Source organism: Ananas comosus, linkage group 1, assembly GCF_001540865.1.
Source record: "Ananas comosus cultivar F153 linkage group 1, ASM154086v1, whole genome shotgun sequence".
NCBI classification, from domain to species: Eukaryota; Viridiplantae; Streptophyta; class Magnoliopsida; order Poales; family Bromeliaceae; genus Ananas; species Ananas comosus.
In genome coordinates, this window is record NC_033621.1 from 21,352,249 (window position 1) to 21,422,215 (window position 69,967).

Genomic DNA, 69,967 nt, shown 5'->3' on the forward strand with positions numbered 1-69,967 from the left:
ACGTACTTTAAGAAAATAAGTGCGGTTTTATCAAAAGTCGNTTTTTGGAGTAAAATGAACCTGAGCTTTTACCTCTAACAAAATTTTTAAGCAATTCTTGAGTAAAAAAATACACTGTAAAAATTTACATAGTTCTAAAACAAACAATTACTGCTAGAAAGAAAAAAGGAACTAAGAAAATAAATTAAGAAAATAAAAATGTATAAGACTTACCTTAAGTATCACCTATTTTCATCAGATTATCTTATCTTTAAAAATTTTTATTTTACTATTTAACCTTTAAGTTTATTTGATTTGAGAAATTAGTGACTCTTTAACTTCAAAATTCGAATGCGCCGTTTATATGCTTAGTCAGCATATTTTGTGCAGTTCATATAACTATAAATTCATTAAAATAAATAACTAGTTTAAATTTTATATCCGAAGAGCAATCAAATTATTTAAAATTCAAACAAATTGAAAGATTGGGTATTAAAATCAAAATTTTGAAAGATTGAGTAGTCGAATCAAAATAGACTGAAGTTCAGGCAAGTTTTATGCATTTTCACCAAATTTTATTTTCAAAAAAGAGTAACAGTAATATACCTCTTTTAATATATTAATGTCGAAATTCTACTAAGGATAATTAATAAACCAATATCATTGTTTGCATGCACTACAAAAACCTCAATTAACACAGTAATATAGCAATTACATGCATCAACAAAAAACAATGAGATTTTTACAAATACCCCTGCAAATATGTGAAATCGCATAAACGCCCTTACGAAGTTGGTATTTATATGCCCTACTACGGGCATATATGAAAAGATGCAAAGACGATGTTGCATTGAAACCTCTATTTTTTACCTAGAGGTCCCTATCAGTGCGCACGCGCAAATACATGAGGTTTGTAGGGGCACGCAAGCAAATACTAATTTTGCGAGGACATTTACGCAATTCACTTATTTGTAGGGATTTGTATGCGAAAAAACCCAAAGAATTTAGGCATCAAAATTTGGACTTCTATCTCATATCATGCATGCCTAGCAAGCAAATGAATTCGAGCCGCATCTTCGATAAATTTCTCTTGAGTAACTCTATTCAGTAACTGATAACGCGATTCAGACGTCTCCTGCAGCCTCGAGATCTGCAAGAGAGAAGGTTTAGAATGATCGTCGATGAATAAAATAAGGTTGTAGAAACAGAACAGACGAAGATGCGAGATTATGTCATTCGGAAAGTGCGAGAACTCATCTAGGTCCATTGCCTACCTATTTAAATGGCAGTAGTCCCCATGTTCTTAGCTTCTTGATAGTAAATATGAGGCTCCTGATACTGCAGCAATCTTGTGAACTGGAAATGAGGCATAAGTGAATTTCGCATTCATGCAAGGAAACATAAACAAATAGTTCATTCAAGTGAAGCTGACCTGGGACGCCTTTAAATCAAGCTCCTTCCACTCCGACGTAGGGTTAGTTCCCTCAACAATCCCCGCACCAGCATAGACTAACATGCTACATCCCTGCGTTAAAACGAAGACGATTTCAGTATGAGACATTGCCTGGCAAAAACAATCTCAACAGAAGCAGAATACTACACCTCATACAGTTAGAACTGTGAGAATACTGAATCTTAGCAAGAAAAGTTAAGGTAAGAAATGCAGCTGTCGATGAGTCATCACAAGTTCCAATGTATAATCTTATGGCTAACCTAAATCTCTAGTTTGAGAACACCCAAATCATAGTCCTCTAGGTAACACATAAAATTCCAAAAATAAACATGTTTATGCTGAATTCATAAGCACATCTAAATTTGGGAGATGCTTAAGAGATGTCTGATCTATCTGCGTATTTATTAATCAGTTTTAGACTATCTGAAAATCCATTTGTGAATTTCAAGTTTCATCTGAAGACGGTTCAAAATGAACTCACCCGTTACTCGCTAAATAAAACATGTTAGGAGAAAAAATTTGAAAAATGCTGACTGTTAACAGTTGAGAGAGCTGACACAGTGCCTGTAAGTAAGCAATTAGAAAAAGACGGTGAATTACTTACTTTTCCAAGTAAAGCTGATCTAATACCGACAGCAAATTCACTCTCTGCACCTCCAAACCAACCAACAGGTCCAGCATACATTCCTCTATCAAACATTTCTATAAAAACGTAAAGGAAATTGCCTTTATTAAACAACACAGTATTGCTGCGTTTGTCAAACCTTTACACCATTCCTATAAATTAGAACAGACAATTAGTCTCAAATTTCATTTGACAGTTTAAAAAAAATGTCGCCCAACATTACAAATAAACAACTACAAGATTGATTTTCACACATGGAAGTGCATATAGAGAAGATTCTCTTTCAAACATATGTGCTTCAGAAAGGTGAAAACAAGTAAAACTATACATACCATTTTCTTCTATAAATCGGCGTGCTTCTTCAGTAGGCAATCCACAAACAGCTGGACTTGGATGAAGAGATTTCAAAATATCAAACTGCAAAGAATCACAACAAATTAAGCTTTCACAATGCTAATCAATATAACACTCTACGTAAGTTAGCAGCTATAACATACACCAGAAGGTTTAGCCCATCGTATCGATACAAGGACTAGACAAGTATAAGGCACAGCTAAAGCGGCAAAAGCTCTATATATCCTGTGACTTCAATCTTAAAAGACAAAAGATCTACAGACTACAGGTTTCTGTGAATGATCATGTTCTCCTTATCCATGTTACCTCATCATCTTCATTCCTTATTGTAGCCGACAATTGGGCAGACAAATGTTGTACTCTAGGAAGTTTTCGAAGGGATTTGCTGGGCTTGACAAGTATCTTACTGCAGAGATTCTGCACAAAATCATATTTCAAATAACCGATTTCTCAAACAGCAGCAACCAGAAAATCATTTGCAAGAATGGTAAACATATATAACATTCCCATGGAAATCTCGAAACTCAACTTGCCTCCAGTTTATTTCTTATGCTCTCCCGTACAATGGTGAACTCGATATTTTCTTTAGGGCTGCAAGGAAACATGATATAAGTAGTTTGCCTCGCAAAAGTTCCCAGCCTAAGTATATTAGTGTTCATAGGCCTACTACTCTTTCTGAATTAAGAGCGAAAGAAAACCTGAAAAGTAAATCTTGACCAATTTGGATATCTTCAGACTTCGTCACACCCCTTGCACGTGTACCGGCTAAAGCCTCGGTCGAAATGCTCAAGTATTTTCGGTGAAATAGTTGCTCTGGCTATTCAGAAAATTTTTGTATAAGTGAATCTATACTTAGAACATACATAAATACACCTATACAATCTAAGGAAAAACTATTATTTCAGGTTACTAACTGATGCTACTATCAAGAATATATTTTACCTACTGAATTTGCCCTTTTTTTTTTCTTTTTTCTTTTATTTAGTCAAACTATACAGAATAATAATTAGACACAAGATTCATAATTTGATCAGATGTTCAATGTATGGAAAGTATTCAGAATTCAACTTCTCTCGATCTAATCAACATACAGTATTTCCAATAAATGCTGGAGCATCAGGTGGCTGGATGCAGAACTGGTAAGCATTTTGACCCTCGCCCTGATTTATTATAAAAGTGAATATTTAAGCCATCAAATAATGTGTTAAAAAAAAAGAAAAGGAGACAGAGGAGGATCATACTTTTAAGCAAGCTAATAATGCTATAGGATCAATTCCGATGTCGGTGATGTATCTATTACATCTTGCCAACACAACCTGGAAAAAAATAACTACCATTAAATGAAAAGCAATGGCCAACAAAGATGCCTATTTTTACCAAAAACATAGACAATTACACAAAACCATCAGTTCGATAAAATTTTATGTCAGCAACAGTACTGCCACTATTGCTTACGCTACGACTTAAATAGTGAGTTTTGAATACATAAGAGGGTCATAAAAAATTATGACAGCACTCTTTCCCATAGTAAATAATTTAGTTAATACCTTCACTAGCTCTGGGTCGCTTTCTTTTATCATTTGAAGAGCTTTCACGACAGAAACATCCCAAGATGCTTTGGTTGGCACGTGATTAAGACTGATGATATTTGCTTTTGGGCACGGGTCGTTTAATTTAAGAAAAAGCGGGGAGATCTGCATAACAATAAGGAGGTTAAAAGTAAATCTCTTTCGGTATGTTGCAAGAATGAGGAAGGTTAGAACTTCGAGCAAAATCCGAAATCAAATATCAAAGGCGAAATTGTGGAGACTCTCTCAACCATACTCCATTTTGAGATTGGCCCATCAACTTTATTTTTTTTTCAACCAGCACCTCCTTGACTTTTGAATTTTGTGATTCCTGTTTTTCCATCTGTAAAACTGGCGATTCCATTGAATTTGATGGTTCTGTCTGCTTTTCAGTAACGGCCAATAGCGAATGAAGCCATTAATGTTAACAGAATCCCAAATTCGACTAAGGGAATTAACTCAAATCAATAACGTAAAGTAAGGAGTGTAAACCTAAAAAATAAAAAATAAAAAAGAAGGGGGGAGATCTCTCTAATGGCCTATAGTACGATAATAAAGCGCACAAATGGAGACCTGCAGCATGGTTGCCTGAAGCTCATCCATTGCTTCCTGCCACGTCCAAAGAAGGGAGTCATCCCAAGCAATAGTCATAGCAAGAATGGAGCCTTCTTCCAGCTCATCAAACTCAACCTGCCATTCGTTTTAATCTAAAAATCGATGATCAGGTATTACTAAGCATGTTAAATAGATAATGATTTTTACACGGCTATGCGAGAATGCGAATGTAACTACAGTTACGCAAAGTTAAGGAAGAGACAGGAAAATTCACCTGCGGAACGACAAAGTAAAAGGACCCGTAATCCTTCCATTCAGGAGATACAATGGCGGTTGCATCAAAACGGATTGCACCATAAGCACGAATGAGAGGACAATCTGTCGAGAGGAATCTGCATTGAACAAGGGAAGAAAATACTGTCAGTAACGTAAAGAAAAATAAAACATTCAAATCGATCAGAAGAGATAGCAGCCTCAGAAAAAAAAAAAAGGAAAAAAAAAGTTTCAGCAAATGTTTATGGATTCGTCTTTAAGTAGTTATTTTAGCATCTACCCTGATGGCCTTATGTTTTAATTTTGAGCAAACAACCTTCAATGCTGCTAAGGAAAATTCTCAGATCACACAATCAGCAGTTGATAGTAATTTTCTATTTCCAATCATTTGGATCCGGATTCGCACGTCCAAAAGTTATATGCCGCAACCATTGTTACAATCCACAATCAATATTATTTCTTTTTATTTCAAAGACAAATCTTTGTTCACTATCAGATTTATCCAGCTGATAAACTATTCATAACAACCTTTGCTTCCAAAGCGTAAATTTAGATAAATTGACAATAATAGTAAGAATATTTTCAAAACTTACACTCAAAGGGCCAATGTTTTGTTTCTGTAAGCTCTCACACCGTAACATAATGTGTTAAAAAATCAACTAAGCCGACACCATATAAATTCAAAAAGCAAGTTATGCAGAGAAACTGTAAACTATGGGGCCAAATTTTCACTATGATCCCTAAATCTTAGTTCGTCTCAATTGATGGCTCAAAGTTCATTAATCGATTTACAATCAAGTCCTGGCATCGACCTCCATCCAAAAAAGTGGACAGAAGCGTATCGCGTCATGATATTCACATAAAATTAGAGTATACCCTAGTTGGTGTTAATCTTGCAGTTGTTTCACAACCGTTTGTCTCTAAAATCTTAAGCTACCAGATGGCAACAGTGGTTCAACTTGCGACCGCAAATTTGCACCATTTTGAAAGCTGCACACTCGAATGGCTCTTCACGACGATAATGCTGTGCGGCCCGCACTTGGGCCGGCACACTGTTCAGGCGAACAAGACAGACTGGAATCGAATACAAGAAAAATAAATGAGCTAGTGAGACTTGAACTCAAGACATTCTGCTCTGGTACCATGTGAAACAAGTACAGTTGTTTGTCTTTACTTGGTCAAGCAACCAAATAAGGATTTTTTTTATATTATATAGGTAAAAGTGTATAGAGACCCCCTCAACTATAGGCCATTCTTAAAGAGCCCCCTCAACTTTTCTTCTTTTTTTTTGGATGGAGTCCCTTTCAGCTGTCTTTTTTTTAAAAAAAAAAATAGGATTCTATGCTTAACAAAGTAAAAAATTTTATCAAATTAAATAACTCTATTAGTTATCAACCATTAATTGACCTGATTTTTTAAAATCGTTAAATTTGATAAAACTGCTAATAAATTTGATAAAACTCCCAAAAGTTCGAATCTCAATTAAAAAAAAATTGCTTTGGGGGTTATTTTAGAATTACATATTGTTGAGGGGTCTTTATACAATGTTACTACCGTTAGATCTACAATACAAAATGGGCGGTAATCCTACCCACCACCCCCATTTAAATTAAAAAATAAATTTAGTTAGAAATGTAAAGCAATTGAATTTTAATTTGGAATCGCGGAACTTTTTCTCTCTCTAAGGAATGAAGCGGGTGGCGTGCTATTTTACTTTCTCTGAAAAAAAAAAAAAGAAAAGAAAAGAAAAGAAAAAGAAGAAGATTTACCGCTTGATGGACCTCCAGTCGCGGAAGGCGAAGGGGTCGGAGCGGCGGAAGTGGACGGCGGAGCCGACGCCGGCGACGCTGCGGACGGGGGGGCGGCGCGGGCGGCGGAGGCTGCCGCCGTTGCCGGAGAACGGGGGGGAGGCGCTGCCGTCTGCCCCCGTACTTCCCAGATGACCGCCTGCTGCTCTCTCCGAGAAGAAGCAACGCGGAAGAAGCGCCGCCCGCTGCGCCTGCAGCCACTCGATCGCCTCCCCGCCCCCCTCCCGGATCGGAACCTGCCGCCCGCCATTTATTATTATTTCAAATTTTAAACAACAGCGTCTAATGCATTCAGACAGAATGAGATCAAACTTCAATTTTGTTAGCCCGCCGGGGGGAGCTCCCCAAGGGTTATTAGCATCCGCAGGAAGAAAAAGTTCGCGGGTTTAAGTTCACCCACCATTTTTGTTAAAAAAAAAAAATAAATATATGGCTAAATTACAGAAGACCTCCGATAATACCGCTTTTTAATTTTTTTCCAATCATTCAAAACCCTACACGTTAAAACCCTACACGTTATTTTTTAAAAAAATAAAAAAATATTTACAGAGAATATATTGTGATAAAATAATCAAATTATCTTTCATCTTTTTTAGAATCGGCAAGGACGAAAAGGTGGGCGAGGACGAGGATAAGGCGGTGGAGGTAGGCGAGAGCGTGTGTGTGGGCATGGATAGAGAGATGGGCGAGAGCGAGGCCACGGAGGGGGAGGCGGTGTGGCTGAGGGTGAGAAAAGAAAAGAATTTTAAGAATATTTTGAATATTGAAAAAAAGAATATAACAACGAAAGTCAAAATGAATATTTTTTTTTTAATAAAAATGTATAGAACTTATCTGAATTACAGACAATTTCAAATCTGCTAATGCATTCAATTTAAAGTTAAAGTATTATTAACTGATTTAAACTAAATAAATTAAAAAATTGAATAATAAAATTAAAATTTTGTAAAGCATTGTCGTGTGGTGTGGAGCCCCCACTCCCATGGAAGAGCCCTCGCCGATTCGGCTCGTCTAATGAGCAAACTGACAATACTCAAATTTGAAAGTTTAAAAAAAGTCAATTGAAATAATTAATAATTTAAATAAATGCTATATATTTTTATTTTGTTAATAATTTTTTTTAAAATAAGTTTTAATCACAAAAATGCGACACGGACGAGATCGGACGGATAAGGTGCGACGCAGGAGAAAGCAGAGCGGATATCTTATCCCGAATATTTTATTCCTATTGGCTTGGTTCCGATGTGCTCTAAATAATAATCCAGGTGATGTTATAAGTGTTTTTTTATTATTATTTTTTATCATATGCTAGCTTGGAGCTTTAAATTAATTCTTTTGTATTAGTCCAGAAGGGTTAATTTAGTACATATCACTAAAAATATAATAAATTATAAATATATTTTTATTAAGTTTAACTTTTATATATTATTTTTATAAAAATTCTAATTTTTTTAAATACTTTCCTGTCATTAGGATTCAGTAGAAAAAATTAGTTAACCATAAATAAAATACGGTAAATTAACCTTTTTATCCCTATTTAATTAATAGTTGGGACTTTTAAAACGATATATTTGTGATGGCAAAAAATCATTTCACTTATCAAATAAATAGTATTTTAACGGTGACAATTCAGAATGACATATTTGAAAATATTAAGATTTTTGTAGGGACAATATATAAAAGTTAAATTTCGTAGGGATATATTTATAATTCACTATATTTGTAGGGATCTATATGAAATTAAACCAGTCTATAATAATAATTTTGTGTGAATACTGAATTTTACTCAGAACTATGCTTTTATACTTTCGAAAGTATGAAAATTTTCGTGCTTGTAAGTTAATTTTCGATGATCAGATATTCGATTCAGCGATTGATTCCGTTAGATATGATCTATACTATTGGAACTATCTGCAAACTAAATTTTATAACTTTTTAACTTTATTTGTCTAGTAAAAGAGTAATCTAAAAATAAACGTTTGAAAATAAAAATTTCATAAAAAAATAATGATAAAGACTCAAAATTAAACTAAAAAATATTGATCTTACTATTGATGTTAAGTAGAATTTTTTATTAAAATTTTATGTAATTTAGATTGTTCTACACCGTTGAACTTAAAAACATGCCTCATCGATAGTTAAAATAGTCAATTTGAGATTTTTTGATCGCGTGGTAAATAATACCGAAAAATTATAAAATTTGGTTTCTAAATAGTTTCAATAACGTAGATTATGCCTAACGAAACCGATCGATAAATCGAAAGTCATATTATCGAAAATAACTTACAAACACATAAACTTCCGTACTTTTGAAAAAAAACAGAAGGCATACTCGTTCATTCCAACCTATATTATTTTAGTCAAAATAAAAAAAAAAAAAATAGTATTATTTAATTTGAAAGATTTTTTATAAATGGATGGATGGAGGGTGGGAGGGACGGGTGGATAGACGGACGCATTGTTACCTCGACCCGTATAATGCCGGAGCGGCAGCGCGGGGGGTCGGCGTTGAGGGCGGCCACCGCCGATCCGAGCTGCGCCGCCGCCGACTCGGCGGTGGAGACCGCCGGCAGCGTCCGCGTCTCGCAGATCGCCAGCGGAGCTTGCTCGCCGCCGCCGCCGCCGCAGCCGTTCATCGAGAGGGAGCACGGCCGATACATCGCACCCGCCTGCCACGTCAGCACTTAACCGGATTCGGAAAACGAGAAGAGAGAGAGAGGGGAGTGGAATGAGAGGCTTACGTGGCGGCGGGAGGAGGCGGCGGCGAAGGGGAGGCGGCGTACGGCGGAGTTTGCAGCGGCAGCGGCCATTGGAGAGAGAGAGAGAGAGAGAGAGAGAGAGAGAGAGAGAGAGAGAGAGAGAGAGAGGGGGGGATGGTTTTGTGTTGCAGTTGCGTCAGTGGAAAGGGATAAGAAGAGGATGAGTGAGTGGGCCTGTGCTGTAATTGCAGTGCTCTCCTTTTTTTTGTTCGCACACAGCATTTCTCGTTCACGGGGTAACAGAATTCTACTTTTTGTCACATTTGTATAGTTCAACGGCAACGTCATCAAGTCATCATAGCCTCCACTTTTAAACCAAAAAAAAATTAAATAAATAAATAAATATTGAGATGCTAAGCTGTAAGGTTTTATTTGAGATTGTAGAAAAATAGTGTTACGTACGCTTAAAACATGGGTGTAAGGCTTTTGTACATTGTTTTTGCCTCCCAAAAAATTGTCTAAGAAACATTTATTTATATATACTTCAAAAAACTAATGTTATTAAAAAGAAAAAAGAATCTCCACATTCCTATAATAACGCACATTATTGACAAAATTTCGTAAACTAAGATGCATGAATCTGAAGACGATTCTAGAATTCACTGGCACCATCTTAGGAAAGCACAACCATATTTAACAACAACCATAATTTATGCTATAATAATAACAAAGAAAATCATCAATCAAACACTACTTAGCCGTTCCTGAGTCCAAACACGCAATTCACACCTAAACACCTACTCAGCGTTGTCTCCTCGTATTCATTTTCTTCTCCGGTTTAGATCCAAATTTCACAACAGATGAACAAAAACAATAAAACTCTCCTCATCAGAGGTCAAGATGGAAAACAATCAAAACAAAAAAAGAAAACACACACATCAGAATATCAATACAAAGTCAGGTATCGCCATCAAAAGATGCACTAGATGCAAGGATAGTTTGTAGCATGAAAAATTATTTCACAGCACCGACGTCGAAACAAGAAATGCAAAGTCCCAGCATTGCTTTTGAAAAATAGTTTCCGAGGAGAGAGAAATGGAAAGCTCATGAGAAATCAAAATGGTGCTACCGAAAATTAACAACCCTTGGGAGGGGGGTGGTGATTGGTTTGTTTCCCCCAAATAATTTATTCCATTCCACCACAAGCTGAAATGGAAGCAACATTCCAATATGGTTCCAAATTCTCTTTTTTCTTTTTCACTTTTATATTCTTCCTGTTTTTTTTCCCTGAAAATCAAGGCTTGAGAACGAGAGACAGGCCGACCTTGGAGCTTTTCTCGATCGCCTTCGTGTCCACCTCGGCCGAGACGGTGAAGAACGACTTGGGCCGCCACTCGTGCTGGATCAGCGCGCTCGCCTTGCCGAAGTTGTTGAAACGGGCTTTTACCGTGGTGAGCGGGTCCAGCATGTGCTGGGTCCCGAAGGTGAGGGTGTTCTCGTTGGTCGAGAAGCTGTGGGTCAGCTCCGCCCCAACCGCCGTGCTCGACAGTGGGGTCACCAGGTGGTAGTAGGAGGCACTGAGGCTGTCGCCCTTGTTGTTCCTGTAAGCAAATTTGTGAGCGAGTTAGGTGAACAACATTACTAAGCATCACAAAATCTGATAACGTATACTGATATCATCATTACAAAATCTGGGATGCGTATTACAAAAAATCATCATGGATAAAATGGGCAAGTCGCCAAGTAGTCCCTGCCCTTTCGTCTTATTATGACACATGATGAAGACCTGAGCCCTTGTTTGGTTGGGGGTTAAGGGGTGGAATAACCCCTTAACCCCCATTTTATCCCCAAACACTCCAAAAAATAGCTGGGGTTAGCTAACCCCACCTCAAATAAATTATCCCGGGTTAGCTAACTCCACCTAACCCCACCAAACTCCAACCAAACACTATTTTATATTCATAATAACTCACAATCTTTCTTATCACACCTACTTCAACCAATCATTATCCTTCTTTATCAATCATTATCTTCTTATCCCACCTACTCCAACCAAACACTATTTTTTATTATTCTAGACTAACTCCAACCCCCAACCAAACACAAAAAAATTTTAACCCCACTTTAACCCTGAACTTAACCCTATCCCTGGAATAGCTACTTTTTCCTTAACCCCGAACTAAACGGAGGCTGAAAGTTTTACCTAAAAATGATTAGGTCCTAATTTGACCTGATTTTGTAACGTTATTTCGAGGTCAATTTTGTCCAAAAATCCCTCGTGTCTATGTTAGGAGATGTGCACTTGACATGTTTATAGCTAAAGGTTGTTAAACAAAGCGCAGGCAAATGTGCACATTCCACGTTAAGGTCTTCCTTTCACTGAAAACAAATTCAGATATTACATTGCAGAAATAAAATAAGATTCAGGCCAATCTGAATATTTATAAAGCAAATTGTTAACAAGTCAAAAGTTTAAGGACTATCAATAGATTTAGCACATTCTTCAGCAAACATTTTAAGTGAACAACTCAAACTGTTTTTAAATTCAAAACTTCAACACCCCCATATTACCGCATAATATAAGTCATGATGGTTTATAAAGCCTTGGTGTGGCATACAAACAACCTAACACACAATGTTTTAGAGTCACTTACAGAGTCAAAGCGGCAATAAGGTCTTCCTTAGTGAGGCTCAATCCAGCATTATACTTGGTGAAGTTCCCGCTAGCAGTATCAAATGAAACATCAGCACCAACAGCAAAAGCTTTACTTCCAACAACACTAGAAAGGTTAACAATCGGATTGGCAGTCAATCCAATACTAGCATTTACTCCAGCATAGTCATGTAAATACTGAAGTTCAACCTGAAATAGCAAGGAATACAGTGAAATCCATGTGGCCATTTAATCGAAAAATTTATTCAATTTGTGGAATTGAAAATGAAAAAGAAAGTTAGTTTACCTTTCCAGACCTCTGATCTGGGACCACGAAGCTGAAAATTGACTTCAGTCCTGGTGTGGCAAGCTCATCGATTGTAACTGTTGCTAAAAGCTGGTAGAAAGTGCAAAATAAATAACTATTTAATAATGGATTAGATAAATTTTTGAAGAACATAATGCTTCGAATATTATAATCAGTTAAAGAAAAAAGTGTGTTATAAGAAAATGCGCCAAAGTATCACACATATAGCAAGTAGGTATAATAAAAAAGCTAAAAGAGAAAGACAGAAAGACAGCTTTTTTGGGGGAAGGAGAGAAGGTTGGGACGTTACACTTGAGTCCGAGTTTGCTTTCACATCAACTGTGATATTTTTGTTCTTTAGCTGCGACTGAATCTCACCAAAAATAAAGTCATTTTTCTTTGTGCCTGAAGCAGTAATTGCCTGCAAGGAGTAACAAAAGACTATTACATAACCTACACAAGTCAAAGTGCAACATCCAGATAGAAGGAGACATGAAAATCAGCTAAACAAATCTTAAATACAAAGTCAAGGAAAAAAATATTAATTAAAAAATATTAAAAATAAATGTGAAAAACTAAGACGCCTTACTTTACAACTTCTAATAGGCAGAATGCGTGAAAAGATAGATTTAGACATTCGAAAATATTTAGTAGAGAGAGAGAGAGAGAGAGAGAGAGAGAGAGAGTTTTGGACTATAAGATGGGCATAATTTAAACGCTGGACTATAAAGTACAGCGGGCAACAAGACATTTAGATGATTCACACCTGTGGGAAAAACCAAGTTCATACACAATAAAATGAATGACAAACAATAGGAAAATATGCTGAATGCCCATATAAGACATGCTTGTATAGAAGCATTTTATACAAGTTTTCCTACAAAAAGAAATATGAGTAAGAAATTCCAAGGTATTTGAGATGTGTTTCAGTTTGTTATACAATAAGTTATACATTTCCAGTAGAAAAAACACTTATCATTCGTAATGCGCTGTAGACATTATTCTACACAGACTCCATTCCTAAGCTGGCATTGGCAACAAGCAGATAACAAGAATTGAAGTCAGCAAGAGCATAGCACAACAGGCAATTCTTAGTCAATCTGTTATGGCCATCAAATTTTATGGGTGATCTATCGAATGTTTGAACTAGCAAATACTTAAAAACAATTTCCGACAGTTAGGAATGCATGGACTGTGTCATCTGCAAGCCCAAGTTAAGATGCAAAACCCTTTAAGCTTAATCTTCTGAAATAAATGATAAGCTACATTCTAAATATGCTATGCGTCAAAATTTGCATTTATGGTCTGCATACATGTAAAATAATGACATTCTATTCTCATTTAAGCGTAACTATTATACCCATAAAGAAAAGGAATAACTACAGATCACATTCCTTGACAGCTTAAAAGATGTATTATCTGTTTCAATGGGTCCGATTCCCTAGCCACCATTATAAATGTTTTCATCTTTACGCACAAAACCTAGGCAATAAAGACACGTTCGTGGGCAACAAAATGTTTCAATAAGAGTCCATAAGATCACTATTCAAAAAATTTAGGCTTTTAAACATTTCCAAAAATACCCACATTGCAACGAGACAACAACACAACTTGGTGCACTTTTTAGTAGATAATGATTTAAGATATAATATAATTAAATAATTCTCTCTCCATAATGTATCCATGTAATAAAAGTTAAGTAGAACATTCAATTAAAGCGATCTTTACTGAAAGGTCCCACATGCAAATCAACAAACCCGCCCATGATTTAAAACCTAAAATCTCACTTAAATTCATGCTCTTTTTGGACCGAATACCAGCGAAACAATTAATCAAACATTTATTTCTTAGTTCCCGGAAACTTTATGGTATTGAACCCAACATATCACACCATGTTAGTGTAGTTAAAAGTGACCTAACCACAAAATCGCAAAGAAGTAACCCATTTGTTCGCATATATACAGCTCAATCATTACAAGAACAAAACCCTGCACATCTCCCACAGATCGATCACAACTATAGCCATAATGCAAAATGCCGATCACCCTAAAATTATAAAAATAAACTAAAAATGATCAAAAAATTGAAAAGAATTAAGCACTCACGACTCCAGTCGAGGTGTAGGTCGTGACTGTGAACTTCTGATCCGTGTGGTAGTCCTTGTAGAGGAGATCTACACGAAATCGACAAAAATAAACAGAAAATCGATCAAAATAGATCAAATCGCATAAAAAAAACACCGAATTAACGCAAAAAAATTAGGGGAAATTAATACGAATTACCTCTCGCTTTCTTGCCGATCTCGGAGTAGAGACCCGGCCCCATCTCCCCTTCGATCGAGATCAAAGAGGAAACCCTAAAAACCAATCGAGACGAAGAAGCGGCGGTGGGGAGGGGAACGAAATAGGAGGGAGAATTTATACGGCGGAGACTAAACGATAGAAACCCTACCCCTTTATAGGGTTTATATTAATATAGAATTTACGAAATGAGCAAATAGGATTATACTAGTGCAATCGTAAACGAATCCTAACCGTTCAGTACTACCTTATTTTGACGGATGACATCGAGGTAGGTTCTTCTCTTTTTTTTCTTTTTTTTTTCCGGTGGGTAGGGATGTAAATGGATACAGATATCCGAAATTTTATCCGAATCCGAATCCGAATGGGCTAAATGGATATAGATTCGGATATAGATATTTAAAAATAAAAATCCGACGAATATGGATTCGAATATGAATCTTGACTGTACCCGATCCAAATCTGAACCCGACCCGTACCCGAATTTATTTTGCATTATATATAATATATGTATAAAAATTTAATGTTATATTTAAATTTTCTTTTAGCCCTTGTTTGGTTGGGGGTTAAGGGGTGGAATAACCCCTTAACCCCCATTTTATCCCCAAACACTCCAAAAAATGGGTGGGGTTAGTTAACCCCACCTCAAATAAATTATCCCGGGTTAGTTAATCCCATTTAACCCCACCAAACTCCAACCAAACACTATTTTCTATTCATAATAACCCACTATCTTTCTTATCACACATACTCCAACCAATCATTATCTTTCTTTATCAATCATTATCTTTTTATCTCAGCTACTCCAACCAAACACTATTTTTCATTATTCTAGATTAACTCCAACTCCCAACCAAATATAAAAAAACTTTAACCCCACTTTAACCCTAAACTTAACTCTATCCCTGAAATAGCTACTTTTTTCTTAACTCTGAACCAAACGGAGGCTTAAAAATTTAGATTTAATGTAATATATTTTGAAATATTGTAAAAAATAATTGTTTCGGATTCGAATATATGCGTTCGGATTCGAGTTTTAAATTTTGATCAGATTCGAGTTTGAATATGAATTTTAAAACCCGTCCGGTTCGCATTCAGGTTCGAATCTCAGAGGATTCGGGCTCGGATTTTTGAAAATCGGCCCCAAATCCTACCCGCTGACAGCTGTGTGCGCTCCAACACGTTCCAGAGTTGGCATAGATAATATTGACCGTCCGATGTCGCGTGATCGTTGATTTATGACCGTTGGATTGAGATCGTGGGAAAGAACGGTATTTCTCAGGGAAGAGGAATATACGCCGCATCATCCCTTTTTAATAGAGGATAGAGGATATATAAAGGTTTAAATAATTTTTATTTAGCTAATACTTTTTTATCTTTTAAATATTGTTTCAATTTAAATATTTTTAAAATTTAATTAAAACTGAGGTATATTAATAGTTTGATAAATCTATTTTAAAAACAATAATAAATATTTCCGTTAAATTTTAGATATGGATCCGGTTGCGATGATAATACGATTTCAGCACAAAAAATTATCTACAACAATACTACAAAAGGCTAAACATAAAGTTACCTATAGACTATTTTGAATGTCTAATATATTTGTATATTAACTAAATCTATGAAGACAAATATCACATTTAAAATTTAAAGTCAATGTGTCATTAACTAACAAAGATTAAACAAATTGAAAGGAGTTAAATCAATTTTGAGAGATTCAAAATGATCCATAGAGTAAACTCTGCACGTTTTTTTGTACCTTAAAAAGAAAAAGGAATTAACAATTCTATGAGTATTATCTGGTACCAAATGCATATGGCTTATCCACACCTTGACAATACCATCTTGCAAAAATGGCATGAACTAAGAAAGAAACCAACACTCTCAACTAACAAAGAAGTTCACACTTCATGAACAAACTAAAGCTGAATGATCCTCAGTTGATAGTGTTATTGGCCTGCAGGAGACCATCTCTTATTTGCGCCGCAACGTCTCGAACGGCGCCCGGCCCGTGGGGGATGAACACCGAGGTGGCCTTCGACGCGGCACCGATCTCCTTCATCGTGTCGAAGTATTGCGTCACTAAGACCATGTCCATAACATCCTTTGCCGAAGTGCCCGGCACGTTCTCGGAGAAGGCGAGCACGCTGTTCCTGAGCCCGTCGACGATCGCCTGGCGCTGCCGCGCGATCCCGAGGCCCGCTAAGTACTTGGACTCCGCCTCCCCCTCCGCGCGCTTGATCTGAAGAATCTTCTCGGCTTCCGCTTTCTCCTTCGCCGCCAGCCTCAGCCTAGCAGCTGTTACAGAACATTGATACAACAGTAAAAGTAAATATTTCTCTCCCAGTATTTGCCAAACACTGCAAACAGATAACTGCAGCGAAAAGCGAAAGAAGTAGCAAGGACCAAACAGTCCAAAAGTGTGAAATTTCGCATTATTTCACATGATATCAGAACATGAGGTTCCGAGTTCGAGCCACGTCAGGCTTCTAGCATTATTAATTTACTTCCATTTAATTCAAATTCACATCACGGGTCTTGCAAAAAGTCAAGAGTCTAGACGTGAGAGAGAGTGTTAAATATAAAAATATATAAACGTCGTTCTCTAACAGCTTAAACTTTTAAAGTACAATGGTTATTTCGTATTATTTCACACAAAGAACTGCTATAAACTTGCCTGCATTGATCTCGTTCATCGCTCTCTTAACGTGCTCATCAGGCTCGATATCGACTATGAGGGTTTGAACTATTTTGTATCCGTAAGCCGACATTGCCTAGATCGCAAAGAATCTAGGTTAAGAAACTCGTAAACAAAACAGCGTAAAAAAAGAAGAAGAGAGAGAATAGATTGATTAGATACCTTCTCAAGTTCATCTTCGACGGCTTTTGCAATATCGTTTTTTTGCTCGAATACATCGTCTATATTCAGCTTAGGGACGCTAGCCCTGATGACTGTATAGAGAATTTACATTTGTCAGCATTTACTACTGATAAAAAAGAAAGTTAAAAAAAAAAAAAATGAAGTTCAAGTACTCTAAGAAAAGCTACAAGTTTCTAAATATTTATATTATGAACTATGAGACTCGAATTGGAAAAAGGAAACACATTCAAAAAGAGAGAGGATTCGCCGCGCTGATTGAAACACTGCTTACCATCAAAAACATAGGATTGAATCTGCTTGCTCGGGTTGCTAAGCCTATAGAAAGCGTCGGCGGCCCTACCAGCAAGAACATGGTATTGAACGGATGCGACGACATTGACAAACACGTTATCCTGAAGCACAAAAAACTTTATAAGAAACTATAGCTTCAAAAGGCTATGATTTGCATGCGAAACTAATGACATTTATTAATCCTGACAGAAAAAAAAAAGAATAAAATTAAGTCGATTTGAGAGATATCCTTAGCTTTTTAATTGTTTTTCTTTTGCATATTCCAATCTTATCAAAACTATAGTCTCAAAGATTCAAGTGTGTCAATGTCCTTGCGAAGTCATTTACGTACACAATAGAGAATCTGAGTTTACACACGCTCCTTCGCAAGCACTTTTTCTTACAAAAGTACGTTATCTTAAGTTGAGGAAGCCGATTTAACGGGGAAGTTGGTTTTGAATCAGAAAAAGTTATCTAACAAGGAGCATACAATAAGTGCAAGGGTCATACGTTTTTAAGGGCATGTATGATTATTCAGATAGTGCAGGGCTATGTACTTAGATAGATAATATATATAACAAACGCGAGCGAACGTGCGCGCGCGCACACAGAAACAGAGAATAACCTTCGTCTTTGTTTCGCAACGGACATCAAGTTGTTGAACACGCAACGAAAGACGACCCGCAATCTTCTGCCCGAAGATCCATGGCAAGCAGTGACATCCGGGATCAAGCGCCTCATTATATTTCCCGAACCATTCCTTGATGGCTACCGTTGACTGCTCGACTTGGACGCAACAGAATGTCTGCCCCATTTTGTTAACTACAGAGAGAAGAATCCAAAAAAATAAATAAACAACTTGCTATTAACTAGCATGATAAATGTTCACATTCGGCGTATCTGACAGTTCGTCAGTAAGGCTTAAAAGCAATAAATTTCCTTCAAGATAATCAAAACCTACAGCAAACCGTAACCTAAACTAACACGATGTTAATCGATACTGTACCTCTGTTCTTTTTCATAAATTGAGGGGTTATCTATAGGTTTCAATTATCAAGTAAAGTACAGATCCACATATCCAGGCTAGTTATCTCGATTTAAGTTCAAACTTCGATTGCGTTCCTCTGGCGAGGCTTCGAAGCAGCAACTAAAAAGACTAGAATTTACAATCAGTTTCAGACTCTGAAACGATGATTCTCGTACTTCAATTTCGTAAGAATTTGCACATTGCATAATATACTATGAATTACCGCAAGATTAAGTCACAGAACCATAACAGAAATTTTTTACAATGGATAGCAAACCGTTACTGTGCGGAATTCAAAAAAGTGATAATCAGAATATTGACAGGGAGTCAAACTTCAAAAGCACAATACTGGAGATGACTCAGAATTGATGCATACAAGATGATCAAAGATATAAGTACATCAGAATAATGATGGTTTGGTGGAGCTTTGAGATGGCTTCAATGTTCATGAAATCGAAGACCTATCTCAACAATTATATATATATAATCACAACTCAAATCGTCGATTGATCAAAAACCGCGTAATTGAATCCTAAAATTTTCTATCCATTCAACATCGAAACCAAGGATTTAAGTACCCATCAGCAGGGACTGTATCTACTGTGTTGTATTGTGCCAATAAAATATCGACACGATACAGCCCATATGCCAATGAAACAACTCAAAATCTTATATTCTTTAAATTAGTAAGTAAATTTCAAGTTTAAAAACTTCGATAAAAATATATAATAACCGGTTAGAATATTTTGTTGCTAAAAATAATAATTATTTCATGCTATTATATTTTGGCACGCATGAATTTTTGGTGACCGGCACGCATTGGCGTAGCCCGACACGTACCATAGCGAAAACTTGCCATACCGTGCGAGCAAATTACCGGCACGGTCCCGTACCATGACGATTAAATCCTTGATCAAAACTAAAAATTCTTAAAGCAATTGTACACAACCCAACGCATCAATTTCTCACCAAAAAAAAAAAACCAATTTTGATGTAAAAATTACCGAAAAGGAGAATAATAATAGTAGAATTAAAGAGGTTAAGGGGTCTCTCATACCTATGGACGACGATAGAAAAAGCACGAAGGGTTCGAGAAATTAAAAAGTTAATTAATATTTAATATTATAATAATAAAATTAAAAAAACCACACGGCTAGGGTTTTATAGAAGAGTAGGGAGAGAGAGAGGATAGAGACGAAGGGGTTTTGAAAGATTCGGAGATTGTCGTACGCCGAATTAATCGACGAATCAGTGAAGAGCGAGAGCAAAGCAAATTGTTCGTGAACCGGATGCACCTTGCACCGACAATCGTAGCCGCACATTAGCTGCGAGTTTAAAAAATGGGATGAGATGAACGGTCGAAAGGTACGGTGCATCAAGGGCGAAGTGTGAACCTGGTTCACGAAAATGTTGCGATCGTTAGAGTAAGTGTTAACTAACTAACAAACCATGCAATCCGCACGCTATATTATATTTTAGTACCCTTATCTTTAGCATTTTTACAAATAGATCCCCGAACTTTTACTTTTTTTTTCCTGTGAGATTAGATTTCATAAATCTCAGGACGAACTTCCACAAGATGTTCTCTTATATTAGTTTGCGATAAGCTTGGCAATCTAGCTCGCTGCTCGCAAGCCAACCCGTGTTCGGTTCGAAATGAGTTCGAGATCGACCATTCGTTTAATAAATGAGCCAAACACAATTTAAAATTTTCAACTCAAAATTTTAACGAGCCAAACAGGAACTAGAGTAAGCCGGCTTGTGCTCGGCTCAATATAGACTATTTGAATTTTAGTCCAACTCACATATAAAGAGGCCTATATTTTATAAATTTTAATTACTAAATTCTAAGGTTTGAGTTTTCTTTCAACTTTTCGTCGAGCCGTGTGGCTGACAATTGAACTTGATGTTCACGAGTTAGTTCGTGCTCGACTCGTTAACAAACAAACTGAACACAAATTAAATTTTTTAGCTCAATATTGAGCGCAAATTATATTATTGCAAATCATGGCTAGATGCTCTGACAATATCAACTCAATTTTTGGATAGAAATTAATGGTTATATATGAATATGAATTCAGGTACTTTGATGCTACAACGCAGTTAATGTCCCTCACTCAAATCCTAGCACAGTAGCACCTTGTCTCTACTCTCTGGTAATTAGTTGCATGAAAAGAAAAATCCTTAATATTCTTCCCATTAGATATTGGTTGTTGTATTAGGATCTCACAAAATCCATAAAAATGCATTAGGTTTTCACCTATCCATCTAACAAACTTATTTATCTGTTTCAATATCTATAAAATTCTTCTACAATTTTATTTATTTTTATTTTTTTTTGAGAGATAGGTTGCACGCTACCCGCTTTGTTTATTTCATTTAGAAATAAACTTAGCTGGAAATAATATATAAATATTTATCTTAAAAAGAAAAGATTTTGAATGATAAAATATTTAATAAAAAATAAAATATTAATAGTTGGAGAAAAAAAGATGAACTAAAAATTTGTTTCGTTACGTTCTTGCGTACAAAATATTTTTTTTTAAATTAATGGGTTTGTCAACAGATCAAAATTTGAACTATATGCTTTTATATATAATATATGTATAGATATCTACCTTATGAAAGTCCGTGGTACTTTGTCCACGTGGCAACATTATCTTAATTTAATTTTTATGGACCCTACCTGTCAGCCACACTAATAATAATAAAAGTGGACCCTACCTGTCAGCCACTCTAATAATAATAATAATAATAATAATAATAATAATATTAGTTTTAGAAAATCTAACCCGCCCCTACGCCCTTCCGCCTCCTCTTCTTTCGTTTTTTTTTTATTTTTTATTTCCCCCAAGCCGCCCTACGCCCTTCCGCCTCCTCTCATTTCTTTTTCCTTTTTTTTCCCCAAGCCGCCCCTACGCCTCCCAGATGGGCTCTGCAGGCGAAGGCGGAGAAGTCGACGGCGTCACACCCGGCGGAGAAGGAGGCGGCGGAGCAGCACAAGCAGGAGAGGATCGACGAAGCCGAGGCCACCAAGCGGGAGGCGGTGACGGAGCGCCACCACGACGCTGCCGCCGCTGCCGCCGCCGCCGCCGCCGCCCGCGGTGGCGGTCATGTTATCGGGTGCCAGGCGGCGGGAGGGTACGTGGAGCCCGGCGTGGCGGAGTCGCAGCCGATCGCCATCGCGACGGGGATGGTGCGGCCGTCGGCGGCGCACAACCCCCGCGTCGGCAGCGAACACCCGGAGCCCCGTGGTACCGGCAAAGGATACACTTGAACTGAACTAAGGCGTCGGTTCCGGCTGGGGAGAGAATATATAGGAAGAGCCAAAGGGAGAAGAGAAGGCCTACGCCGACACCTAAGCCGATGCCGACGTCAGGACTCACCAGAATGCTGGTCTTCCTCGGCGGAGCGCTCTNTATTCGACTCGAAATGAGTTCGAGATCGAATCGCTCGTTTAATAAACGAGCCGAGCACGAGCTGAAATTTTCAGCTCGTTTAATAAACGAGCTGAATACGAGCTGGGGTCAGCTCGTTCGTGTTCGGCTCGATAACGACTCGAATACATATATTTTATATTTATATGTATAAATTAATAATTATATATGCATATATATAAATTTTTATTATTTGATATTTCGCCGAACCTAAATATAAAATCCAACTCAATTATAAAATAATTTATTTATATGTAAAATTTTAATCATTAAAACAAAGTATAACATATAAGATCTTATAAATTTATTTTATATATATATTCTTTCTATCCTTTTAAAATCTTATTCATAAGCCAGCTCGTATTCGGCTCGTTACTAAACGAGCCGAACATGAGCCGAATTTTTCGGCTCGATACTTTAAGGAGCCAGGTCGTACAAGCCGAAAACACAAGCCAACCCCAACTCGCTCGTGTTCGGCTCGTTGACACCCCTAATTAGGGGTGGCAATCCTGTCAAATTCTTGCGAACGAAAAAAAATTTCTATCGTCCCCGTCCTCACGGGGATCTTCTTCCCCCGCGTGACTCCGCGAATTTTTTTAAATGCAATAAATTAATTTTTATAAAATTTTATAAAATTTAATTTTATTCTAATTCTAATCACCTTACGTGTTATTGAATTATTAAGTTTATTTTTTTCTTTCAATGTCAAATTTTTAAGTGTGACTCATCAAATTACTAAAATTGTATATCAATAAAATATTATTTAAGTTTAACTAGTATATTGTCTAAAAAACTAAATATGTTAAAATATTTAATTAAATTTAAAATATATTAAAAATATTAAAATTAGTTTTCTATGTTTATAAATAAATTAATAATATAATACATTATTGGACCGGGTGGTGAGTAATATCCCCGGCCCCGACCCGTCCTATCCTAATCTTAATACATAAAAAAAAGGGAAAACTTCAAAAACCCCCCTGTGGTTTCACACTTTTTTATTTTAATACCCTGTGATTTAAAGTGTATCAAGTTAGTACCATGTGGTTTCGTACTTTATCACTTTAGTACCCTGTGGTTTCACACTTTTTTATTTTAATACCCTGTGATTTAAAGTGTATCAAGTTAGTACCATGTGGTTTCGTACTTTATCACTTTAGTACCATGTGGTTTCATACTTTATCACTTTACTACCCTATGGTTTAAAAAATCACAGGATACTAATTTGATACAAAATTACTTTACTATCCTATAGTTTAAAAAATCACAGGATACTAACTTGATACAAAATTAAAACCATAGGGTACTAAAGTGACAAAGTGCGAAATCACAGGGTACTAAAATGATAAAGTGTGAAACCACAGGGTACTTAAGTGATAAAGTGAGAAACCACAGGGTACTAACTTGATACATTTTAAACCACAGGATACTAAAGTGAAAAAAATTGAAACCACAAGAGAGTTTTTTGAAGTTTTTCCTATTTAATTTAACACTAAGTTACAACTTAGTACACTAAGGCTTAGTTTGGTATTGAAGCCTATGTAACGCTATTAGATAAAATGGGAAAAAAAAAACATATAGGATATGCTTCTGCGTTCTCCAGTGGGACCGTAGAAAATATATCGTAACCGACTCATCGCGATATGCAAAACGCAATATTACGTACGAAAATAAATATGCTATTTTTCCAACATACTTTTTCACCGCACGTAACGCAATCTCCCTGCAATTTCAAACGAAGCCTAAATTAATCCCAAAAGGCCAAAACTAAGTTGATAATCAAATACTAAAAAAGTTAACCGGTAAGTTGTACAATTGTTTTTAAAAATCCAAGAGTTCAAATACCAAAACAAATCAAAAGAAAATATTCGGTTCGGTTTGATTTTCCACTCCATTAATTTGGTTTTGGTTTCCGATTTTCTAAAACTGGATTAGATCGGAGTGGTTTCAATTTATCTTGTAATCCTCCGGCCCAGTCCGGTCCGGTCTAAGATGACCCACTAAACCAGGCCGACCCGCATTGGACCCAGGCCCAGTTTAAACCGGCCGGTCTAATTGAATATTTATGAGTTCTACCGAGCTTGCGTCCGGTCTAATCTGGTCCAACTTTATATTTCTCCATTGGGTTCCCGGTCTAAGCCGGTCCAACTTTGTTATTATATTTCTCGACAGTTTCGAGTCTCTTCGTCTTCGTCTTCGTCTTCTTCCTCCTCCCTTTTACTACTACGCCTACTTCGTCGTCGCGAATTAGGGTTAGGGTTCTGCTTCCCAAGCACAACCTCCTTTCCCTATCTCAATCACCTCGCCAACTAGGGTTTCGAGGCAAGCGGGAGTGGGAAGAAGAAGAAGTAGACGACCTTATAATTCTGATTCGAAACCCTAGATCGCAAGCACCTCGCCAATTAGGGTTTTGGAGGTGATCACGCGGCGAGAGGAAGGAGAAGAAGGGAGGAAAGAAGAAGAAAGAGAAGAAGAAGAAGAAGAGGAAGGAGAAGAAGGGAGGGATGGGAGAGCGGAAGGTGCTGAACAAGTACTACCCACCGGATTTCGATCCGGCGAAGATCCCACGGCGGCGGCAACCGAGGAACCAGCAGATCAAGGTGCGGATGATGCTCCCCATGAGCATCCGATGCAACACCTGCGGCACCTACATCTACAAGGGCACCAAGTTCAACTCCCGCAAGGAGGACGTTGTCGGCGAGGTAAACCCTAATCATATCCCTCCCCTTTCGATTATTGTTAGTAATTTCTTCTTCTATGTTGCTCGATTTTTGTGGGAAAATTCGGGAATATGATGTGCTATAATGTTTTTTTTTTTTTTTTAATTTGATGTCTATCGAAGAGGGAAAAAACAAGGGCTTTTTATGGGAAAATGATGAGAAAAACTGAAACTGATTCTTGGAACTGTTATATCGCATCTGTAAATATATTGCTCATTATTGGTACAAAATTAGAAAATAATGTTATAAGAGGTTTGCATTTTATCCTAGATACTGAGATTGGTATGGGAAAACGAGGTGGAGACTTGAATTGAGGGTTGAATGATTCTTCTTTCCATCAGGCAGGTGTATCGGGGGATTGAAATTGAATCCTCCTTTCGATTCTTTCTGACCTATCCTATTATGTTACCTGACTTTTCGAAGAATTTCTTGGATTGTAATGTGATGTGTGGTTCTTCTTTTGGTTCTCTGTAGGGGGAAAACTGATCCGTTTATTGGAGAACATTTGGCAAACTACAATTGGTTGTTGTATTGTAGCTTATAATATACTCCATATATGAGGATTTTTGTAGTTCCTGAAACTGAAAGTTGTTCTGCAAAGCGACTATGAAACTGGAATTGACTATCAAAATATTGAATTTAATTTTGCAGACGTACCTGGGGATTCAACTCTTTCGGTTCTACTTCAAGTGCACCAAATGTTCGGCAGAAATTGCTTTCAAGACGGACCCACAGAACTCGGACTACACAGTAGAGTCAGGGGCATCTCGTAATTTTGAGCCTTGGCGTAATGAAGAGGAGGTGAGTGATCTAAACAATGCTAGCTATTTGTTCGGTCATTTAATATGTTTGTGATGGGTGTTTGGCCTGACATCTGGATCATGCTATTTACTAAGAGCACCTGAAGCTAGATGTTTTGGCAAAGAAATAGCATGGAGATTTTGCTTTGATTGGAAGCTAAAATATGTTACTACAAACCAAAAGTAGAAGCTCTAATTTGAAGCTGTATTTTCTTCTGCTTCAGTGGGGAGCTATTGGAGGAATTTATGAAAAACCTGTTAATCATTTTGAACAACTATAACAGATCTTAGCTCTGATGGGGGCCCAAATCACTAGCTTCTAGCCGGGGCTGAAAGTTGAAATAAGCTTGTGGATCCCATGGCAAAAGCTTCAATTTGAAGCATCTTTGTCTACCTTCAGTGGGAAGCTCTTGGGTTTTTTCTTTTATTAAACAGCTCGTAAAGCTTCTTTGAACATCTTTGTCAAATGACACTTAAGCAGAAGCTTCATCAGAGCCAACTGGTCCTTTATCTGCAGTTTTTTACATTAGGGGGTGCCGGTGATGGTTTTTAATGGAGTTTACTTCTTCTGTCAATGTCATTAGGCACTACAAAATGACAAGAGGAAAAGAGAGGCAGAAGAGATGGGGGATGCAATGAAGTCATTGGAGAATAGGGCTCTTGATTCAAAGCAGGACATGGATATACTCGCTGCTCTCGAAGAGATGAGATCAATGAAGGTATAGTTGCACTTTTCATTTTATGATTCTTGGTTTTATTTTCATTTTCTATATGATAAGCTGTCATGGGAAGTTTGCTAGTCATAATAAGGATTGGCTAATTGGTAGTTTTGCAATTTTCTCACCAATGGGTTTCGTCAATGAAGTGCTTATGAAAAATCAATCACGTCAGAGTGTTTCTGGGGTCAAAACCACTTTGAATTTGATAAATGTATTTCTTGTGAATTTTGGAATTGAATTGTACCCATCTATATTGGGGTTTATACTTATTTTTGTACTAGCTGTTTTATTTTCCAATTTAATATGAATCGTGCTGACTATTTTTTTTTGTCTTTTGTCTTTTTTCTTTTTTGTTGGTTTGTTCTGCAGTCCAGGCATGCAACTGTGAGCTTTGAAGACATGCTGGAGACCTTGAAACGTTCGGCTTATGAGAAGGTAGTAGCTTGCTTTGCTAGTTATCTCTCTCGCCTTATGTATTTTCCTTTTTTCATTTGGTGAGATTTATATATTATTCAGTACTATAAGAAGTAGAATTAAAAGCATAGTGAGCTTACCCATAAGGAGTTCTTCCAATTTTCCAAAGTGTCTTTAATTTATTATATGGCGTCTTGTAGACACAGAGCAGAATGGAAGAACATGTGTAGCTAACCTTTACTAAACGTTTGTTATGTGCTATCTCTTGTGCATGATCGAGTGCAATATGTCTTCCATTTAATATTTGGTGGAAAGACCTCTGTGCATTAACTTGTATGTGTTGAGTGTGGCTCTGAGATTTCTAATGACTTGCCATACATTGACAGGAGCAAAAAGACATGGAAGAGTTAGATGAGGCAGATGAAGCACTAATTAGATCAATTGCTTTCCATGTTAGTATTTCTGCCTTTCTTTTAGTTTTTTATTTCACTTTCAGTGTTGTTATTGTAATTTTCAAATGATTGTTAATATGCAATTCATAAATTCAGGGTTCAAAAGATTATGTCCGGCGATTGAGTGATGATGACGATGACGAAGTTGATCCAGAAATAGGCCAACCTTCTTCAAGTGAACCATTGGATAGCAATAAGAAGGTATTCCATTACCTAGCTTATTGCTTTGCTGCAAATTCTAGTATTGAAAATTATGTTTTCTTTTCCTATAATGTCGTTGGAAATGTTGTTTTGGTTGCAAAGTCATTATTCAGTGCAGAGCTTAAAAGGTTTTTTGGTTGTACTTTTCCACATTGACTAAGCCTAAAATAACATCATAGATTCCCTGTATTATCACTGCTATAATACTACTTTTCTTCTTTTTATTTTTAATCCAAGTTATTTAGCATGGCAATCTTTGTGTTATTTGCTTGTTATTTGACACTCGTATTGCCTTTTTTGTCATTATATATAGTATTCACATGTGGTGTATGATTATTGTTCTATACTACCTGTGTGATAGATTCATACCTATAATGACACTATTGTTGTTCTGAACGGAATTTGGCGTACAACTTATCACCTTTTTTTATGATTTATACTATAATCTGTGTGTGTGTGTGTGTGTGTGTGTGTGTGTGTGTGTGTGGTTGCTGAATCTCATATGTTTCTTATCTTTTGAAGGGGAAAAGTTCCTTACAACTCCAAAGTACAATTGCAAATCCAACAGATGCCTTGACAAAAGCAAGCATCTCTGACAGCTCAAAAAATAAAGGTGTTTCTCTTGCTGAAGATCGTGTTACTTCATAATGGTTTTTTTTTCTTTCACTGAATTAGCTACAAGCTATTTTAGAGAGGAATAAATTTTTTTTTAATGCTTTTATGCTCTAGTATTTCGCCATGCTTTTGCACCTTTTATGTAGTTTTAAGGTTTTGATACTTAAATGCTCTAACTCTTGTTTCATTTAACGCAAATGAAAATATCCCTCAGGTTTTTTATTTGTCGAGCAACTTCCATCTTCTGTTAAGTACCAACGAAACTGTTTTCCATTTAGTGTGTATGGCATGGTGGCCCGCTGGCCCTATAGCTTCTTACTTTTTCTTTGAAGAAATCATTAAATAATTAATTTCTTTTTATGATCCCTCTATGGTATAGTTACCTCACATCTCGCCACTTACTCAAAATAATGTTCTTTGAAGGAAACCGCTTTTTCTTCCTTTTTTTCCCCAATTAGTTTGCAAAGCTCATTAAATTTGGGTTATCGTGTCCTTACCATCAAATGTAATTTTTACAGGGACTAGAAGTGGCACATCAGTTTTAATGCCAAAATTCATATTGAAACCAAAGCCTACAAAGGATGAACCTTCTTCTAAGAAGCCTCGGTCTGAACCCGCAGCGATGGACCAATCAGGAGACACAGGAGGAGAAGGTGAAAACAAACTGATTGAAAGCAACAGTAATACAGCGAATGGCCTTCAATCTCTTTGTCAAAATTACGACAGCGATGAGAGCGACTGATTCTGCGATATACCATTACTTGCTGTTATCTTTTACTGGGAATTGAGACCTCTGGCCATGTACAATGAAGAGGCAACCTCTCTAGGTTTCAGTCGGACTTCGAGAAATAATGACAAGAGTTGTTTCTATTTCTCTCTTTGGCCGAAAATATTAGGGCATTAGTATGCCTTGTTTCAGGCCTCAGAAGTTATTCCCTGTACACACTGTAAATGTTGACAGTGCCAGATAAGATACTGGTGAAATGGGAGAAAGGTGTGTAATGTCAAATGTGGGCCATCACCAATGTTTAGATGTTGTGCTACATTAAGCTTGAAGCTTGTTTTTAAGGAATTTGTTTAGCCAGAGCAATTCCTTGCCTCTGTCTAAAAATTGAATTGAGCTTAAAATGTACCGGTGCATCTTAAGTTTAGTACAACGAATTTTTGGTGCAGATTTGTTCTTAAGTTGGGTGTGTTGGACATGTTGAATTTGGGCTTTTTTTGGGTCTTTTATTTATGGGCACAAAAAAAAAAAGAAGAGTTACAAGCGAGCCATACCCCTTGCTTTGCTTTAAGATTCGAGCCAGTGGATTAATGTAGTGATGTATCCCCCCGCTTCGCTTTAAGATTCGGGTCAGTGCGGTGATGTAGTGATGTACTTCTCAATCTACTGAGATATCAATTGCTTGAGATATCAATTGAAGCGAGACTATTATAAGAACAATACACGATTCCAAAATTTTCACCGTTACATATTACAGGTTGCTGTAATTACAACAAGGCTATTAATATTAGCATATATCACCCCAAACAAAACCACAAGCAAAATCATGTCAACAAGAAACAAAACAAAACAAAAGAATGATATACATATTCTCCAGGTGCGTCTTTTGTCGATCACGAGAGAACGTTGAAGGACTGCGCTTCTTTCGCGACCTTAATGAAGACATCCTCCAACGTCGTATCGGCCAAACCCCAAGCATATATCTTGAGCTTGCTCTTCGCACTCTCGACCGCTCGGAAAACATCCGCTATTCGCACTTCTTGTTTCGAGAGCTCAAACTTTTGGGTCCCTGATATATGGTAAATCTTATTCGCACTCGGAGATAGCCGTCGAACTAAGCTTTCCACTTCTGCTTCTTCATCTGAAGATGTAGTCATCGTGAACACGTAGGACCCGCCGTATCTTGCCTTGAGCTGCCGTCATAAACACCGATAAAAACACATTTCAATAACATGCATTGGTGCTAATCTTTATTAGTTAGAGAACAATCACCATATAAATGCAACTTTTGGAATAAAAATTTGTCATCATACACAAACTGATATTTTCGGCTTACCTCAGTAGGGTTTCCTAAGCATTGGAAGCTTCCATCCACGAAGATACCAAGCCGATCGCATAAAACCTCTGCCTCCTCCATTGAATGCGCTGAAGCGATTTTTTTTTTTTTTTTTTTTAACTTTCTCAGTGAGTAGAAGTAATCACATGCATAAACAATAAAAATTTGCATATTTCATACTAATAGTTGAGAGCAAATGTATGCACACAGCATGCAAAGCCCTTGCCAAGTTTAGGCTCATCAAAGTTTTAGTCAGTGGAAAGAATAGGAGAGAATAAGGTTACAAAACAAAAAAACTGTATTAAAGAAAAGAACATACTAGTAAGGATAATCGCGCGATCTCTTTTCGCACGCTTCACGACGTTCCATAAGTTGTTTCTTGATGCTGGATCCAATCCTGTGCTTGGCTCATCCATGTACACAACCTGTGCATACATTTTAAAGGAATATGCATGGTGCAATGAGAATGTTATGCACAAGTAATAGCCTATTAAAAGGATCTTAAATGTAATATTTATGAGATATATATATATACTTTAGGATCGCCAATTAGTGAGATAGCCACACTAAGCCTCCTCTTCATGCCGCCGCTGTATTTGCCAACTTGCTTGTCGCCGACGCCACCGTGAAACAGATTCACACTCTTCAACGATTCTTCAACTGCCTGGAAAATGCAATTGTTGGATCCAACAACATTCATAGGAGTAAATAGATGTTTGGTGGTGCATTTACTACTATACAAAATATACTCGCGCGCCATGAAACATACTCTACATATATATATTCAATGTAGAATAAACAGATGTAAAAGAAAGATAAACATGCTTCTAGTGTCTTTCAACAACTATTTGAAGTTATCAAACAAAGTTTTCTACGAATAGTTAAGGGATTTGAGCCCAATATGATTTATATAAATCGAAGTGCTCACTTACCACCTAAAGTTCTCTTATTGATTTCCAAATCTGCATGTTCACTTAATGTAATTTAATCATGACAAATTAGAAATTAAAGGCCTGAATGATCTATCTAGAGCTACTACAGAACTGCCCTTTGAGTTAGGCGTTGCAATTCGAGTTTGCAAGTCATGTTCACATTCGACAACCATGTTACTCGTGTCAATTTGAAGATCGTTGAAAGGCCTATAATAGCAACTTAAATGCTCAGAACATACAATAATTTTGCATGTGTCATATCGTGTCATGTCATGTCATTTTCAAGTTAAACAGGTTCTTATAGTGTCGATTTCAGGTTTCTCTCAATAACTTCATGTCGTATTTGATCATATTAGGTCATGTTATCACGTCGTGTCTGAAATTTCGGAAGGAGCATTAACAGTTTTCCTGGTGAGCTCCTCCAAGTAGCTTACTTTATCGCAAAAGTGCTTTCGAGTCAGAAAACTATTCCTTCTTTTCTATTTTTTTTGTGGCCCAGAAGTTTATTTCTCTTTCCTGTAATACCGAGAAGCTCCAAGTTTACTTGCAACTCTACTTTTAATTGATGAAACCATACAACTTTGGTTGAGTTTATCAAAGAGTGAATCAGATATAAACCATGCATATAACTGATTTACCTGCATTAATGCACCACCCTTAAGATTCTTCAGTCGGCCATAGAACAAAAGATGCTCCCTTCCGGTTAATGTTTCCCACAGCAAACTGCATTTCGAACAAATAATTAGTTGAATCAAAACCCAAATCTCTAATTTATGTTTACACCAATTAACCTTATAGCTAACACGAAAGAACGGTAAGTTTAGGGACATACTCATGCTGCGGACACACACCCATGCTTGTGTATATCTCATCCATACTCGTCCGTATATCTAATCCTTGGACATATGCTGTGCCTGAGCTTGGTGTAATAAGCCCAATCATCTATTAACAGAAGAAATACAAGTTCATGTTAAGACCATAATACATGCCTCTTAAATACCTGCAAAATTTAAATTTTTGTATATACCCCTCGAAATTGTAGCTTCTTATGCAAGCACCTTCATCTTAAATTGGGGAGTCATCGATGTCAAGCGACAGAGTTAGTTTTGTATTAGAAATAAAGCTTTTTTGAAGGGCATATATGAGAACTCAAACTTTGTAGGGATACATGTGTGTATGTAAATTGACAATTCAGCAGTATATATGTAAATATTATCATTAATTGATAAAAATTTTCATGGCTTTCCAATATCCACAGTTGTTGCTCACTTTACGGTCTTATTAAACATTAGTGAGAATGGACGGAACTGACCATATTGATGAAAGAAGTTTTTCCGGCACCATTAGGGCCAAGCATTCCGAAACACTGCCCTTGAGGCAAAGCAAGAGCTAATCCACGGACGGCGAGCTTGTCCGGATTTCCGTCCCTTCCTGGATAAACTTTTTTGAGGTTATTGCAGACGATCGCATGACTAGTACGGCCGGATTCTGCTAGCAGCTGCTCAACAACCTCCCTCTGAAAATAAGTTAAGAAACGCAAAGCAAGAACATAGGAAAATAAGGAACCAATTATCTTTTCTGGGAAGTGATAAAAAGTTTGTAAAGTACATCAGAATACTGGCTTTTCAAAGTACATCAGAATGGCAGTGAATTATGTATTTTGTATCCGCGTGACATAAACCAGACTTATTCTGGGCAGATAACCAAGAATTATTAGCTGCTAGAGGCGAGTCCGCAAAATATTGAGACAAGTCCAACATGCTATCCATTAAGAAAGCGACTCACTATTAATAAAAATTTGAATATATCTGATACATATAGCTTGCTAAGTATAATTCATAGGTGCGATAGTTTTAAAGCGGAAGATTGATCTGAAATCTTGCCGTCTGTTCTTAAGACAAATGTATGCTCTCAACCATATTCTATTACAGAATAGTTTACAGACATTTCGTTTCTCTTCTTTTGTTTGATCGACTCCCGACCAACTTTCGACCATTATCTATGGATATTTCTGTCGATTCAATTGAGGATTCCACTATTTAAAAGTGACTCAAAGTAGTATAAAGAAAGTTCATACGGTGCAAACTAGTAAAATGAACTTACTTCTTGAGCCACATCAGGTTTCTCCATATCAACAGCGACTTTCGATCCTTGGCTTGCCAAACTAGGTCTTCTCCAAGATAGTGATCGCTTCTTTTGAAAATATCTTAAGAAAAATAGAGGGTCTTTCCTCATTCCACCTCCTAATGAAGAGGCTTGATCCAAATAGTATGCAAGAGGGAGCAACACTACCCATTCCACAGTCATTACAATCATTACGTTCTTCATACCGTTTATAGGATCACTTAAATCTTTCCATCGCATTCCCGAAGTGCCCATGTTGTTCCCCATGAAAGCATACTGAGCAAATTCATATAGCCCGCGCCATAATGAAAAGCCAGGAACAAGCTCTATGACTATAATCCAACCTCCTAAAATAGCGAAAAATTCAAGTTATGTATTCATACGATTTAAGAGAGGAAATTAAAGTGGTAAACTCTTTCAAATGAGAATCAGCTACTTACTCGGAAAAGAAGTGTCTTCGACGAAGAAACGCAAAAGAAATTCTCCTAACAAGCCTGACCCAAATACGTATATATACCCAAGAACTGCACCATAAGATGTTCGGACGAACACAGTTCGTCATTCAACTCTCAAGAAGGATGTAAAGTGATTTTAGTTTGAGATATCAACCTATATACGTGGACAGAGATATTTCCTGCAAAATCTGAATTTTCATAAATGTGTTTCTTAAAAGGTATGTTTGTAAGAATTTTTGAGCGGTATATATGAAAAATTCAGATTTTACAGGTGTATATTTGTTGATTGATGATTATGAATCTGACCTGTAGCAGTCTTTACAGAAGAGAAGAAAGTTGCGGCGAGAAAGGCTAATGCGATCTGCAAGTTGATGTAAATGAAATAGAATACAACCTGTATGCCGTAGTCATTCAATTTGAAGAACTTTAACCCTGCAAAAGAATATAAAAATCCAGTTAAAGCAAATTTTATTTGAGATTTGTATAGAACAGTGGTAGTTCGTAACTAGATGGTCGTACCTACTATAGATCCAAAAATTACAAAACATATCATATACAGAGCTGAGAGGCAGAAAAAGTAAGCATAAGATATCATCCAGTAGGGGCCATCCTTTAGTCCATGCATTTTCATCATAAGTTTTAGCTTTTGCTGCTTCTCGTAGACTAAATACGTCAATATAACCTACAAGTAAAAAAAAAATTACAAGCTCGTTAGAATCACCTCATAGAATTTAGATAGCGTATACTTAACAGCAAATGAATATTTTTAGTTTGGCCTGACTTCTGAAACAACTTCTCTATTTGAAGAAGTAGCAACCAAGCATTTGACAACTAAAAAATCAATAGCTTTTTCTTGCGATTTGAAGGTTCAGCCTCTGCCATACTGGGAGTTTGTAGGGGAAGAAATAAATGAAAAACCTGTAACGGCTTTTCTAATTCAAGACAACTTCTATGAAAACTCGAGCCAGGCCAAAGTCCAAAGCGGGAAATCCTAACTTTGAACTACTATGTGTAAAGAATACCACCAGACAAACGCATAACGTGAGCTACCACATTTACCAATAAACTAAACTAAAGGCCATTGAACTCACTGGAAAAAGTAGCTCGATGATCCAGGTAAAGAACAATGCACCAAGAAGGGAGGAGAAATCGAATCTACTCTTTGTTGCGGGCTTGGGCATCTCTTTCACATACTCAAGTTGCATAGCCAACCCATCGCCTTTGAAGAGCTTGAGGAATGCGCTAGAGGCCTGTAAAAATAATTAATTTTACAAAAAGAATCATCATAATCTCTAATCAATAGCATCAAAAGATATAGAATTTCGACTAAAATGGAGGTAATTGCAAATTGAGCCATAAAGGTCAAGTATCCGAAAAGGCTCCAATATCTCGGTAAAAATGCAATAAATGAGAAAGTTGAATTCACTCGAATAAGTTCAGTTCATCATATGAGTTCGTAATTTCAGTTGTTTGATGGAGAGGAAATTCTGTAGTTTTGGATGAAATGAATGCACTTACCGCATTCAATGAGCGTGGAACTCGAAGCAATGCAATGCTAACATATCCGGTGTCATTCTTGTAAGTTGAGTTGTACCAAATATTTACATTGAAACCATTCTCACTAGTATCCAAGAAGTCGTAAGCTGCGAACGGTAAGTGGAAGTTAGCTACGGAACCTAGTAATAACACGAAAAAGGAGAACAAAAAGAAAATGTAAACAAGATAACCTGTGAGAAATTCATTTGTCTCCCTCGCCGTGTTTCCTTGTCTATAACCCTTGTATAAGTCACCATTTATCGCTGACGAACTATTACGCCATAGCGATAAACCTTGAACACACTCGACATCTGTTCCATTTTCAAAGAATAATGATGTGAAATCGTGGCTGTTTTCAAAGGAATATAATGTGAGCATTCTGCCATATGAGATTAGTTCGAAACAGCGTTTTTGAATTCATCTGTATTGAATTGGCGCGATGCAGTCTAAAATTGATAAACATGCGAAATATATACATTCATGTGATTCAACAAATAACAGTAAAGTTTTAAACTATCAGAAATACAAAAGAAATAAAAATCTAGAAACTTCCTAAAATCATCAGAATTAAGTTTTTTTTTTTTTTAAAAAAAAAAAGTAACAAGCTCTTTTACCTAGCTGAATTGGGAAATTGTCGATGTCTACAGAAACTGAAAGATTGAAGCTTGGCAGACACTGAGGCTGGATCAGATACAGTGGTCTATCAGAGACAAAAGCCGGTTCTATGTACTCCGTAAATTGCGGAATTGTGTCCGTTCCCTGCGAGATTTTTTTAGAAAAATCAAAATAAATGGAAAGAACAAAAGTGAATAAGTAAAACAATTTAATCAAGATATTCAGATTGTTAAATTTTGGTTTAGATTTGTAGTTATCTAAATTGAGGATAAATCCTAATCTAATTGAGATTAGATATTATTTAGATTTAATTTGGCATATATGGATTATGAGTCGGAATCTAATTTCTAATTGAATTAGAATTAGACCCTATTTAGGAGACATGTATTATAAATATATGCTACGGTCAAATTAATCCGTGCGACAAAATTAAGAGGCCATGCACTAATTAATTAAGTCTCTTGGAGGGTACGGTTGTTGCCGGAGAGAACCAAGCTTCGTGTTAATTTGGTGTTTTCGGTGGCTGCATCATCACGAGCCAAGAGAGAGTTGGAGCTCTAATTAATTAAGTGAGCATCCGAGGAGCCGGCGACTAATTAAGCTATTGGTCCGTACGGTGAAGGAGCCGCACATGCCATGCTAATTAATTAAGGTGTTGGTCCGTACGGGTTGAGAGAGCCGAGTCGCTTATTTGGAGTCGCATGTACAGATGCGGATTTCGACGTTTCCGATCTAATTAGAGTTCGGGGTCCTTTGAGAGATTCAATTTTATACTCCGCCTTTTTTCAATATTAATAAAGTATTTGCTCCGTCTTCGTCTGTGGACGTAGACCGTTGGCCGAATTATGTAAACATCGGTGTGTTCTTTCCACTTTATCTTTTCTTTTTTTTGCATTAAATTATTTTCGGATCTATTTTTTCGCCGTTCGGATTTCAACACAGATAAGTAAACTCACAGGAATAACATTGGCTAGGATGTTCAGAAAATCAGAGAAATTGGGGCTGGAGGAAGGAATTGGTGTGAACAACCTCCCTGCAATACCTGTCAACATAGAGAAAAACAAAAGAAAAGAAAAATTATTGTTAAGGTACTTCAACCAAAAAAAAAAAAAAAAAAAAAATAATTGTGAAGTAGAACACTATTTGGTGCTTGTTTAGCGCTGCTTCGTGAACAGTTTCTCTACTCCAAGAAATAGAAACCATGCTACTTAGCGAACACAGTAAATTTTGGCTACATCTGGACGTGTAAATAAACTGCAGACACTTTGTTAGAAAAAAAACCCCACAAAAAATCCATATTTAGCTTCAGATAAATATTTTATGGACATACTCTCCAAACAAGCAATCTTGTTTGGAGATTATCCGGATGGGTGCCACGTGGCGAGCGATGTCTATCCCAAAAGCCCAGCAAAAAATGACGACCATTCCAACTCTCAAGCATTTTAATTCAGCAAAAGTAATACTTTTGTCGGGCAGTGGGGATGGACTCCGCTCGCCATGTGGCACCCATCCGGACAATGCCCAAACAAGATTGTTTAGGAGTATGTCCAAGAACTTCCTGTTCTCGGTTAAGCTCAAAATCTCATTCCAAACCAATGCAAAATCCGTATATATATATATATATATAGAGTTGAGCTATGATACTTTTATAAGTATCACCATCATGGTGCTATTAGGGTTTAAGCCATTGGATCTATTTTTTGATTATTAATAGCCATTTGATTAAACACTATTCCACCTACCACCACCTACCACCACCTACCACCATCATCTCAACCTCACATCTCTCCATCCAAAGGCTAAAAACACACAAGTATCACCCCCATGATACTTTTACAAGTATTCTAGCCTCACTCTCTCTCTCTCTCTCTCTCTCTCTATATATATATATATATATATAATTGAGCTTCTATATTTTTAAAAGTATCTAAGTTATTGATGCTTATAGATTTTTAGCAATTGGATTAAAAGATATGCTGTTAAGATGATGTGGACCCCTAGAGTTTAGTGGGTGGTTGGTTGAATAGTATAATCTAATGATTGAAAATGATCCGAAAAGTAGATCTAACGGTAAAAAACTTACAAGCACCAAATGCTTGGTGCTTTTACAAGCACCATAGCTGGACTCATATATATATATATATAGAACTAGGCTACTATGCTATTAATAGTACCAAGTCATTGGTGCTACCAAGTTTTTGGCCATTGGATTAAGTAATGTGCGGTTAGGATGATGTGGGCCCCCTAGGGTTGTGTGGGTGGTTGGTTGAATAGTATAATCTAACGAGTAAAAATAATCAAAGAGATTAATCTAACGGCAGAAAACTTGATAGCACCAACTACTTGGTGCTATCGATAGCATAGCAGCCGGACTCTATATATATATATATATATATATATATATATATATATTATAATATAGTTTTGAATATATAGTATAATTATAATTAGAGTGAGGCTACTATGCTATCGGAAGCACGGAGCCTTTCGTGCTTACACCTCATTTTTTATGTTGCGACTTTTGAATCGTCGATCAGCTTCGTTAAACTTGATCTAGAGTATTTGGAGTACCTAGAAAATAAATTTTATTATTTTTCGATATCATGTGCCTAGTGATCGAATGGGTTCAAAATTAATAAATTTCAATGGCCGTAGTGAGCCGTTTGCAAGTTTAACGGTATAGAAATATCCAAATCACGTGAAATTTTGATAGAAAATTCTTTATACTATATAAAACAAGATCAATATCTTTGATTTAAAATTTTAATGTCATATTATTATATTTTGTAAGATTTTTATTTTCAGCCGTTGATTTTGANTCATCATGGTCGTCATCATCATTATATTATTATTATTATTATTATTATTATTATTATTATTAATAATTAGTTAGCAAATGTCCAACAAGTTTATGCATATACCTTGGGCGAGCGAGCGGTTCCGGCCGCAGCAGCGCCGGCCAGCGGGGGGGTCTGGGGATGGCGCACGTCCCGACCTGATCGAGCGTCGAGTGCTGCGGCCCGCACACGCACGCGCCGCCGCCGCTGGGGCACGTGCAGCCGCAGCGGTACTCGGGCTTGTCGAGCTCGTGGTCGATGACGCCCTGCAACACCACCAGGATCACGCACAGCATCACCGGGAACGCCACGATCCCCACGTTCGTCTTCAGGTTCCGCTTCTGCATATATATATATATATATATATGCTCTCATTCATTCATTATATATATATTTTTTTCTTTTTTTATTACAAACTATATATATATTTTTATTAATTAATGAAAAAAATGCAAATCAAGTGAAAATGAGCATGACTTATAATTTAAAAAATTTGAAAATTTAATAAATAAAAAAAATCAATCAAAGCTGTATAATGAAGTCTTATATTTAGTGTTCATGTGACCGAATTTACAATTTTTTTTTTTCTTTTTTGCTGTAAAATGCAGAGCGATTAACCCCGTGCGTAATTGTAAGCAAATTTACGAAACAAACCACGCACAAAAAAGATTTAGATCTAGAGAGAGATTAGAGAGAGATTAGAGAGAGAGAGAGAGAGAGATGATCACCTGGAACGTGAGGTTCTTCCTCAGAAGAGCATTAGCCTGGGTCGAAAAACTAGCAGTGCCTCGCAACGACGGTTCCATTCACAAATCTCAACTTAAGATCCCAAAAATTAATAAGCTAGTAGAGATAGAGAGAGAGAGCCTCTAAAGAGAGAAGCTGTAGTGGTTGTTCTTTTTTTTTCTCTCTCTCTCTATCTTCTTTTCTTTTTTTTTCTTTTTCTCTCTTTTTCTTTCTGATCAGTATACAGAGACTTGAACAATGGAACAAAGGGAAACCAACATTGCCGGCCCTTTAAATACACCGGCCGATCAATTTGCGGCTCGTCGTCTGTGGACCGGGTCTGGTAGACCGAACCAATCGGAATCCTCGATAGTTGGGAGAAAACATATGTTTTTTTTATTGAGAAATACTCCAATACACCGACCAATTTAAATCTGACCATTCCTTTTTAAAGATTAAAAATTGACTTTAACATAATAATAACCTACTCAATAGGTTACTATTGACTTAAATGGGCCAGCATCCTACACTGTGGCGAGAAGGCATGTTGGACCGAGTCATGTTCGAAATGACGTGAGACTGGGTGGGCCGAGTCATGTTCGAAGTGGCGTGAGGCTGGTTGAGCCGAGTCACAATCAAGATCTGTGGGTGTTGTATTTATACGCTTAAGTGAATTGGTTGCGTATTTCTAACAGCTCGAGCTTTTGGGATTAATGGTTAGCGCCAATCCGACAGTTACCGATCGAAATCAATCTTAAATGCAATATTAGATTAGAAAATATATACTATCCAATTACTAAATTGAATAGCATCTAACAAATCTTTCATTTCCTAATTTAATTTTGTTACTTGCCAAATTAGATAATAGCTAATTTGATAAGTGGTAAATCTTCATAAATTTGAATTTAAAATTTAACTTGATTTTAAACTTTATGTTTATAATTTTATAGGTTAACTTCAAACTTAAATTTAAATTTAAATTTAAATTTCAGAAAGAAAAATTTATATTTAAATCAGTAATACATTTAAAATCAAATTGTCAACTCAATCTTCAAATAACATGAAAGTTCAAAAATATTAGTCTATTTTAAATTGTAATTTAAGTTATACTCTACTTATAAATCCAACTTTTATTATTTATTTAAATAAAAAGTTTCTATGTTTTAAAATAAATTCAAATTGTTCATTTAATATTCAAAAACAGGATTAAAGTTTAAAATAATGATCAAATTTAAATTTTAAATTTAGATTTAATTTATATTATAGTTAAAAAGCTAATTTTTATTAACTATTTAAACATAAAATTTTTATATTTGATAATTAATTTTAAATTATAAATCACTAAAAATTTATGATCCAGTGTCATCGTATTTAAAAATTCGTTTTCTCCGTGTAGTATGTAACATTTTAATGTTGGCTCTTTTTTTTTTCCAATATATTCCTATCGCACATACTTGGTAACGTCACTGCCAGTGGAATAACATGTTTTTTTTTTTTACACATAAATCTTAACCTTCCATTAATTAGAAATAAATGGCTAAAATTACAATGGAGTATTGAAACATTGCTCTTATTTATTTATTTATTTATTTTTGGACTTTTATCTGATGTGGATGTTCCAAAAATATAGAATAATTATAGTTCTCCAAAAAAGTAAGCTATCGGAGAATGATATTTTTATAATTTATATTTTGCTGGAGAAAAAATCGCACTGAAAATTTGATTATAAAGAGATCAAACAAAATAAAAATAAAATTAGAATTTAAATAAAATTTCATCTCTTTTTTTTTTCACTTAACTCTCTCTCTTCGCAATGTTCATCTCGATGAACAGCACAAGTAGATCCGGCAATCTTGACCCATACCTGTGGATACCCGCGGGTTACCTGCAAATTTACGGGTATAGATACCAACTTTTCTAACCCAAAAAATTACGGGTAAAACAGATGGGTACCCATTAAGCTGTGGGTATTTTGGGTAACCCACGGGTACCCACGGGTACCCGCATATATATTTTTTAATTACAAAATATATTTTTTTAATTAAAAAATATATTTTTTTATTTACCTATCTTAAAAATTTTAATATTAATTTTTTATTGCGTGTTTTTTATATTACGAAATTTCTTTATTTTAAGACTTTAAATATTTTTATTGTATGNCTATCCGCTTCGTTTATTTCATTTAGAAATAAACTTAGCTAGAAATGTGAATCAACTAGGATTCGAACTTGGGTCTCGGGTACCAACCACCAAGCCCTTTGCCACTTGCTCTATCCATGCCCAAGTAACCCGCGGATATAATGATCCTTCCACTGGTTATCCAATCCGCCCGTTTGCCAGGTCTAAACACAACCCAGTGCATATATAATGGAGAGAGAATGGAACGTTCCATTTCATGCCTTATGCAATATAAAAAAAGAATAATAAAAATAAATTAATTAAATCTATCTAATTAATTAACATAATAAATAATAAATGACAATAAATAAGAATAAATAAATTATTAAATAATAATAATAATAATAATAATAATAATAATTGGATATTTTAAATTTTTCACCAAAATATTCAACATCAGAGATATATAATGGAATGTTGTNGTGGTTTCGTTTTTATCTTTTCAGAAGCTTTTTCGTTAATATTTCGTTAAATTATATACAAAAAACTTCAGATAACCATCTATGTTTATCGAATATTTACTTTAATATCCTTTAATTTTAACTTTGTCACTGATTTAAGAAAAAAAATAATAAAATTGATAACAAAAAGAGAAAAACGAAACCACAGAGTGGCAAATTGATACGTTTTAAACCACATGATATTAAAGTGAGAAAGCGCGAAACCACATTGGGGGTTTTTGAAGTTTTCTTTAAATTCTATGTGTTGTTACTGTCGCCAAAAAAAAAAAAACTTTTCATTTTATGGCTGACGAAAGGGTTAATAAAAGTAATAAAATAATTTTATAGTTAAATAATGTCAAAAAAAATAATTTTATTTTTCTACTTTTATGTTAGATGAAAACTTTTCTTTGGACTAGTGCTACTATTTCAATATAAAATAACTATTATAGTAATTTTTTTTTATTATTTTACATGCAATAAGATAATATATGAAAATTTTTATATGGGCATTATATAATACGGCAAGAAAAGAAAAGTTTATAAATTTTAAACCCTAATAGCAAAATTAAATTGAATTGTTACAACTGTAATAAGCAATTCATACAAATTTGTTAATATACTCTATATCAAGCATGCGAATATATTGATTTTGACATAATAATCGACCTATTAGCGACTATTTACACGTGCCGGTGCACCGCTGACGTGGTGGAGATGGTTCACCCAACACTTTGTGAGGACCACATAGATAATTTAAATGGACCCATGTAAATTACATGGGAAAATATAATTGGGAAAGAGTGGTTTCCCACTCACCGAATAATATATTTATTTATTAATCTAACAGTTTTATTATTTTTTAATATAAGATTAGAAGGTTCTTAGCTTTATATGTAACACTCTATTTGACTTTAATTTTTTTTGGGAATCAAATACCACCCTATAGTTTCGCACTTTTTCACTTTAGTACCTTATAGTTTAAAAGCGTATCAATTTAGTACCATGTGGTTTCGCACTCTCCGACTTTAGTATCCCGTGGTTTAAAGTGCATCAATTTAGTACCATATATTTTTATTTTCCTCTTTTCGTCGGCTCATTTGTTAATATTTCGTTAAATTATATATAAAAAACTTTGGATACCCTATCTTGGTTTATCGAATATTTATTTTAGTACCTTTTAGTTTTAACTTTAATTGTCACTGGTTTTTTTTTTCTCCGGTAATATTTCATTAAATTATATAAAAAAAACTTCAGATACCCTACCTAGGTTTATCGAATATTCACTTTAGTACCCTTTAATTTTAACTTTGTTACTGATTTAACGGAAAAAATTAGTAAAATGAATAATAAAAAGAGAAAAGTAAAACCACAGGGTACTAACTTAATACACTTCAAACCACAGGGTATTAAAGTGAGAAAGTGCGAAACCACAAGGGCTAACTTGATACACTTTAAATTACAGGATACTAAAGTGAGAAAGTATGAAACCACGTAGGGGTGGCAATCCAGCTCGCTGTTCGTGAGCCGGCTTGTGTTCGGCTCGAAATGAGCTCGAGATCGGCTCGCTTGTTTAGTAAACGAGTCGAACATGAGCTGAATTTTTCAGCTCGTTTAATAAACCAGCCGAACACGAGCTGGGATCAGCTCGCTCGTGTTCGGCTCGATAACAGCTCGAATACATATATTTTATATTTATATAATTTATTTAATTTATATTTTTATATATAAATAAATAATTATATAAAATATATTTTTTTATTATTTAAATTTTAGCAAAATAAAAATATAAATGCGAGCTTAATTATAAAAAGACTCATTTATATGTAAAGTTTCAACTATTAGATCAAAGTCTAATGGATAAGATTTTATAAATTTATTTTTAATATATATTTAATCTAATTTTTTTTAATTTATTGTTCGTTGCAGCTCGTGAGCCAGCTCGTGTGTCTCTGTGTAATAATAACGAGCCGAACACTAGCTGAATTTTCTGATTCGATACTTTAACGAGCTAGCTCGTGTTCGGCTCTTAATAAACGAGCCGACCCCAGCTCGCCTCGGACATCGTTTACATCCCTAAATCCACGGAGGGTATTTGAAGTTTACTTTTTTTTTTTTTTTTTTGTCCATATGCATGGCCGATATCCAATGAACTAATGGTGACGTCATTATTTCATTATTATAACTCACTCACGTATAAAGCTAAGTAGGGCATGTAGATATTTCATTTAAATAGTACATGTATTAATTACTAGTCTTTTTCCAAGCACCTCTTGATTTTTTATTATTTATTTTATTGGGTTAATTTCATACAGTTTTTTCTAAACATATGGAATAGCAAATATTACAAAATTCAACATTTTTTTTTTATCGTTATAAAAGGTCAATGATATTCATATTTGTCCTTCTACTTTGTTATTATTATAGCACTATTTATTTTTTAACAGAAAATAAGTGAAATAATATTTTTGTCATTATAAATATGTCCTTCAAAAGTGTCAATTGTTAAAATTATATATAAATATTCTTTCAAAAATCTCCTCTTCTTCCTTTCTACCATCACAGATAATATAAGAGAGATAAAAATGTTAATTTATCTTATTCACTAACTATGGTTAACTATTTTACCTATAGCTAACTATATTTTTCGAATGAATCTTAGCAGCCGAGGTATATTTAAAAACGCTATAATTTTTATAAAAATAAAAATAAAAAATTAAAATTTTATAAAAATATATTTGCTATTCGATATATTTACAAAAAGCCATATGAAATTAACCTTTTTTTTCTAGTATGGAGCAGTGTTCAGTACTATCGGAAGTGTGAAATTGGTCGAGTTCCTTTCCGACAACGGAACCCACATGAGGACAAATTAACCAAGTAGTGTCCGGTCCTTGCCTTGCTAGTTAATGAATCACAAAATTTATTGCACTTATGTGGAAATTGCTAATTATATTTAGTTAAATTATAAGCTTATATAGCCCACAAAATTTGACACCAAACTTGTGGTCCATATTACCTTATTTAGAGTACTAAATTGTTCATTAATGAACATTGTTTTAGAAAAAAATGATTGGTTAGTGAACTTCAACTCTTATCCTCTTTGTCCACTTACAAGGAAATTTCAAAATTTTCATTTGGTCAAATAGTAACAAGCGCAACTTTGCTGAGAAGTTTCTCAACCAAACCTCAAACAAAGTGTTTGGTAAACAATATAATTAATTTTGGAATAAACTTTAAATACCACTTTTGTGGTCTCGCACTTTCTCACTCTACTACCATATAGTTTAAAGTGTATTAAGTTAGTATCCTATGATATTATTTTTATTTTTTCATCAGCTTTTCTGTTAATATTTTATTAAATTATATACAAAAAAAACTTCAGATATCCCACCTAGATTTATCGAATATTCATTTTAATACCCTTTAGTTTTAACTATGTCACTAATTTAATGAAAAAAATTAGTAAAATCGATAATAAAAAGATAAAAATAAAACCACATGGCACTAAATTAATACACTTTAAACTACATGATATTAAAGCGAGAAAGTGTGAAACTATAAGAGTGGTATTTGAAGTTTTTCTTTTATTTTGTGCACGAGTCTTAACAATTTGGTTTAATCTAAAAGTTTTTCGTCCAAATCTCAGTGTCTGTATTGTTTCTCAGCAAAAATCCAACATACAAAGAGTTTTTTTTTTATTATTATTATAATAGATTTGTTCTTCCTGTTTTTTGCTTTAGCAAATCCTAGTAGAACTTTCAACCAAAAAAAAAAACAAATTAACATTTTTTTTGTTAGAATGCAAAAATAAAAATTTAAGTTTAAAAATAAAATATCTAAATAGACTTTTGATTCTGTCGTAGAAAAATTTATTAAAACTCTTTCAAAGATACAATTTTTAATTTTAGTATTTATTTGACAGTAGGCGGATTCCTTCGTGGCCACGTCTCCACAATGAATTAAGAGAAAGGTAGCAAGCTATCTGTTTCATTCATTAAGAACAATGAATTAGGCGTACAAAATGAAGGCAGCTAAGGCCCTCCTCGAGCCAGGCACAAAAAAAAAAAAAAAAAAAAAAAAAAAAAAAAAAAAAAAAAAAAAAAAAAAAGTCCACGCACTTTAATTATTATTTATACTTATAACTTAGCATCTTAAAATCAAACACTCAAAATACTAAATCTGATAACGATTGTTAACGGTCATACAATAACGTAATTAATTCCTTTTTTTTAACAGAACTTAAATCTTTGAAATGTGATGTCAATCGATCAGGGGTGCATGACCACTAACAGATTAGCAAAGCAACACCGCGTGAGCAGAACTTCTTCGCTATTATGACCCGAAAAAACCAAAAAAAGAAAAAAAAAAAAACTTGCAAAAATTCCACACATTTTCCATAGTTTCTCTGGTGAAATCTCATAGATTTTGAAAATTCTCTCTCATTCAGAATATAGAGTTGATAAATTAAATCCAATGCTGCTCATCACTCTGATGAAAAAATAATCTATAAAAAATTATATATATATAATAATATATTTTATATATATATATATAAATATATGAGTAGGTCTAGAAACTTTGTATCAATATCACCCGAAGGATAACTTGTGTGGTTTTTAAAGCCATTGGATCAACTTTTTGATTACTAATAGTCCTGGATCGAACACTATTCCACCTAACCACCACCACAGCACTTCATCTCAACCTCAACATCTCTCCATCCAAGGGCTAAAACACTACAGATCCACTTTGGTGATACTTTTACACAGTATTTCTAGCTCTAGCTATATATATAACATATATAATATATATATATATAATAGTATATATAAATATATATATAAGAGATCAACACGATACAGAGGAGTTGAGCTAGAATTCATCGTAAGTCAACGGGCTCCGTTTATTGCATTTGGTTTCGATGATGACTAAATCGCGGTACGGTTGAATGACTATCACTTGGTACTAGATCAAACTATATAATATTGTAGTAGACAACATTTAAATTTTGAATTAGAAGTATGACAGCGTAATATATTCCCCTATTTTACACATCATTAATAAGATTTCTTGAATAAATATAATGTACAATTTTTTATTAATTTAAAATAATTATTAAATAATTAATTGTTACGTGTATTTGTACGTACACTCAACTAGTATATATATATATTTAACTATCAAACAACTTTTTTTTTTAAACAGATCTATTGTTGAGTTAAGGATTTTTAAAATAGGGGCAATTGCTTATATCCCCCTTGAAAAGTTTCCGACTTTCTAATTTACCCCTCTTAGAAGGTTAATTTTAAAAATATCTTTTTAACATTCCAACCTATTTCAAATACATCCATAGAATTAAATTCTGTTAATTAACTGTTAGCTATTATCTATATGAAATTACTATTTTATCCTTTTAAATATATCCTTCCACCATTACCGACTTTTCTTTATTTGCTCTTAAGTTAGGGACACAAAAAGTATTTTGATTTTTGGTCTTTTCAAATATCCCCTTGTATCATCACCAATATTTCTTATTTGCCCTTAAGTTAAAGGCAAAAAATGTATAATAAATAAGATATTTCTGAAGTTTTGATGGGTATATAGATAATTATCCCTTTAACATAATAAAACAAACCAAGTAAGATAGGATTTTTTAAAAAATAAAAAGGCCAAAGCACATGCAAGCACATTCCAAACACCTTGTCAAAGACTCAAATGAGAAAACATAAATAATTGATTGGAATCTATTAATTAATAAATTAGGGCAATAGATAAGTACTGTTTCAATTTTTTTCTTTCTTTTAATGAAGTGTTAATGCTAATAAAAAAGATTGTGGAATTGGAATGAGTTGACCAATCTGAAATTTTTGTGATTATCATAATTATAACTTCTCCCCCAAGAATCCAATTAGTTTCATGTGGTCATGAAGAGAACTTGTGGTTAATTAAATAAATAATTGAAAGGATAACAACAAGTGTATATATAATCTCTTTAAGTGACCCTTTAATTTAAGAAGCCACAAATGAGCATCAACCAACAACTTTTTGTTTTTAGTGCTACATCAGACAGAATTTTTTTTTAGAGTAAAAAGAGGTTATAAAAATATATAAAATCTATTAGAACTATAGACTATTTTGAATTAACCATCCAACTAAAATAATAAAATAAAAATTTTGAAATGTCGAGTAATCGAATCAAAATAATTATAGTTCAAATAAATTTTCTTGTTTTCTTGTTTGTGTTGTTATATTTTGTGATTGCATGAGTCAACTATATTGGGAATAGTTCATTTGAACCATGTCACAATACATTTTTAGTCCCCATATCACATGTGGAGTGCATTTGGATACATACATATATATGTTCAAGAAACACTACTAATAAAAGCGCTTCTTATTTTCTCTCTCTCTCTCTCTCTCTCTCTCTCTGTATATGGATCTTCTTAAATAAAAGCTCTCATATAAAGCTTACTCATATACTTTCTTTGAAAAGTTCAGGGGCTAAATTGCTCTTTTGTAAAACAGTAGGTGAGAGATTGAAACCCCAACTAACTAACTGCACTAAGCATTGGCTTTAATACTTATAATAAATATATATATAACTAGTATAGTAACTCGTGCGATACAACAGATAGATAATTAAAAAAAAAGGGCGACAACTGAAGAGAAAACTGTAATAAAAAAAATAACAATAAGGGATGGGATTCATCTTGTCGATGGAGGAAGGTAGCAGTAGAAGGAAGAGAAAAAGAAAGATGAATAGTTTTGCCCAATGCAGATGTGTGACTTGATTTGACTCAAGCAAAAAAAATAAAAACTCGGTTTGATTCAAACAAAAAGAACGAAAACTTGAGCCGATTCATGTTAGAGTCTACACTTGACAGTGATCAGTTCAGTTCAAGCAAAAGAAGAGAAAAATTTGGCTCAAAGATGGAAACATATGAGGGTCGGTTAAGATAAATGCAACAGATTGATACTGTTTGGTTCAAGTAAACTAAGAGAAAAAGGTAGGTTCGATTCAAGCAAAAAAAAAGAAAAATATGTGGGAGACTTGAGTTGGCTTGGACCAGCCCACATCAACAATAATCGATTCGGTTCAAATAGAGAAAGAGAAAAATTCAGTCCAGTTCAAGTAAAAAAAAGAGAAAAATATATAAGAACTTGAGCTGATTCGAGGTGGAGCCACACTCAATAATGAAGGTATTGTTGCCGTGTGACAAATTTAGAAAAAATAATATATAAAGGTAAGATACTGATAACTCGCGTATTCTCCAAAGACAACATAGTATGTAACTTTCATGATTCGTTTGAAATTCTAAATTATTAATTAGGATAGAATTTGACCATGTTTTAGTCAAGCAACAATTCCGCGTTTCCAATTCCAAAAAACAAAGTCTCTCACATTTTACAATAAGAATAATATTTTGAATTATTTACTTATATTATGCACACTGCACCTACCTAGAAAGTAAAAAAAAAAAAATTCAACTCGTCGATACTTATCATTTTTTTTAGTTATCTACACAATTTTTTTTATAAGTTTCTTTGCCACTAAGCTTGCTAACATCAGCAATTAAATTAAAATTTTAGCTAATTGAAGTCAATCGTATGCAAAATTTTTATTCAAATACGCGTAAATGTTGCCATAGAATACAAGTTTAGGTAATTAAATTATTGAATAGTAAATTGTAGTTAGAAACCTAGCAAGTTATTTTTGAAGTTGACATAAAAAAAATCAAAGGAAAATTGAAAGAAATTTGGATTATTTATTCATGTGTACAAAAATAATAAACAACAAAATGATTTTGATAACCTGTTTTAAGATATTTGTTAGAGATCCAAATTAAACATGAAGAACAATGTGGAAATAAAAATAGAAAACCATTGATCATTAATCTAGAGTATTAATAAAGAAATTAATGGGCAATTTGACATAAAGATAAATTAAACACGTACGATTATGCGGAGTTCATCTTATTAATTAGAGTTTTTTCGATCAAACTCTTTGACTCTAAAACAATAATTAATCTCCATTATTTTTAATTCACAAAGTGTTTAAAGTAAAGAAACAATGAGCACCATCATAAACCACCAAACAGTAAAATTATCACATAATTCACACCAGGATCAATGAATTGATCAACCCTTTGACTCTCACAAATTTTTGGTCTTTGTTGTGAAAATTAAATTATTGCTTAATTAAGTACGAAAAAAGTGGTGTGCGAAAATAATACTAATAATAATGCTTTATTTAGATGTAAATATTATAATTTTTAATGTTTCAGTGTGACAATTTTCTTATTAGTTCTCTTCGATCAACTACTATAATTACCAATTCATTCATAAATTGATTCATTGTCTTGGTGAATTGTAACAATTATTCAATTTAAAATGCTTCGTCTCACCATATAATTATTTAATAAATAAAATTTTTGATTATTTTTCTATATATTTTTCTCACGTAAAGCACTTTAATTTGAGTTATTTTCTGCATATTTTTGAAAAAAAAACTCAAATTAAAATAATGAAAATAACTCAAATAATAAACATGAAGCCCTCACCTTTTTTTTATAAATTATTTTAATTTGAGTTAGTTTTCAATATGTATTGCAAACTTAACTACCCTAATATTATTTATTAAACCATTAACGATTAACAAAATCTGCATTTTCATCGGTTGAAAAAGCATCGATAACAGTTAAATCTATCAAAATTGCCATTAAATTTTGATTAATAAAAATAAATTTAATTTAAACAATTAAATTTTTTTACATTTTTAGATTTAGGTCTCTTTGGTTAGAGATAGTTAACTTGTCTGGTTGCTTCTAGTGGGAAAAAGCATTTGAAGATCATATTATTTTGGGATAATTACCTATATACTCTTTATACGTTTTAAAATATCCGATTTATTCCTTTATTTTTTTCTTTCTAAAAAACTTCTCATATGTTCCACCGTTATTGCAAAATACCCCCGCAGTTATCTCCTATTAAGTTAACTTGGGTTAAACGTGAGTTAAATATCAACTACAGTTAAAAAAATTAAAATGCCAATCTTGTCCTTAATTTGAGGACAAATAAGAAATGTTGGTGACGGTAGAGAGGTATATTTGAAAAGACCAAAAATTAAAATACTTTTTGTGTCTTTGACTTTAAAGACAAATAAGAAAGTCAGTGATGATGGAAGGGTATATTTGAAAAGATAAAATAATAATTTTACAGAGATAACAGAGTTCATTAAAAGATTTTAAATCTAGAAGTATATTAGAAATAGGTTGGAACGTGAAAAAGGGTATTTTTAATATTAGCTTTCTAAGATGGGAAAATCAGAAAGTCGAAAACTTTTTAGGAGTATATAAGTAATTGCCCCTATTATTTTTTAATGAAATATGATACTAACCGAATATAGTTTGGAATACGGGTATAAAAATAAAATTCGATAGATTTGACTTCGGATAGAAATTTTGTTCGTATCTGAGCCATACTCGAATTGATTTNTATATATATATATATATATATATATATATATATATATATATATATATATATATATATTTGATATTATATTTGCACTTGCATTTCAAAATTTTAGATTTTAATATACAATATTTTGAGATACGGTAAAGAGAAATAAGTATTTCGGATTTGAATCAGGGTTCGAATTTTTTGTCGGGTTTGGATTTGGATATTAATTTTCAAAATTCGTCGGATTCGGATTCTACTTCTTCGGATTTTGCGTTCGATTTGGGGTTTTTAAAAATCTGTATTGTAACTCCAGCCATGTTTGGTTTTTAAGAAGATATTGAAAAAAATAATTTTATGGCTGGAAAAGTATTTTTTATTCGTTTGGTCTTAAGAAAAACTAATTTTTTCTTTTTTCAAATTTAATGAAAAAAATAGAATTTTTGTTTTACAAATTTTTATCTAAAAAAAAATTTTCATAAAAAAGTTTTTTTTCGTAAAAATAGTATTTTACGCTTTTCCAAAGTATAAATTACGTGGCTATGTCGTCATGTGTATGAATCATCTTTATGTAATTAAGCATGGGATTATCTATGAACTTTGAATTCCTTAATTTGAAATTTCTGAATTAAAAAAGTTATATTATTATTCAACGCGCTTTCCCGTTCTAACACAAAAGCAGTTACTAATTAAAAAAAAAAAAGGTCAGTTTAAATAAAAAGAGAGATGGTACTAATTAAAAGTTATATTATTATTCAACGCGTTTAGTTTCCAACCTATCTTTTTTTTTTGTATATTTTAGTTCCTCATTACATTTTAATTTTTATAACTAAGTTCTTAATATTTATTATATATTTTAATTTAACTCACTATTTATTATGTGGCTAGATTTTGTTGCTAACGCGGACTTGATAGTTCTATCAAAGTATGTAATAATCAACTTTATAATTGAAGCAACTTAATAAAAGTAAATAATAAAAAATATAAATTTAATCATAAACTTTAAAGATATTAATGTAAAATTATGTATTTGGAAACAATTGTAATAAAAAAAAGTTAATTTCATACGGGTCCCTGCAAATATAATAAATGGTAAATATATTCCTACAAAGTTCAACTTTCATATATTGTCTCTGCAAAAATTCTGATGTTTTTAAATATGTTCCTATCGTTAGAATCCATTAGAAATATTTAGTTACCATAGGTTAAATATTTAACCCCGATTAGTTTTTGATATTTTTATCCTTTTATATTATACTGTTATGACTTTAGAAGGGATATATTTGTGATAGCAAAATTAAAAATATAGACAGTTTTTTTAACGATTCTTTAACAGTAACAAATCAGAGAGATATATTTAAAAATATTATGATTATTGTAGAGACAACATATAAAAATTAAATTTTGTAGAAATATATTTATTATTTACTATATTTGCAAGGGCTTGTATGAAATTACTCCTGAAAAATAAGAAAATGTGAAATAAACTTTAATACCAAGTTAACACCCTCATCATTAACAATCTTATCAGTGTCCTCACCTAATTTCTTGGGTTAAAATTGGTTGAAGAGGACCAGTGGTATTTCTAAACAGGGTAACTTTTTCTGTTTTCCCTCCAAAATTATTTATTTGGAGATTGAAGTTTCCAACTACTAGGGCTGTCATCGAGCAGAATACGGGTAAGCTGAGGTCGGCTTATATTTGTTCATTTATTAAACAGGTCGAATATCAGTTCATTCGTTACAATATCGAGCTGAAATATTCAACTATATAATTTGATAAGATAATTTTAAATAAAAATAAATTTACCTCCCTAATAATTAGGGGTGTAAACGAGCCGAACACGAGCGAGCTGGGATCGGCTCGTGTTCGGCTCGTTTCATAAACTAGCCGAACACGAGCTAGCTCGTTAAAGTATCAAGTCGAAAAATTCGGCTCGTGTTTTAACTTGTTTATTAACGAACCGAGCATGAGCCGAATACGAGCTGTCTTATGAATAAAAATTTAAAAAGATTAAAATGAATATATATAGAAAATAGATTTAAAAGATCTTATCCGTTATACTTTGATCTAATTGTTGAAATTTTACATATAAATGAATCATTTTATAATTGAGTTGTGCTTTATATTTTAGTTCGGCTAAAAATTAAATAATAAAAATTTATATTATATAGATATATAATTATTTATTTATATATTAAAAATATAAATTAATAATTATATAACTAAAATATATGTATACAAACTGTATCCAAGCCCGAACACAGCGAACGCTGTACCCCACTCGATGTTCGCTCGTTTTATCTAAACGAGCGATGCTCGATCTCGAGCTCATTTCGAGCCGAACACGAGCTGGCTCACGAACAGCGAGCTGGATTGCCACCCCTACTAATAATCTTTTTTAAAAAATTTCTCTTTCCTATTTAGGGCGTAATCTCACCTCCCCCACATATTAAATGATGGAAATTTGTGAACCTATTTCTCAATCGCAAAAAATCAAACAAAATATTTATACTTACAGTAATTGCTACTACATTCAATTAAACAAGATGTATGTAATTATAACTGCTGTATTTCCAACATCGTGTGTTTCCAACTATACTACTATATTTATAGTTGCGTCGAATCAAACCGCCCCTTAGTTACTTTTTACTTTTAAAATTTGAATGGGACAGCTTATTTTTACGAAGTTAGTTAATATAATCTATATAATTTATGTCACTATAAATTTATTAAAACAACCAATTCGTTTAAATTTTATTTCAAAAAAGTCATCAAATTATTTAAATTTTAAAAAAAATTAAAAGATTAAATAGTCAAATCAAAATGTCTTAAAATTTAGATAAGTTTTATATATTTTTATTAGAAAAAAGAAAAACTTTTTTTATGTTATGTAACGGCCCTATAACTGTAGTAACTGTACAACGCTGGCACACCAATGCGCCTCCGCCAACTCGGTGCTCTCCCACGTTGTTTCCACAGCTAGGGGCATTCTCGTTATTTCATTGTAATTCAGGGTCAAATCGGCTCCACTTTTTAAACCCCCGAGCAAAAATGTACCAACAGTCCTCTTACTATCTCAATATTAGTAGTTAGTTCCCTAATAAAGTTTTAGACAACTTGTTAAAATTTAGTCCTCCAAATTTTCTTTTTTAAATTTTGTAGGATAAACTTTAAATACCACCCATGTTGTTTCACACTTTCTCATTTTAGTGCTCTGTGATTTAAAGTATATCAATTTAATATTCTGTGATTTCATTTGTCTTTTTCTGTCTGCCCTCCGTTAATTTTTCATTACATTATATACAAAAAAGTTCAGACCCCTATTTATAGTTTTTCAAATATTCACTTTAATATCTTTTAGTGTTAACTTTGTCACTAATTTAATAAAAAAATTAGCGAAGGGGATAACAAAAAGAGAAAAAATAAAATCGCAGGGTACGAAAGTGATACACTTTAAATCATAGAGTAATATAGTGAGAAAGTGTAAAAAGTTTTTTCAATTTTTTTATGTAAGATAAGTATTTTTCAAGAAAATTTTGAATAGCCTGAATTAGACTTTACTGTTGGATGGATATATTATATATAGAATGTATGATTTACACTGACTTTGGAGTATATGCGTGGTGTTTATATAAGACAAAAAATAAGAGAGAACTCTAAACTAAAGAATATTATGAAATGGCTCCCTTAATTATTTTTTTATTATTGAGACCCTTCAAATTTCTAGTTTTTTTTAAGTAAGTAATTTATTCAAAAAGTTTTGAAATTTTATCAAATCATTGGTAATTTCATAAGGTTTAATAATTTAATCTCTTTTTAATAAAAAAACATTAAATTTGATAAAAACTTTTAGGTCACGGATAATAAATAATAAACTTTTTAAATTTGATAATATTTTTTGCTTCGTTGAGTAAAGAAAGATATAGTAGAATAAAACAAATTAGAAGCCAAAGATTCACAATAAAAAAAAAAGGGTAAACTTTAAATACCCCCATGTAGTTTTACACTTTCTCACTTTAATATTCTGTGATTTAAACTATATCAAGTTAGCCCTTGTGGTTTTGCACTTTCTCACTTAGTACCATGTGGTTTAACGTGTATCAAGATAGTACCCTGTGGTTTAAAGTGTATCAAGTTAGTATCCCGTGATTTCATTTTTCTCTTTTTTTTTTTCATCTATTTCATTATTTTTTTGTTAAATCAGTGACAAAATTAAAATTAAAGAGCACTAAAGTGAATATTGGATAAATCTAGGTAGGGTATCTGAAGTTTTTGGTATATAATTTAACGAAATATTAACGAAGGAAAAAAAAAATCAATGACAAATTTAAAACTAAAGGGTACTAAAGTGAATATTTGATAAACCTAGATAGGGTATCTGAAGTTTTTTGTATATAATTTAACAAAATATTAACAGAGGTGCCGACAAAAAAGAAAAAATAAAACCACAGAATACTATATTGATGCACTTTAAACTACAGGGTACTAAAGTGAAAAAGTGCGGAGCGACAGGATACTAAATTGAAACACTTTAAACCATAGGATACTAAAGTGAAAAAGTAGGAAACCACATGGGGTGGTATTTAAAGTTTTTCCTAAAAAAAAGATAAAAATGTAAGAAACTTACCTGGACTACGGGTGAAATTTGACTATACAAACTTTTAAAATTTTTATTTTACTATTCAACTTTTTAATTTGTTTAATTTGAGCCAATTCACAATATTTTGACTTCAAAATTTAAGCTAATTACTTATTAAATAAATTTAAATATTAGTGATAATTGCACAAAGTATACTAATAAATCTGTAAAGTGAAACAAAACAAAAATTTTAAAGTCGCAATGTCATTGACAGGCACAAATAAAATAAATTGAGAATTTAGATAAAAAATAAAAATTTTGAAAGTGTGGGAAAATTTAAATCGCCATAGTTGGGGTAAGTTTCATACTTATTTTCCTGAAAAAAAAAAAGAAACTTCAAATACCCCCTATGGTTTCGCACTTTTTTACTTTAGTACCATGTGGTTTAATGTGTATCAAGTTAATACCTTGTGGTTTCACACTTTCTCACTTTAGTACTCTGTGGTTTTATTTTTATATCAAGTTAGTACCACGTTGTTTCAATTTTCTCTTTTTATTATTCATTTCACGGTATATAATTTAACGAAATATTAAACCATATGGTACTAAAGTGAGAAAGTGCGAAACCACATGGGGTATTTGAAGTTTCCCCAAAAAAGAGAAAAAACTTTAAAAAACCCCGTGGTTTCGCACTTTTTTTATTTTAGTACCCTATAGTTTAAAGTGTATCAAGTTAGTATCACGTGGTTTCACACTTTCTCACTTTAGTACCCTGTGGTTTAAAATGTATCAAGTTAGTACCATGTGGTTTTATTTTTGTATCAAGTTAGTATCCTGTGATTTTATTTTTCTCTTAATGAAATATTAAACCATAGGGTACTAAAGTGAGAAAGTGCGAAACCACATGGTACTAACTTGATATATTTTAAACCACAGGGTACTAAAGTGAGAAAGAGTGAAACCACATGGGGGTATTTGAAGTTTTCCAAAAAAAAAAAAAAAAAGTTGAGGGTGCCATTTCGATGATCGCTACAGTTGAGGGGTCTCTTTACATTTTCACCTGTGAATAAATACCCCGTTACTTATCCCCTCAGCAGCTCCCCATAACCTCCCTTGAAACCTCCAAACAAACGCCAACGAAGAAGACGAAGGCGTAGAAGACGAAGAAGAAGAGAGAGAGAGAGAGAGAAAGCTCCATCAACAAATCCCCCCTCTCCTCTCTCTCGATCTGCGTTGATCGATCGATCGAACTCTTCTTCGTCTCCATCTCGATCTCGATCTCGATTTAGGTATCGACTTCGATCGAGAGAGAGAGAGAGAGAAAGAGAGATCTCGATCGATCGGAATCTGCGAGGTCGCCATTAATGGAGCTCCAATCGGGGGCTCGGCTCGCGGCGCAGCAGTACCTGGCGCTGCTCCGGAAGAACGCGATCCTCACATGGCGGAACAAGCGATCGGCGTTCCTGCAGCTCTTCTCCTCGCTCTTCTTCATCTTCCTCATCTTCTGCATCGACCGCGCCGTGCGGTCGCGCTTCGCCTCCACCACCGCCTACAAGAACGTGTACGACCCCGAGGCGGTCGTGTCCCCCCCGATCCCCCCCTGCGAGGACAAGTTCTTCACGAAGGTCCCCTGCTTCGACTTCGCCTGGAGCGGGAACTCCAGCGCCCGCGTCGCCACCATCGTCGCCGCCATCATGCGCAACAACCCCGGGAGGTCGATCCCCTCCGACAAGGTTAGGGTTTCGCTCCTTTCCCTTTCCCCCTATTTCCCATCTCTCTCTACGAGGCATCATCATTGTGGATTACGATCCGGTGCACCGTGGACCGGCCTAGAGACCTTACCCTCTTAACACTTCAAAATTCTATGTTTCGGAGAGCTACAATGTGTTATGCGATGGGTAATTGTTCTTTGATTTTTGAAAAAAAAATTGAAATATTTAGATTTATATTCTAATTTTTAGTCCATGTTATTATCATATTATTACAGATTTTTGTAGGGAACTGTTGTTGGATGACGTGGTATCCTAGTGTGCGCCTTTTCTTTTTTCTTTTTTGCTTTTTTCCAAGGGGTAAAAATGTACTAAAAGCCTCCTAGGGCATTTTGAAATAGACCCCTCACCTTTATTATTTTTAAATTAGTAATTCTTTAATTTTTATTTTTTTTCTTTTAAAATTTTATGACTCCATTAGCTATTAGTTGTTGATTGTCTTAGTTTTTATTTACTAAAAAATAATCAAAATCCTTAAAGTTTTTATACAGTCACTCATGAGTTTTATAAAATTTTTAATTTAAAAAATTAAAAGTTGAGGGAGTATCAATCCCAAAAAAATAGAGCAATGCTACCCCTACGATAGTAGAAGTTTTATTACTAATCACATCATGATGAAACCCCAAACTCATTAGATGGGTGGGTGTATAAATATTATACACCAAACAATGAGGTGCGTTGATAGCTTTTTTCAAAATAATCCTCAACGTTGTAATTTTGTTCGGTCTATAGACCAGGCCCAGGTGATTATTGCTTTTTTTTTAAGATGGGTTAAATGTCGGGTTTTTTAGTGTAATAGTCTTTTCCTAAACATTTATTCTAAAAATAAGTTTATTAAATTTTTATTTATAAATATAGTCTTATAAAAGTGGTGAATCATTCACCGCTTTNGATTTTTGTAGGGAACTGTTGTTGGATGACGTGGTATCCTCATGTGCGCCTTTTCTTTTTTCTTTTTTGCTTTTTTCCAAGGGGTAAAAATGTACTAAAAGCCTCCTAGGGCATTTTGAAATAGACCCCTCACCTTTATTATTTTTAAATTAGTAATTCTTTAATTTTTATTTTTTTTCTTTTAAAATTTTATGACTCCATTAGCTATTAGTTGTTGATTGTCTTAGTTTTTATTTACTAAAAAATAATCAAAATCCTTAAAGTTTTTATACAGTCACTCATGAGTTTAATAAAATTTTTAATTTAAAAAATTAAAAGTTGAGGGAGTATCAATCCCAAAAAAATAGAGCAATGCTACCCCTACAATAGTAGAAGTTTTATTACTAATCACATCATACGATAAGCGATGAAACCCCAAACTCATTAGATGGGTGGGTGTATAAATATTATACACCAAACAATGAGGTGCATGGGTAGTTTTTTTCAAAATAATCGTCAACGGATTGTAATTTTTGTTCGGTATATAGACCAGGTCCAGGTGATTTTTGCTTTTTTTAAGATGGGTTAAATGTCAATGATCCGTTCATATATTTTATATTTAAAAAAAGTAATCGTGCAGATGAAGCAACATCTGATGTTAAGTAATTTTTTAATGTATATTCCCTGGTCTGTTTACTGTGGATCTGTTTATCGTTAGTATATATTGACGTATTTTATCTTGTTAAGTTACCTTTTTATAATGTATCTTTAGTAAATTTTGAGTGAAATTATCATTTTGCTCGATCAATGGGATAAAATTAGGTAGCGCTGAATCTGTTTAAATGGAAAATCAGAAACTAAGAGAGGTCAAAAATTCAAAGAACATAAGTTTATCCCTTGTTATTTAGTTGACTTTTGATGATGTTAGAGAGCACATGTAGTTTAGAATCAACTGGCAACTTGGCACTTTCAAGGATGATCTGGAGTTGATTGAGCGTGTTCAATTGGTTTGCTAGAGAATGGGCTTGTATAAGCAAACTCAGTACGTCCATGGTAAATTGGTCTTTGTGGAAGAGAAGTTTAAAAATAAGCTTGTACGGTAACCTTCATGTATTTGACTCTGTTTAGTTTTAATAGCTTAATGTAGTTAAAGGTCAAATTGAAACTTGAAAGTATTACAATTATAGAGAGTAGCATTGTTACGTGGCTTCATTACAGCCACCAGGTTCTATTCTTCGTGAGTCAAATCTTCTGTTTTTGAAAAGGTAACTCCTGTGGTGCAAGGGTTGTCATAAACCACCTGATTTTCTGTCCAACTATAAACATCAATTTTTAGCGCTTCAACCAGTTTTAATTTTTGTGTACTTTTTTTATTCTTTTCATGCTATGTCACATTGTTTACTTGCTTGTGCATTTGAAGTTTAAGATGAATATTCTAATGGCAAGGTAAGCAATACTATTAAGCCATATGGTTAGGTCAATTGAGAAAGTTTGCTTCATTTGAAATAGATGGCTCACGACATTAGTCTTGCATTCCGAAATCTTCTTACCTAAGTCCTCTTTAAGGTAACACAGAGAAACTTAGTTTTAATAGTTGAATTTAGAAAACACTGGATACTATATATTCCTCCTGAAAATGAGAACTTTTTGACTAAAACCTATTGTCAATGATGGTACATCATGGATATCAGTTAAGAAAAATATTGTAATTTTTAAACATATAATTCACTTTTTATTATCTCAGGTCATATCATTTAGAAATTCTGATGAAGTGGATGCATGGCTGTTAAGTGATCCTATGCATTGTCCTGGTGTTTTGCATTTTGTGGAAAGAAATGCCACTGTTATAAGCTACGGCATACAAACCAACTCCACTGCAGTGGCTAGGAGAGGAACATATGAGGACCCCACCTTCAAGTTCCAGATTCCACTTCAAATTGCTGCCGAGCGGGAGATAGCTAGGTCTCTAATAGGAGGTGCACTAAATTAAACTATGCTCGCAAATTATTGTTCATCATTATTTGTTTAATGTTGTTGATGTTTTTTAACCTTCGTTAATAAATGATCTTTTCTTAAGCCTTAATTTGATTCTAATGCATGTGGCAGATCCAAATTTTAGCTGGATGGTGGGATTTAAAGAATTTGCTCATCCAGCGACCCAAACTTTTTCTGCCGTCGGGCAAGCAGGGCCAACTTTTTTCCTTGCGATTGCCATGTTTGGCTTCGTTTTCCAAATAAGTTCTTTGGTTACGGAGAAAGAACTTAAACTTCGTCAGGTATTAATCATACATTCTTCTAAATTTCTCGTGGTAAAATGTATGGATAGTTCCTGTACTTCTCCAGGATTTGGATTTAATCCCTTGGCTTTTCACATAAGCACTTCACTTGCTCATATACCGCAATTGAATCCTGGCTGGTAAAATCTCGCAAAACTTGACTTTTCCTATAAAATGACATTTCTATACTGTGTCAGGCAATGAAACAAGGAAGTCATTTTACAGGAAAAACTTGTTTTTTTTTTTTTTCTTCTTTAATGTATGGGGATGGAATTGCAAACTCATAAGAAGGCTCAGAAACAAATTGTTAAACTAAAAAAAATCTTGAAATAAGAGGGAACATTCAGACATTTTTACGCTAGAAGTATTTGGTCATGATTTCATGTGCTTATAGTTGGTATTTTGGTTGATGTTCACAGGCCATGTCTATTATGGGCCTCTATGATTCTGCCTATTGGTTGTCTTGGCTTACATGGGAGGCCTTTCTCACACTTATTGCTGCTCTTTTTACTGTTCTTTTTGGGATGATGTTCCACTTCGACTTTTTCTTGCATAACGGTTTTGCTGTTCTATTCCTCCTGTTCTTCCTGTTCCAACTTAATATGGTAAGCTTGTTGTGCTCTAATACTTTCCCAGTTTTTCTTTTATATGTGTATTTAATTTTATTTTAAATTGATACACATAACTACATTTTATTTATCAATTTACTCAGATAGCTGTACTGTTCGAATAGTTTTTCTCATACATCAGCAAAATTTTCTGCAGCTTAGCTTTGCTTTCATGATATCAACTTTCATTACCAAGTCAGCATCTGCCACTACTGTTGGATTTTCAATATTTATTATTGGGTTCTTGACCCAGGTAAAATGAGCTAATGCCATAATCTTAAATATCATGCTATTTGCCAAATCGCTGGAAGAGTAAGAACTATTTGTTTTTTGGCCCTTGCAGCTTGTTACAACATTTGGATTTCCATATGCTACCGGCTTTAAGAGATATCTTCGAGTGATTTGGTCCTTTTTCCCTCCCAATCTTTTTGCAAAAGCTCTTGATACGCTTGGGCAGGCAACATCGACTCCTGAAGACAAAGGCATTAGCTGGAGTAGCCGCAACCAATGTACAACATACGAAGAAGATTGCGTTATAACTATCGTATGTATAAAATTCATCCCACGCCAACAAATTACACTATCGAAATTTTATGGGTTTTGCAAATTTTCCACTGAGATATGTGTATTTAACAGGAGGATATTTACAGATGGCTCCTCTCAACATTCTTTCTGTGGTTTATTCTGGCGATTTACTTTGACAACATAATTCCAAACGCAAGTGGTGTGAGGAAATCTGTGTTTTACTTCTTGAATCCTTCATATTGGACAGGGAAAGGTGGAAACAAGGTGGAAGGTAAGAGGCAAGGCATTGCCGACTTGGCGTCTGTTTGGCCTTGGACAAACAAAATGTACCTGAAATGTGCTTTTGGACCTGAAAAGCAGAAGTTCAAAACCTTCTATTTGTTCGGGTAGTTTTGCTCAACAGTGCTTCTGCAGAGGCTTCGGCCAGGCCAAACTGGCCATTTCAGTAATCTTCTAATGGTCCCTAGGTTGTGATTTTATTGGAAAAAACTTATTATTATGGACTGTCTTTTGAAGGAGGAATCTGTAGCTGCATTGGTTCGACTCCACCGGTGGAAGATGTTGCTCCAAGTGATGAGGATGTTCTTGCGGAGGAAACCATTGTGAAGCACCAAGCGGCCAGTGATGAGATAGATCCTAGTACTGCTGTTCAAGTACGTGGCCTAATGAAAACATATCCTGGCACCACAAATGTTGGTTGCTGTAAATGCAAAAGAACTCCCCCCTACCATGCGGTTAAGGTACCCTGCAGTTCATTCCTTGTTCACATCATACATACATACAATGAATAATCCTTTATAAGTGTTTCTTCATATCTATGTATCTGTGAAATCATAGTTTTTAGAATATGCGCTTCCAAAACTTAATTTCTTTGATGTATATATTTGTACATACAAATAGCGCCTCTTTAGGTCCTTCTACTGCAAAACCAATTTCCCATTAAGGATAGGATGAATCGAAACTTATCATTATGGTGTTTTTTTCTTTTTCCCTTTTTTTGGGGTAAGAAACTGCTCTAAAGGGAGTACATATGAAAACTCAGATTTGTAGTAGTATATCTGTAAATGGATGATTTCGAGATTGTATCAGCAGTATGTGTACGCTTTGCATTTGTTTATGTTCATTATTGTGATAACTTGCAGGGTATATGGGTAAACCTCGCAAAAGACCAGCTATTTTGTCTTCTTGGACCCAATGGAGCTGGTAAAACAACTGTTATTAATTGTCTGACCGGCATCACACCAGTGACAGGGGGAGATGGTAAAAAAGGAAAAAGAAAATAACTTGATATTTAATTTGTAGTTAGACATCTATTTAATGACAATAAGGGACATCAAATACTAACTGTCTACCTCTATCATTTTGTAGCATTAATTTATGGCTATTCTGTTCGAAGCAATGTCGGAATGTCAAACATCCGAAGGATGATTGGAGTTTGCCCACAGGTTTGATACAATTTTCTTGCACAACTGTAGTATTTCTTTCCTAGAAAAAGAAACAATTTTCTTATTTATTGTAGCACCTTGCAGTTTGATATCTTGTGGGATGCATTATCAGCTGAAGAACACCTACATTTGTTTGCTAGTATTAAAGGTCTGCCCCCTTCCACAATCAAATCGGTAGGTGCTTAATAACCTGGAAATTGACAATTTTGTTCTTTCTTCTCTTTTTTTTTTTCCTCCCAAACATGATTGTGGCCTTGGCACACCCTTTCATTTTAGGGCCTGTTTGGCTCAGTTAGAGCTTCTACAAAAATATTGTTCAAGTAAAGCTATTTGATGAAGCATTATCTTTTTTCGCTTGGCCCCTAACCCATCATCCAAAATAACAAGAAGAAGAAGAAACAACTCCTCAAAAATAGCTTCTCATTGCAGAAGGAATAACTTCAAATAGGAGTTTTTTCTTTTAAGTTGTTCTAGACGCTAGGTTGTAACTTGGTTTGCTTTTCTCCGAGTATCTGAGTCACTTAATTTGAGTACTAAGCTGTAGATATCTTCTTCATTACCATCTATCATTGAATACATTGTTCGCTTTGCAGGTTGCTGAAAAATCGTTAGCTGAGGTGAAACTCACAAATGCGGCTAACGTTAGAGCGGGGAGTTATAGTGGAGGAATGAAGCGTCGGCTGAGTGTTGCAGTAGCCCTTATTGGCGACCCAAAAATGGTCTTTTTGGATGAACCAGTAAGAGAAATACTGATTTCAGCTTTTTTTATATAATAGCTATGCGAGTTTACTAATTTTCTATTACTCCATGCTTCAAATTTGCAATAGAAAAAGTCATACGTGATATAAATAGAAGGAAACAAAAGTTTCTAAAGGTTATATTTTGATAAACTAGGTATGTGACAAACTATTTATAATCCTTGTAAGCAAAGCTTCTCTTTTCTATTAAAAGGATCCTAAATGGTTATGTTAGTGGCTCATTCTTGTCTACAACCTTTTAATGAAATTATTTTTCTTGTAGACTACTGGTATGGATCCGATAACTCGGAGGCATGTGTGGGATATAATAGAGGATGCAAAAAAGGGAAGAGCTATTGTATTAACGACCCACTCTATGGAAGAAGCCGACATTTTAAGCGACAGGATAGCTATCATGGCTAAGGGGAAATTGCGATGCATAGGAACCTCAATTCGGCTGAAGTCGAAATTTGGAACTGGCTACATTGCTAACGTGAGCTTCTCCGGAAATGGTACAGGGCAAAGTCCAATCAATAATAGTACAGCCCCGAGTGAACATCATCTCGAGCAAGTGAAGAGTTTCTTCAAAGATGTAAGTGTTTGATTAATTAATTTTGATTTGTTGTATTTTTTGCTTTGGCCATTTTTCACAACAAAGAAAAATAGAGAAATAAGAACTCCGATGAACATTTTTCGATTTTCGAAGTTCGGACAAAAATATCTTTTCATGGACCAAAATGCTTCATATTGAAATCTCCGTGGCATGTCATTACAAGGAGTGCCAGAGTTTTCTAGTCTATAGAGGAAGTTTCTGGTCCAGATTATGAAAAACAAAGAAATTCGATCAAAGTTGCGAAAGGAAAATGAAGTCTTATTTGGAAAAACCCCTTTTTTCGTGTTACTGAAGTTAATCGGAATCATTCATGTACAGCGCTTAAATGTGGATCCAAGGGAGGAGAACAGACAATTCTTGACATTTGTAATCCCACATGATAAAGAGCCACTATTAACGGTAACTTTTTGCTTTAATTACATCCTTAAAAAGGTGCATTTGATACTATAATTGGCTAAAAGTATTGGCTTTTACAACAGGAATTCTTCGCGGAGCTTCAAGACAGAGAGAGAGAATTTGGGATCTCAGACATACAACTCGGTCTTACAACGCTCGAAGAGGTCTTCCTGAATATCGCAAAGCAAGCTGAGCTTGAAAGTTCCGCTGCTGAAGGAAACCTGGTGGTTTTGAACTTATCTTCTGGAACTTCACTTCAGGTCCAGAGCATCTCTCTTATCTTCATATATTGCTACTGCCTAATTACCTGTTTCACTGCATCTTCTGCATACTTAGAACTTTCTCGAAAGCATACTGCATCAAAACTGTCAACTCATTATCGTGATGTACAGAACCTAGCAATAAGCCCTTTTCTTTTTCTTAGAAAAAGATAGTACGCTATCTGCTTTGTTCATTTAGCATATAAAGTTAGCTACTTGAATTGAGGCAATGCGGCCTTTGTAAAGATATAAGCCAACCAAAACCAAAAAAAAAAAAAAAAAAGAGACAAAAACAAAAACAAAAAAACCAAAGAAAAATAGATAAATTATATCCCTCACTCAAACCAAATCAGTAAGAGCTGCAAAAACCTAACATTAAGCTTTGATCTTGAATTTTGTATGTCTTAATCAGATTATATCAATATCATAAAGGGTCTTTTATGTACAAATATTCCTGAAAATTCGTCTAATTAAAACATATCCCTTCCCCCTTGAAAATGTGATTTCTTACAAAGACTGCCTTACCTGAAATTGGGGAATCATTTCTGTTTTTTTTAATATCATAACATAGTCTCTCAAAGAGGGGCATAATTGTCTGTATGAAAGTGTGTTAGAGTTTTTAAACCACATGCGGAAGCCCTAATTTTCTGAGAGTATATTTGTAATCATGTAATTTTCATGGCGAACTCTAGATACAAATCTTTTGATTCCGAATATTATACACAGATAATGTATTCAAATCTAAAACTCTAGATACAACTCTTTCGATTCTGAATATTATATACTGATAATGTATTCAAATCTAAATCTGATCATTGCAGATTCCAAAAGGAGCCAGGTTTGTCGGAATTCCAGGGACAGAATCGGCGGATTATCCGAGGGGTGTTATGGTGGAGGTGTACTGGGAGCAGGATGATTCAGGCACACTCTGCGTCTCCGGCCACTCATCTGAAATCCCCATTCCGCCCAATGTCGAGCTAACTAGGGCTCCCTCGCTCTCCCGCAGAGCCTCCCGTGCCCGGACGCCTCTCGGGATTGTCATCGACCCCACCCAGATCTTGAATGGAAGGTGAATGTTGATGCATGTTGTTGGTTAAATGTATTATGCACCAACTTGGTTTCTGTATGATTCAGCTTATACCTGTGATGCCTTTTTTTCCCTGCCCTTTTTTCTTCTTTCTTCCCCTTGTGGTGTAAAGGTTAGAAATTGGATTTTGACCAGTGCTTCTACAGTATCTGTAAGTAATTATAGCTCCACCCCCAAAGGGGTCAGTATCGCGTGACACTGATGTTTGTTCATTGTGTTAAATTATACATGACTAAGATACAACATTTTTTAGCCAAAAGTCACATATCTGCAGCACCGCACCTTTATGCAGCTTGTGTTCACCCGCAACCGCGCATAGTTGCGAGAGAGAAAATTTCCCCTCATACTCAAAAAAAAAAAAAAAAAAAAAAAAAAAAAAAAAAGCAGCAGCTTAAGCACCCGTGGCACAATTTAACTCTCCAAAGTTACAATCCCGAGTCAAAATGCTCGCCAGTACAACAAGAAAGCATGAAAGTTCGAGCGAGAAGTTGAAACATAAAAGAACAGCATAAAATGAGATTCAGATTTAAAGGGGACACGTTTTCTGGTATCAGGGAGTCTCTCTTACCAAAACAGGGTTCAGATAAATACAGTCAAAACAAACGAGAAGCAGTTGTAAGCTATACATAACGCACGCAAACACAATACAAGCCCTACATAGTAAAAATCAAATTCCATCATCAGAACACACCACAACCTTTAGTTCACAGAAGAAACCTTCAAGAGTCATGGATGGCAATCAGAAGCTTTACACCACAGAATCAAACAATAGAGAGAGACAACAGGTTCGCAGGCAAACCCCTAAATATCAGCTACTTAGAAAAGCATTTTTCGGAGTCCTCTTTTTTTTTTTGCTTTTTTTCCTTTCCTTTAACACCTAGGTCTCCATTAATCTTAAATTGCTCTATCTTCAGATATCAAAGTAAAGGTGAGGATCTTTTCTAAATACCAAATTCGGAAGCGCTTTTTGTGGATCCCGTCGCTGAACATCTTAGCGTCTCCATTCAACCTGGATTGGCCGTTCTGCTGACAACGAAACATACATAAGAAGTTAGGCTATTAAGTTATTCTGTTACTAACTGGAGAAAATGGTGCAGGATTGAGGATGAATACAAGAACATGCAATCGATGATAGAAGCAACTGATACTCTTCATTGATAACCTCGACACCTGGGGTTGTGAGATTTGAATAATGCAAATAACTTTTGCCGCACGAAAATTATTGCCTTCGCATCACCGTTGGCGCATGTGATGTTGTTCCCCAGGGGATTATAAATGGCAATTACACTTGCAGAAAGTAAAATCTAATAGTTCATCTGAAAGACAAATGCTACATAAATAGTGTTGTTATGGCTTGAATCTGAAAAGTTTTCCCTCCACCTACATTCTTAACCATGTTACAAGTTGGCCCTAAACTAGCGTATATTTTTGTGCCCAAAGGAGCTCTAAAAAGCAAAAAAGGAGACGGCAAAGTCATGCTCCTCTCCTCATCAGTCAAATACTATGATTCAATTAAAATACTCTTAGAAATCTAATAATATTAAAGTTTCTCGATAAATCGCTTGCTTGGCACATTTAATCAACATCATCTCCATTCTCTTCGCATTTTGCACTACTAAGCGCCTACTTTGGTATGCCTTAATATGTAACCTGTCAACCTTTTTTTTTTTAACTAGAGAAACATAATGAGAGAAGGAACAAGAAAATGTATAAGATTGTCATTAACAAGAAAGAGATTGTGAGCACATACCACTCCCATCTCTTGACGACAACAGAGACCTGTCACCTTTTATTCCCCCCTTGCCGCTAACTTGGCCAGGCCTCTGTGTGCGCGGCGAGTACGAATTCATTTTCCCATTCGAGGACGGAAGAGAATGGCGACGTGTGATTCCACTCTTGTCCCCCGAATCCGAGCCAAACCTAGGTGAGATTTGCCCCCGCAGTTTTGCCTTTGCAGATTCCGTTGTAGCCATATAGCTAGGCAAAACCGGAGAATTAGTTACACCATTTTCAGGATAATCCAACTTAGTCGCGATCGAAGACCTCCTCCTCCTGGTTTTCTGGCTTTCAGAACTAGGTAGTTGTTGTTCTTCCTTAGAGCTTAATTCCCCATTAGTAATTACCATAGCATTCTCTTCATTTTCGATGCTCTGTAATGGTTGTATTTCAACTTCTAGGGAAACATCAGTTGCTGCACCGAACTGAACATCCTCTGTTACCGATTTCCAAATATTTTCCACTTCAGGCTTTGTTTCAGGACTTGGAGTAGATTCTTTCTTTTCCTTTAATAAATCACCATTGCTCTTTTCTGGAATGCTAGTATCATTAATGGAGCTTGACACTTCTTGTATAGTCTGAGATGGCTTCTCGCTTTCCACCTTTGGATGGTCAGAATCCTCCTTCATTAAGTTTGAAACCTTTCTTAGATTGCGTTTAACCTTTTCAAGCTCAGTCTGTGGACTTTCTGGCGCAGACTCAGCAGGAGAGCTAGAGAACTTTCTAGGGTTTCTTTTCACTTTGTCGGCCTCCAAATTTCCGTTCAATTGATCAGACTCAACTGGATTTTTTCTTATAACACGCTTTGATTTGCCCGATTCTGTTTCCATAGCATAATTGGGTCTTTTGGTATGTAATTTTGATTCAACGTTCTTCTTAGGTGGGGGAATTGGCTTCCAGAATCGTGTGATCGTCCATCTCTCCAGCCAGCTGAACACTGAATTGGGATCCTTTTCATCATAAAGGATTTGAAGTGCCTTTGTAACAGCTACTGAAGATAGAAGCTGCCATAGATATGAAAAGGAAAGGCACAAGCATAATAAACTGGTTCAAAGGAGAATGAAATGGAAATATTTAAACATATACTCTTACTAAGTAATGTACTTGCACATGCATTCCTCTAAAGTTTGAGCATAATTGTATACTTCAAAAGCCTAATATCTTACATATTTACCCATTATGAACAAAAGTGGCCTTTTGTAAAAAGCTTCTTCCACTAAGGGCATGTTTGTTTCAACGTAAGTAGACTCGGGGTGGAAGTGGACTTTGAGTTGAAGTGGAGTTGGAGTGAAAATTAATTCACTTCCACTGTTTGTTTCTAACTATGGAAATGCAGTTCTGCGAGTTCTGTTGTTTGTTTGGTTGAAAGTAGATGACGTAAAAAATATAGCTCTTCACCCCCGGTATACTTACCTCGGAAGTGATATCATTGTCTATTTTGTAACTTAGTGAATAATAAATTATAATAAATAAAAATTAATATAATTATATATGTATATAATTATATATATGTATGATTATAAAATAAAATTTTAAAAAATTTGA

General features: G+C 34.6%; 8 protein-coding genes across 16 annotated transcripts in view; 3 read left to right on the forward strand and 5 right to left on the reverse strand.

The window, feature by feature from the left end:
- LOC109709694 (isochorismate synthase 2, chloroplastic-like) lies at window positions 589-9,615 on the reverse strand. 6 transcript variants are annotated; one of them, XM_020232036.1, is made up of 18 exons: window positions 9,483-9,580; window positions 9,357-9,450; window positions 9,081-9,284; window positions 6,577-6,851; window positions 4,809-4,926; window positions 4,553-4,669; window positions 4,236-4,361; window positions 3,959-4,105; window positions 3,653-3,727; window positions 3,503-3,571; window positions 3,110-3,228; window positions 2,945-3,002; window positions 2,718-2,828; window positions 2,390-2,474; window positions 2,037-2,134; window positions 1,412-1,504; window positions 1,254-1,335; window positions 589-1,129 (listed from the first exon to the last, which is right to left on the reverse strand). In XM_020232036.1, the coding sequence occupies exons 2-17, from the start codon at window positions 9,423-9,425 to the stop codon at window positions 1,258-1,260; spliced, it is 1,842 nt and encodes a 613-aa protein (XP_020087625.1). In that variant the 5' UTR covers window positions 9,426-9,450; window positions 9,483-9,580; the 3' UTR covers window positions 589-1,129; window positions 1,254-1,257. The 6 variants fall into 6 exon arrangements, 5 of the variants coding, with proteins under 5 accessions (XP_020087625.1, XP_020087614.1, XP_020087620.1 ...); XM_020232025.1 differs by having other exon boundaries at window positions 9,357-9,574; XM_020232031.1 differs by lacking the exon at window positions 4,236-4,361 and having other exon boundaries at window positions 9,357-9,564.
- On the reverse strand, window positions 10,218-14,725 carry LOC109709730 (mitochondrial outer membrane protein porin 1-like). The gene is made up of 6 exons (XM_020232067.1): window positions 14,557-14,725; window positions 14,380-14,447; window positions 12,585-12,695; window positions 12,275-12,364; window positions 11,969-12,177; window positions 10,218-10,915 (listed from the first exon to the last, which is right to left on the reverse strand). The coding sequence occupies exons 1-6, from the start codon at window positions 14,597-14,599 to the stop codon at window positions 10,609-10,611; spliced, it is 828 nt and encodes a 275-aa protein (XP_020087656.1). The 5' UTR covers window positions 14,600-14,725; the 3' UTR covers window positions 10,218-10,608.
- On the reverse strand, window positions 16,514-18,542 carry LOC109724114 (hypersensitive-induced response protein 1-like). Its single transcript, XM_020252845.1, has 5 exons — window positions 18,354-18,542; window positions 17,730-17,850; window positions 17,438-17,529; window positions 17,255-17,351; window positions 16,514-16,875 (listed from the first exon to the last, which is right to left on the reverse strand). Exons 1-5 carry the CDS (start codon window positions 18,540-18,542, stop codon window positions 16,514-16,516), a joined length of 861 nt encoding a protein of 286 aa, XP_020108434.1.
- Window positions 21,589-22,165, forward strand: LOC109724188 (late embryogenesis abundant protein 46-like; the record flags this gene model as incomplete). The annotated part of the gene is made up of 1 exon (XM_020252950.1): window positions 21,589-22,165. A coding segment is annotated over one exon (444 nt), but the record flags the coding sequence as incomplete, so codon positions are not given.
- Window positions 24,368-29,298, forward strand: LOC109719951 (coiled-coil domain-containing protein 94). Its single transcript, XM_020246811.1, has 9 exons — window positions 24,368-24,626; window positions 24,678-24,894; window positions 25,564-25,713; window positions 26,297-26,431; window positions 26,801-26,866; window positions 27,232-27,297; window positions 27,394-27,498; window positions 28,021-28,111; window positions 28,632-29,298. The coding sequence occupies exons 2-9, from the start codon at window positions 24,697-24,699 to the stop codon at window positions 28,853-28,855; spliced, it is 1,035 nt and encodes a 344-aa protein (XP_020102400.1). The 5' UTR covers window positions 24,368-24,626; window positions 24,678-24,696; the 3' UTR covers window positions 28,856-29,298.
- Window positions 29,531-39,532, reverse strand: LOC109724256 (ABC transporter A family member 7-like). The gene is made up of 19 exons (XM_020253052.1): window positions 39,401-39,532; window positions 38,757-39,013; window positions 37,342-37,393; window positions 36,792-36,974; window positions 35,835-35,979; window positions 35,412-35,531; window positions 35,203-35,327; window positions 34,776-34,934; window positions 34,204-34,366; window positions 33,991-34,116; window positions 33,670-33,753; window positions 33,209-33,576; window positions 32,418-32,621; window positions 31,938-32,047; window positions 31,744-31,828; window positions 30,709-30,837; window positions 30,493-30,598; window positions 30,174-30,262; window positions 29,531-30,030 (listed from the first exon to the last, which is right to left on the reverse strand). Exons 1-19 carry the CDS (start codon window positions 39,476-39,478, stop codon window positions 29,731-29,733), a joined length of 2,883 nt encoding a protein of 960 aa, XP_020108641.1. The 5' UTR covers window positions 39,479-39,532; the 3' UTR covers window positions 29,531-29,730.
- On the forward strand, window positions 57,169-66,905 carry LOC109721610 (ABC transporter A family member 2-like). Its single transcript, XM_020249312.1, has 16 exons — window positions 57,169-57,793; window positions 60,444-60,675; window positions 60,806-60,975; window positions 61,395-61,580; window positions 61,741-61,836; window positions 61,927-62,127; window positions 62,220-62,379; window positions 62,625-62,848; window positions 63,251-63,368; window positions 63,477-63,553; window positions 63,638-63,727; window positions 64,147-64,290; window positions 64,574-64,882; window positions 65,222-65,302; window positions 65,383-65,559; window positions 66,381-66,905. Exons 1-16 carry the CDS (start codon window positions 57,425-57,427, stop codon window positions 66,630-66,632), a joined length of 2,886 nt encoding a protein of 961 aa, XP_020104901.1. The 5' UTR covers window positions 57,169-57,424; the 3' UTR covers window positions 66,633-66,905.
- The window catches only part of LOC109714578 (protein IQ-DOMAIN 31-like), a 7,450-nt gene continuing 4,630 nt past the window's right edge, over window positions 67,148-69,967 (reverse strand). For 2 of the 4 annotated variants that reach the window (XM_020239294.1, XM_020239284.1), the window contains exons 6-7: window positions 68,397-69,426; window positions 67,148-67,669 (exon numbers count right to left, since the gene is read on the reverse strand). In XM_020239294.1, the coding sequence (XP_020094883.1) occupies window positions 67,638-67,669; window positions 68,397-69,426 (1,062 nt within the window). In that variant the 3' untranslated portion in view covers window positions 67,148-67,637. Of the gene's footprint in view, window positions 67,673-68,396; window positions 69,427-69,967 lie in introns of all 4 variants that reach the window. The other 2 variants (XM_020239291.1, XM_020239276.1) reach the window with 1 other exon arrangement.

What these genes read in the sequence shown, in the direction of transcription:
- LOC109709694 (XM_020232036.1), bottom strand. Translation starts at nt 9,425, where the DNA reads ATGGCCGCTGCCGCTGCAAACTCCGCCGTACGCCGCCTCCCCTTCGCC. An exon ending in CCGCCTCCTCCCGCCGCCAC is followed by an intron (nt 9,285 to 9,356) that starts GTAAGCCTCTCA and finishes CTGACGTGGCAG; the next exon opens with GCGGGTGCGATGTATCGGCC. An exon ending in TTTACTTTGTCGTTCCGCAG is followed by an intron (nt 4,670 to 4,808) that starts GTGAATTTTCCT and finishes AACGAATGGCAG; the next exon opens with GTTGAGTTTGATGAGCTGGA.
- LOC109724256 (XM_020253052.1), bottom strand. Translation starts at nt 39,478, where the DNA reads ATGGAACCGTCGTTGCGAGGCACTGCTAGTTTTTCGACCCAGGCTAAT. An exon ending in GGTGTGTGTCCGCAGCATGA is followed by an intron (nt 31,829 to 31,937) that starts GTATGTCCCTAA and finishes TTCGAAATGCAG; the next exon opens with TTTGCTGTGGGAAACATTAA. An exon ending in AGGGTGGTGCATTAATGCAG is followed by an intron (nt 30,838 to 31,743) that starts GTAAATCAGTTA and finishes TGCATTTTCCAG; the next exon opens with GCAGTTGAAGAATCGTTGAA.
- LOC109721610 (XM_020249312.1), top strand. Translation starts at nt 57,425, where the DNA reads ATGGAGCTCCAATCGGGGGCTCGGCTCGCGGCGCAGCAGTACCTGGCG. An exon ending in TTATTGGGTTCTTGACCCAG is followed by an intron (nt 61,837 to 61,926) that starts GTAAAATGAGCT and finishes TGGCCCTTGCAG; the next exon opens with CTTGTTACAACATTTGGATT. An exon ending in CTTCTGGAACTTCACTTCAG is followed by an intron (nt 65,560 to 66,380) that starts GTCCAGAGCATC and finishes TGATCATTGCAG; the next exon opens with ATTCCAAAAGGAGCCAGGTT.
- LOC109719951 (XM_020246811.1), top strand. Translation starts at nt 24,697, where the DNA reads ATGGGAGAGCGGAAGGTGCTGAACAAGTACTACCCACCGGATTTCGAT. An exon ending in AGGAGGACGTTGTCGGCGAG is followed by an intron (nt 24,895 to 25,563) that starts GTAAACCCTAAT and finishes TTAATTTTGCAG; the next exon opens with ACGTACCTGGGGATTCAACT. An exon ending in CTTGGCGTAATGAAGAGGAG is followed by an intron (nt 25,714 to 26,296) that starts GTGAGTGATCTA and finishes CAATGTCATTAG; the next exon opens with GCACTACAAAATGACAAGAG.
- LOC109724114 (XM_020252845.1), bottom strand. Translation starts at nt 18,542, where the DNA reads ATGGGGCAGACATTCTGTTGCGTCCAAGTCGAGCAGTCAACGGTAGCC. An exon ending in GTTGCGAAACAAAGACGAAG is followed by an intron (nt 17,851 to 18,353) that starts GTTATTCTCTGT and finishes TTTGTGCTTCAG; the next exon opens with GATAACGTGTTTGTCAATGT. An exon ending in TCGAAGATGAACTTGAGAAG is followed by an intron (nt 17,352 to 17,437) that starts GTATCTAATCAA and finishes TTTGCGATCTAG; the next exon opens with GCAATGTCGGCTTACGGATA.
- LOC109709730 (XM_020232067.1), bottom strand. Translation starts at nt 14,599, where the DNA reads ATGGGGCCGGGTCTCTACTCCGAGATCGGCAAGAAAGCGAGAG. An exon ending in CCTACACCTCGACTGGAGTC is followed by an intron (nt 12,696 to 14,379) that starts GTGAGTGCTTAA and finishes TACTCCTTGCAG; the next exon opens with GCAATTACTGCTTCAGGCAC. An exon ending in CAGATCAGAGGTCTGGAAAG is followed by an intron (nt 12,178 to 12,274) that starts GTAAACTAACTT and finishes TTGCTATTTCAG; the next exon opens with GTTGAACTTCAGTATTTACA.